The 72,089-nt window shown below is 35.5% G+C and overlaps 1 non-coding gene across 1 annotated transcript; it reads right to left on the bottom strand.

Moving 5' to 3' along the window:
* Positions 1-31,532: 31,532 nt before the first annotated feature.
* On the bottom strand, positions 31,533-31,636 carry LOC115522604. Its single transcript, XR_003971495.1, has one exon. It is a non-coding gene; the product is annotated as a U6 spliceosomal RNA (small nuclear RNA).
* Positions 31,637-72,089: the final 40,453 nt, after the last annotated feature.

Below are 72,089 nucleotides of genomic sequence, written 5' to 3'. Positions count from 1 at the left end.
AGCCCCGCGTCGGGCTCTGGGCTGATGGCTCAGAGCCTGGAGCCTGTTTCCGATTCTGTGTCTCCCTCTCTCTCTGCCCCTCCCCCGTTCATGCTCTGTCTCTCTCTGTCCCAAAAATAAATAAAAAAAAAAACGTTGAAAAAAAAATAAATAAACATTAAAAAAAAGTTTAAAAAATAATGTAAAACAATACTTACATTTTGTCATTGCATTGGTCTAATTTGCCAATATTAGACTAACGAGAAGAGAAGGCAAATGTGAGAGGAAAGCAAAATAAAAGTATCTTTACTTACATATAAAATGTTGAGAACATTTGAAAAATAACCATTCCATGTTTCCAGTAGAATATTTGCTCTTAGAGGTTGCATAATTTCTGGATGTCCCAATAGGTAAGATATATTGTTGTCAAAAATAAGTTGCTCTGTCTTTGAAAATTCATTAAAATTGTCTCAATGTTAGTGCAGTTTGGGGAAAGTAATACCATCTTGAATTCCTGAAACTATTTGTTCCCTGGATTATTTTGTGGTGTGGTCATATTCTGAGAGCAGAGAGGAGAGAACTGGGAAAACATGATACCAGTTTGTCTCTTTTCAAAGTTTGTAAGGTGCTTAGGGACTTCAGAACTTGATTTTTTTGTGTGTGGGTTAGTTTACCTCAGAGAAGATGAACTGATGAACAGAGACGACAAACATACGATTAAGAATCATTTTGTATTAAATCATGTCCCTGAGAATAGTCAGGAACTGAAGTTGCCCACATTTCTGTAGTTGTACGATACCTATAACTTTCCATTAAACTTTTGGGGTCTGTTTGTAAATTACTGCATGCTGTTATCACAGTTGACTGTGCGTTGTAGAAAGGTTCAATAAAGGTCTGGAGCCACGGTGTTCTGTTGATGTGACCCAGACCAAGTTATGTAACATCTTTGAGATCCAGCTGCCTCATCAGTACTCATCAGTACATAGTACTATCAGTGCTACAGCATAGTAGCACTCATATTATATTAATGTGAATTTTAAAAGGTCCCCAGCTCACACCTTAACATATAGTGTGCACACAGCAAGAGCTAGGCTTCCTCTCTGAGGTAGACCCTGGCTATGAACACAAGACAGTTAGCTGTTATCTCAGGGGAAGCTATTATCTTTGATATTACCCAAGATAGAAGATGAGAAGAGGGAAAAAGCAAAATGAATTGAAATGAACAACTGGAATAAACAGACATATCTTCCTCAGCAGGAGTTATTAAATTAATTAACTTTAAAAAGAACTAAATCCATGGTTAAGGAAGGAATTAAAGGTCAATATTTATGTCAACAATACATAAGTGGAATTAGAAATTAAAAAAAAACACTATTTAAATTAATAACCCTTCAAATGAAATACTTAGTCATGTCAAAAAATATCCATAAAATACGTACAAGCTCTAGATGAGGACAATTATGAAGCTCTAATGAAGGAGATCAAAGAACAAAGTAAATGAAAAGGTACTTTATGTTCATAATAGGGAGATTCAGTGTTGTCAAAATTTCAGTTTTTCCCAACTCAATTTATGGATTTCTCACCATCCCAATCAAGATCACAACAAGTGATTTTAGGACAAACTGATTCTAAATCTTATATGGGGAGGCAACACAATATTGAAGGAAGAGAACAAAGTCGGAACACTGACAGGACCTGATGTCAAGTCTTTCTATAAAGCTACAGAAATCCAGACAGTGTGATATTGGCAAAAGAACACGCAAATAGATCAATAAAAAATAGAGAGCCCATAGAGAAGTGAAAAAATAAGGTAAGAAAAAAAATAAATGTGTCTGTCAGAAAAGGAAGCCATTGAATTTTTATACTCTTTTTCCTACTAGTTATCTAGCTATAAAATTCTCCTGTTCAAAACCATTGTGAAATTTTTCATGTAGTCGGTAGAAAATATGTTATATGAGAGTATTCTTCAAACTTAGATCCTAGAAACTGTAAATGGGATGTTATATTTCATCTTCATTTTTCAAAGAATCATTGTCTATCAATGAAGAAGATAATTTTTAGTCACCATCAACTTTTTTTGCACAATGGTCTTGGCATAAAATAAATTAAAAAAACAGTTATTGTGAATAAACATGCAATGCTTTTGTTTTCATGTAGAAATAGAAGATACCAGTCATGGAAAGCAACAATGCCAAGCAAATAGTAGGAACAAAGATAGAAACTGGAAAACTTGGGTCACACATACAACTATAGGAATTTCTAGTATGTAAAGGAACTGAGTAAATTAAAACAAAACAAAACAAAAGAACAACAACAAAACTAGAGAAAATGGGTTCAAAAACCTGATTGCAGATGACCCTTGGGCAAAGGAAAACTAATTCACAGTTTCTCTAAAGTTGTTTTTTTCCTGCTGAGTTGAATTTTCATGGTTAAGCATCACCTGATAGAGTATATCAATCGTTAAGTATCTATCCTCCCAATTTGCTTGATCCTATTTGTCTTCTGAACCACTTGCCCTAGAAGATTCCTGGGTGCCACTGCCCATGCCTCATCTCCTAACATTTTTGGCTGTGTGAGCCTGATCCTGGGTGAGTGTAAATCTCCATCAAGGCTTAATTTGTGCCTGCCATCATAGAGGTAGCAGAAGCAGTTCTGGATTGTAGATTCAACCGAACCAGGTCCCGAAGGTTCTGGAAATTCCCACCAATGTTGGACTCTGCTGAAGCATTCTACTACAGTACATGGCTTTCCTAATGGCTACTTGGAGGGGACAAGTAACCAACATAAAGAAAAAAAAGACATTGAATATTAACTAGATACAGGAGACAAGATGGAACCAGCAATGGCAATTCTGAAGCATTATGGTTCCATATGGCCAGTGCAGTAACGTTCATATTAGAGAACATGGGTTAAATTTTCTTGACTGGCTTGGTCAAGTACCACCTTGGATTAGTTTTTCCTCTTTCTTTGTTTTACTCTCCTTTCCCCTTTATTCTTGTTGCAAGAATCTTGGGATTTCAAATTTCCCTCCTCTCTCTTTGCCAAAAATTTTAGCATATAAACTTTGCCTTAAAGTAGCAGAGCCTGGCTAAGACCACATGTCATATCTTTGCATTGGGTAAGGAAAACTAAATTGGATTACCATAAATGACCAGTTTTGTTATATATTAATAAGTGTAACTCAATATGATGCTCTGCAGTCGATGATGTTTGGAAAATATTGAGTGAAACAAGTGTAGTCAAGTTTCTGTACTTAATACTCTTGATTTATATTGCTTTTTTTTTCCTCCCCTTTCTCAGAGCATCCACTACGACTAAAATATCTGAAATGCATCATGGAAACAACATTTAGAGAGGAGAAATGGTAGAAAATGTAAAGTTCCATAGAATCCAGGGAGGTAATATAAGTAAATAAAACAGCCTGCTGGTGTCCTAAACTGGAGAGAGCTTGCACCAGCTAGACTGGAACACCTTCAGAGGATGGGTAACATATGTGAATGTGGGTTCTGAGTTACTGGACCTGCTGATGTTTCAGTATATGACAAAAATCTACATTTGCTAAAAAATATGGAATCTTCTGTTAAAAGTAGTGACATCTGATTCTAATTTTTAAAAGTCCTTGCATGGTCCAAAGACAACAGGACTGTAAGCTGGGACAGAGCCAATAGTTTATAGCAATGGTGAGGTTACTCTTTGAGTACTCTGATAAGTCCACTGCCTTCTAAGCACTTCAGGGGGAAGGGGAAAAAAAAATCAAAGAAACATTTCTTACTTTCAAGGGACTCAGGAAGAGCAGGAATTTTTCTTATCATTTTATACCTAGTTTGTGTATGTATATACAATATATTTTCTCAGGTCATCCCAGAGTGGAAATCTATCTCAGAGGAAAATTTGATGTCCTTGTTCAGCCTGGAGCACAATTCTACGATGGATCAATTCTACTTCATAGTTCATTAAATTGCTGGTAAGTTGCTTACTCCTTTTTATCCTTCCATTTTGAAAATAGTGTGAGGATTTGACAAACATGTATACTTATATTTTATGCCTAGATATGTATCTTTGATTTAACTAAAGTAAATTCTTGGGTGAGTGATTTTGTTTCACAGAAAGGATTTTGTTTTAATTGAGTTGAAAATATCATTCTCTCCACCTATTACAATCTAGGGAAGTATCACAAAGATGATGATGACTATTGACAATACCTCTCAAAATCCATCCACTTGTGACATGATGGTATGTGATGAGTGATGCAAGAATTAAGTTACAACGTTATTATGAGTGGGCTACTGTGTTGTCAGCTCATTCATGAATTAATTATTGCTACAACTAAAATATTTTAGTGGAGTAATAATGACATTATGCTTCCACTAAATATCAGTCTAATGTGATGATCAGTGGTATGTGTACAACAGTTGGCAGAATTCACAGATGGCTCCCCATGACCTCCACCCCCTGGTGTTATCATCATGAGTATGTTATATAGCAAAAGGGATTTTGCAGATGTAATTGAGGTTATTAATCTGTTGAGATTAAGATAGTGAGATTATCCCAGTAGGCCTGACTGAATCACATGAGCCCTTTAAAAGAAGGGTATTTTTTTAAGCTGTCAGCAGAAGACAAAGTCAGATTCAAAGCTTGAAAGAGGTTGGCATGAAGGGGGTTTTGTTTTGCTGAGATGGAGGGGACCTTAAAGTGGCTGGTTGGACCTAAGATCCATTTCTGGCTGACAGCCAGCCAAAAAAAACAAAAAAAACAAACAAAAAAAAAACATAAAAAAAAAACATTGGGGCATTATCTTAGAACCATAAAGGAATTGAATTCTGCCAATAAATAAGAAATGAAGAAATGAAGTATCTGCCTTGTATTTATTTTTCTTGTCTTATTACCTAAATAGGAGCACTGGTAAACACTGAATATAATTGATGATATGTGGTGTCATTGTCTTATTTCTGACTTAACTTTTTTTTAATTTTTAATTTTTTTAAAAGTAGGCTTTATACCCAGGACAGAGCCCAGCATGGGCCCTGAACCCACAACCCTGAGATCAAGACCTGAGCTGAAATCAAGAGTCAGACGCTTGGGGCACCTGGGCGGCTCAGTCAGTTAAGCATCAGACTTCGGCTCAGGTCATGATCTCATTGTGAGTTTGAGCCCTGCATCAGGCACTCTGCTGTCAGCTCAGAGCCAGCTTGGGATCCTCTGTCCCCCTCTCTCACTGCCTCTCCCCAGCTCACACTCTTTCTCTCTCTCTCAAAAATAATTAAGCATTAAAAAAAAAAAAAAGTCAGATGCTTAACCAACTGAGCCACCCAGGCATCTTTTATTTCTGACTTCAATTAGAAACGTTTCTAAGTTTCACCATTTTCTAGTATTTCTTTGTAGGCTGCTTTTAAATAAACTTTATTAGGTTAAAAAAGCTCCTTTCTTTTCCTAGATTCTTAATAGGGAAATTTTCTTTCTTTGTTTTGTGGGGAAAATGTTTTATAATTAAGGAGTATTCCTTATTTTTTAAAAGGCTTATAAAGTTTACTGTAATGCTCTTTGTGCCTAGTGTCTTTTTGTAAGAAAGTTTAAATTACCGACTAAATTTATTAGCATCATCCTGTTTATATTTCTGCGTCTTTATAAGTTAACTTGTGGCAATTTAGATTTTTCTAGAAAAATATGTATTCCATGGAAATTTTCACATATCCACATGGAATTGTACATGGCACTTTCTTATATATAAAAAAAAAAAAACAACACAATTAGTTGTACGTACTTCTGATTTTTGCTTCTAAATGTAAAGAGCTTGGAAATTACCAATTCTTTTCTGACAACAAGGGAAAAAGCTGAGCAAACTGAAAATCAATGACTTTTCTGGGCCCCGTGATAGAATTGAGGTCACAGGGAAAATGATCACCCTGGGATCTGGGAAGAGGGGGAAATACAAAGAAGCAACACTGAGATCACCTTTCTGGAATGGAAGCCACTGGGGTCATAAACTGGTAGGAAGACTTAAATAGAAACTCGGATGAATTGCTGGAGACTGAGGGTGGGTTATCGGGGAGTGAAAAAGTTCTGGAGGATCAGAGTGAGGAGGTGCCCACACTTTCATGGGTTTTACTTCTGGGAACACCACCAGGGACTCCCTGTGAAGAACAAAGGAAAAGCACCCTCAGTCACTGGCAGAGGAGGGCAAGAGGAAACATTTGAAATATGTCTGGTGAGTTTCACGTAATGAAGGCCTTTTCTCCTGTGAAAAAAGATTTTAGCAGAGTCTTATCTCACCCAGTCTGCAGAAGGGCAATTAACCAGCTGGGGCCAAGTGTAGCTGGTCTCACCTCAGGGGAAGGAAAGAAAAAAAAAAAAAAAAAAAAAAACTAAAGGGAGGTCACAGCGCAGGGACTTAGGTCCACCAAAACACTGAGATTTAATCATAATATTAAATAATCCCCTTCTCTACATCTTATCACCACATCAGCAGGACTCCTGCGTGGTAACAGTTGATCACAGCTGAAGAATCTACAATGTATGAGTTCTATTTAAGAAGGAGTTCTTAGGAATACCTAAAGACAACAGGGGAGCTAAAAGACAAGGACATCAGAGGAATTTGACCACCCTGGAACCTACAGCTTTAGCAACCATTAATCACAGTCGGCCAGATGAACATAAAACTTCACAGTGAATTTATCAATGTGTTTTCTGTTTTTTTGGAACAGGCTGGGGATGAGTTAACTGTGTTCAAATCTTGTATAGGTTACAACTTAATTTTGTCTGCTTGATCTAGAAGTTCCTGAAAAAGATGTATACAGACGATATACAGACAATTTATGTACCAGTGCTATGACAGATACTCTGGAAAATAGAGTCTGGAGAAAGAACTAAAGGAGAAAGGGTGAGAGAAAGGAAACGGAGGTAGGAAATATGAATTGAAGCTAACTGATGGACTACCAAAATGGACACTACTTCATGACAAGCTCCAAAGAGAAACAGCTCAATGAATATGTCCACTCAGTATACAAGATTCTTCTGGATTTATTTGTTTGTTTGTTTGTTTATTTGTTTATTTTAAAGAAGCCCATAAGAGCAGGCACATGTTATGGATTAAATTCCATTCCCTCAAAATTCATATGTCATCCTAACGTGTAATATGACTGTATTCAAAAAAAGGCCGTTGAGGAAGTAATTAAGGTCAAATGAGGTCATAAGGGTGGGCCCTAATTTTGATTGGATTAGTATCCTTAGAAGAAGAGGAAGAGGCTCCATGGGTATGTGTACACAGAGGAAAGGCCATGTATGTAAGGACACAAAGAGAAGACAGCTGTCTGCACACAAAAGAAGGAGGTCTGAGGACACCCCAAACCTGTTGACACCTTGGTCCTTGACTCCTAGCCTCTGGGTCTATGAAAAAACAAACTGTTGCTATTTCAGCCACCTAATTGTACTCTGTTATCACAGCCCTAACAAACTAATATAGTAAAGAAGGGGAATCTCCCAGGCTTCCATCTGTCTCTTTAATCTATCGGGTCCCAATTCTAAAAGATTGCATCACCCCTTGGATGATGCAGTTCAGGATGCCGTACCTGATCTCTTTGGTACAGAATTTAAACCAAGTCTAGAAATGTCATTAAAGCTGGAAACTCTGGGTGTGTAGCTGGTTGGCTGAGATATGCAGGTGGCCAAAGGGAGGTGATTGGCACTTCCCAGGCAAAGTGAATATTTGGTATTGCATGTGGCAGTGTGTTATAGGAAGTGAACCACATTATAAATTTCAGTGTATCCTCAAGATATGTGTCCTGTATAATAGGGGAAGTGGGGAAGTTAATATCTGAACTCAGAAGACCATCTTAACTGGAAGTCTTATAGACATTTATTATTCCCATTTCTCTTAAGTTTCATTTTACTTAAATGAATATACCTCACATTTAGATATACAATAAACTCTTTGGGTTATCTAGTTTAACACTCTCATGCTAAAAGTGAGAGAATTCAGGCTCACAAAAGTGATATTACTTGCTTAATTTGTAGATAGTAAGGGATATGCTTTACCTAATTTGCTTAGTCTTAGAATTTGGTTCTCAACCCATTGTAAAATCCAAGGGACTTCCCATTATTTTATGCTTATGTTCTATGAGGATAGATCGATAAAAAATAGCATGATATGGCATGAGAGGCTGTAAAATTTCAAATGGCACACAAGTTGAACTATCTGCCTTTGTTTTCCAAATATGGTAGCTAATAAAACAGAACTTGAGCAGAATAAGGTGTTCAGTATAAAAGGTAAAGCTGTGATGCTGACTTCAAAGTTAGCGGATGAAACCAATCACTTCTTTACACTGAACTGTAAAAGGTCAGTTACAAGAGAGAAAAATACTATTGGAGGCTTATATTTAGTGCAGCAATACGTCAGCTAGCATTGGGTAACCAGGTGAATAAACTTGCCTTAGTGGCTGTCTTTTGTCACTTGTTTTTTTCTGAAAAAGCATATCAAATTGCAATATTTTTAATTAAGAGAAAATAATACGATTATTCGAAAAATATGGGAATCAGGAAGAATACGAAGATTATAAGGAATAAACAGTCGTTACAAATTGAAAACAGGAATGATGTATCACGTGTTCTAGGCATCTAAGTTAACAATATTGTGAGTCTATGATACAATTTGGGGGGACCTGTTCTTTAAAATAAAAGTAATCAACATCATCTAATGTATATTCAGTGTTTGAGAATATAACAGGAGCAAAATGACAAAATCCACTCCGATTTTGTTCTTTACTTCCATTACAACTAGAAGCAAACATTACTGTTTCCTGGTTTGATGCTGAGTGAATAGGTGATAGCTGGCAGTTCATCCAGAATCGCTCATAAGTAATCAGTAGACGCTATGCCTTATGTGACAGCTCTTCATTTAGTTTAATTTACTGTAACTCACGTGTATTAATATCCTAGTAAGCTCCCTGGTGTCCCATTTCTGGCAGTGTGAGTGTCTCATTTTCTCTGTATGGGATTCCCTTGTGAAATATTTGGGAGCTCTAACACAGAAAGCATCAGGAAGGGAAGGATGCTGCTTGGAGGAATAGTTTTTTATGTGGTCGACTAAGTAATCTGTTACTCAAAAGGTGATAAAAACACGTAGTTTGGATAAATTGTTTTAACATTTATTGCAAAATTTATAATTGCATCAATTGCTGAAAATAATACCATTAAATAAATGTAGTAGTATTTGTTTTTCTTGCTGTGTTCCTTTCCTAAATTTTGCAAATGTGTATTAAATTCATACTATGTGTAAGCCACGGTGGTATATGTTTATAGATCCAAAACGCATTGTTAGAAGTTCCATTTTCACTAGTATGGATAAATAGATACCTCCCACTAAAAACAACTGTGAATGCTTTATAAACTATTTATAGTTCATTTATTTGTTGTCTATTTATTTACTTATCTACATTAGGATGGCTCATGTATTCTTATATGCAATAGACTGTATTCCATAAATATAGTTACTCATGTCTGATGCTCGACATGTATCGTATTTGTTCAGCGGGATTCTCTTATATTCAGCTTTTGTGTCCTTTGGGTTTTTTTCCCATCATTCTTTGAATATTTTCTTATTGAAGGCAGTAGAAGACACTTCAGGTTTATTTTTTAATTTTCATACCCCAGCTTTGGAATTAGCTGTTTCTCCAAAAAAGCCTCACAACCTTTAGGTGGAAAAAGATATTTAGCAGCCAAGATCAGGGTGGTAAGTGTGCTCATTGCTACCTGTATTATTGGTCTTAGGCTCTTACTGGAAAAAGAAAGGGCATGTGACATATATAATATCATTTTTTATATCTATTTATTTTTCTCTCTGTCTTAAAGACCATGAATTCATACTGATATTTCAAATTCCCAAGAGTGAGAAATTGGACTCTCATTACTATCAATACGTTCATTCATTTAATCAAGCCTAGAGCACACAGAAAGTAGTTTCACAGTTGCTAACTCATTACTACAAAAAGGAATTCTGTATTTGTTTACTGTATGTATGTGAAATACATAAACTTTTTTTCCCCCCAATTTTATCAAGACACAATTGACATCCATCACTGTATAAGTTTAAGGCATACACCATGAAGGTTTGATTTACATATATTGTGAAATGATGAATGCATTCAATTCAGTTAATGTCTATCTTCTCATATGGATACAACAACACAAAAAAGAAAAAAAAAAAGAGGAAACATTTTCTCTTTGTGATGAGAACTCTTAGGATCTACTCTCTTTAACAACTCCGTTTCCTATATATCATACAGAAGTGTTAGCTTTAGTCATCCTGTGTACATCACATCCTAGTACTTAGCTTAAGCATTTAATTCATTTTCTCAAAAGCAGACATTCATGTAATCCCCACCCCTAACAAGAATAGAACATTTTTTTCAGTCTCCTTCCTAGTTGTTCTCCTCTCGTGCCAAATTACTTTCCTGAATTTTTATCATGAATATACCACAATCTGTTTGTACATTCTCCTGTTGGTGGGCATTTGAATTATTTCCATTTTTTAAGCTATTTTGAACAAAGTTTCTACAAGTGTTCTTGGGCAAAATTTTTGTAGACATATTTTCATTTCTCTTGGGTAAATACCTAGGAGTGGAATTATTTGGATTACACAATGGGTACATGTTCAATTTCGTAAGAAACTGCCAAACTGTTTTGTAACTTATCGTTCCAGTTTACCTTCCCATATTCAATGTATGAACATTCCAGTGGCCCCACATCCTTGCTTACATTTGGTGCTGTCAACCTTTTAAAATGTTATCCATTATAATTGATAAGATATGGAATTTCTCATTATTTTTATAATTTTTATCTCCCTGATTTACTAATAATGCTACTTACTCTCTTATGTTGTCCATGTGTACTTAAAGACCTGCATTTTTATGTTTTTTTGAGACTGTTTCATTAATGTGGATAAAGTCAGGGTTGCTGACCATGTGTCTCATATCTTCTACATCTTTGCTGATTTTCTCTCTATTTCTTAAGTATTATTGATAAAGGAGAGTTGAAATATCCATGTATAATTAGGGGTTTATGTACTTCTCCTACCAGTAACGTTAGGTTTTGCTCCTCATGGTTTGAAGCTCCACGAATGCTTCACGGAATTATTATTATTTTTTAAAAAAAATTTTAATGTCTATTCATTTTTGAGAGGGAGAGAGAGACAGAGTGTGAGTGAGAGAGGGGCAGAGAGAGAGGGAGACACAGAATCTGAAGTAGGCTCCAAGTTTTGAGCTGTCAGCACAGAGCCTGACGCCAGGCTCAAACTCACCAAGATCATGACCTGGGCTAAAGTCGGACGCTTAACTGACTGAGCCACCCACGTGCCCCATGAAATTATTTTTTTAATGTATCTATTCACTATTTGGCTATGTCTCTCTGTATATTTTCAATGATTTCCTTAGGTATTTTAACAAACATACCTTACATTTCATGGCTCATTTAGAATTAGTAGTTTCTTCTTTACATAAAATGTAGGAAACCTTGTAATTATGCAGGTCACTTTACCTTTCCTCTTTTATGTTATTGTTTCAATATGTATGACTTCCACATATACTGAAAATCCCACGAAGCAGTGTTATAAGTTTTCCTTCAGCAGTCATATAGTTTATTTATTTATTTTTTAATGTTTCTATTTATTTGGGAGACAGAGAGAGACAGAGCATGAGCAGGGGAGGGGCAGAGAGAGAGAAACAGAATCCGAAGCAGGCTCCAGGCTCCGAGCTGTCAGCACAGAGCCCAACGTGGGGCTCGAACCCACAAACCGCGAGATCATGACCTGAGCCAAAGTGGGACGCTCAACCAACTGAGCCACCCAGGCACCCCTAGTGATATATATTTTAAATAACTTGGAAGAAGAATATTATTTTAGTTTTTAAGTTTATTTACTTATTTGGAAAGAGACAGAGACAGAGCAAGTAGGAGAGGAGGAGAGAGAGAGGGAGACACAGAATCCCAAGCAGCCTCCACATCTTCAAGGCAGAGCCCAGTGTGAGGCTCAAACTCACGAAACTGTGAGATCATGACGGAGCTGAAACCAAGAGTTGGATACTTAACCAACTGAGCCACCCAGGTGTTCAGAAGAATAAATGTACCTAGATATTTACCATTTCTCTTGTTTTCCTTTCATTCCTGAAGTTCTAAGTTTCCTTCTGGTATCATTCTCCTTAAACCTGAGGGACTTTATAATTTACTTTACAGAAGGTATTTTGGAAAGGAATTCTCTTAATTATCCTTCATTTACGGTGACTTCATTTTACCATCATTTCTGAATAACTTTTTTTACAGATATAAAACATTGGACTGACAATTTTTTTCAATATTTTAAATATATCTATCATTCCATTGTCTTCTGGCCTGTATGGTTTCTGATGAGCAGTCCACAGTCATTTAAAACAGTATAAATCTCTAGCAAGCCATTTTCTCTGATTGCTTCTAATATTTTATTCTTCATTTTTGGTTATGATGTATGTGAGCATCACTTCCTTAAGTTTAGTTGGATTTGCTGAGTTTGTTACGTTTGTAAATGTATGCTTTTTGCAAACGGACAGCGTTTGGTCACCAGTTCATCAAATATGTTTTCTGAATGAATCTCTTTCTTTCTGAGACAAATGCTACATCCTTTGATATTGCCTCCCAAGTTTCTAAGCTTTGTGACTTGATTTTTCAATTATTTTTTGTTCTTGAGCTTGCTTGACTTTTATTGATCTATTTTTAAGTGCCTGAACTCTGTCCTGTCATCTTGATCCTATCAAATGAATATACTTTAATGGCAGATGCTGTGTTTTTAGTACTAAATATTTCATTATTTAATATCACTTTTATTTATCTGACTACTTCTATCTTTCCATTTCAAAGCCTCTTTATTTCAGGCAGCGCGGTGATGGCAACTGTTTCAAAGTTCCAACATTTGGGCCATTTTGAAGTTGACATTAATTATCTTTTCTCTTTGGAATCTGTCATAGTTTTCTGGTTATTTTCATGGCAGATAATTTGGGATTTATCTTGAAAATTTAAAAATCATGTTTGAGTTTGTGTCTCCTGTTATCTTGTGGAGAGTGTTGATTTTTATTTGTTTTAGTAGACACTCAACTTGGTTAGGTAAAGACCTCAAATGTATGTCACATTTTGTGGCCAGTGGTTCTAATGTCGGTTCAGTTTTCATAGCTTTCTCCTAATGTCTCTGATCTATCTTGCCCATGTTCCTCTCAAAGCTTAGAGTCTAGGATTTGGGCTGAAGTTAATATTCTGATATAGTCCTCAGCATGTTCTGTGTTGCCTTGGTTTAATTTTGTGTCTATCTAGTTTGAAAAAGTATGGGACTTTTACCAGCTCATACAGAGAATTAGGATATATTTTTTCTCCGGATCGTATGTCTGAAATTTTTCTTGTATTATCTAGTTCTCAGGAACCCTTTCTCTTGGTTCTCTAGAGAGAAAAACAAAGTTTCTCTCAGAAACTTAGTTTCCTACTGATAACTCAGTTCAACACTCCTGGTCACTCTCATGACAAAGCAGCAAAAGCAAAAAAAAAAAAAAAAATTAACAGGGATTCCCCCCAAGGATTTGCTTTTCCTAGTTTCTCTGGACAGAAAAGTGAATTTTCTCTCAAAATGCTCCATCACTGTGATAATGGCACACAACATGCCCAATGCTGCCCTCAAAGCAGCGAGATGGGGAAAAATGGAAAGCCTTCCACAATTTCCAGTTGTTTATTTTTTATTTTTTTGAGCACCCTTGCTAAGACTTTATACACACACACACACAACACTGGCCACAAAAAAATTTATATATTTATATGTGTAGTTACAAATATTTTCAAAACAATAGCTTTTGTTTATTTTTTGTTAATTTCTTGGAGTTTTTTTCTTTCAAAATGCTCTGCACTTGCTCTTGTTATTGTATAAACAGTGCTTTATTCATCCTTAAAATATTGATGTGGTATATTTAAATATTATTTATTTCAAAATATTCATTTTCCTTATCATTTTTTCATGACTCACGATTTACCCAGGTATATGTTGTTTAATTTCCACATTTGAAGTATGTTCAGTATATTATGGTCATGATTTTTTAACTTAATTGTTTTCATCTATATGAAAACATTTTCATATTTGTATTTGTTATGATTATATATTTCTTTATATTCTTGAACAGACTTATAACTGTTTTAAACATGTTAAATTGCAGGGGCACCTGGGTGGCTCAGTCAATTGAGTGTCTGACTTCAGCTCAGGTCATGAACTCACGGATCACGAGTTTGAGCCCTGCATTGGGCTTTGTGCTAACAGTGCAGAGTCTGAAGCCTGCTTCAGATTCTGTGTTTCATTCTCTCTGTTGCTCCCCTCTTGCTCTCTCTATCTCAAAAATAAATAAAGATTAAAAAAAATTTCAAAAACATGTTAAATTTCAAATTTGAGGCAGTTCTAGGTTCGTTTCTATTGGCTGCTTTTTCTGTTGAAATTCTCATGCATATTTGCGTGTCTAGTCATTTGTCAATAATTATTGGGCATTTTAAATAATATATTGTAGGATCTCTGTGTCTTGTCTTCTTTGGAGGGGAATTATTTTTTATCTGCTATGCAGTTAGCTTAACTGAACTCAAAGTCAATTCTCACTTACTTGAAAGAAAGTGAAAACTCTGCTCAGAGTTTAGCCTTCCAGCTATGTTACCTCACCTTGAAATCTTCCTCAAGTGCCCACAGATTAGGGGTCAGGCAAGGATTTCAGTATCATTTATATGCAACTTTTATGACTTCTGTGGCTGTCTTCTTCCTGGGGTTTCTTCCTTCATTTTCCATGCATTTAAGAAACCTGAAATTATATCTTCTGTTTCCTTAAGGACTACCCCTTTCTACTTGAGCGTTAGCTATCCTGTACTGGGGACTGGAGAATACACTTAGGTGAAAAACTGTGTAAATTCAAGTATCATCCAATATAGTGCCCTTCTTTCAAGGGCCAGACTCCCCTATTTCTTCTGAATTTGGCTACTCTTTAGTGTCTCTAAAGAGTTATTCTTTATATTTTGTGCAGAGCTTATAATTGTTATCTGCAAAAGCCTCAGTTTCCTAGTAGGCCCTCTGTCATTACTGAAATCTATACTGTTTCACAAATATGTGGAAGATATTTTAAATAATGTTTGTGAGGTAAATATGACATATGTAGATAAGTGTATTTATATTACTTGATTTTATTAATTAAATCTTTGTCATCATTTTTATTTTTGTTATTTTTTTGGGTGGAGAGATTTTTAAATTTCTTATTATGATTTTTTTCCCTAAAATTATCTTTGTATTTTTACTTTTCTTTCTCTTTCTCTCTATTTTTTTTTTCTTTTTTTTATGATACAGTTTATTTCTATGTTATTCAGGGCATAAAATTTCATAATTTTTATACTTATTCTAATGTAATATGACATTTTTTTCCTGTTCATTATATTCTTCTTAAATTCAACCTCTGCATGATTTAATTTATTACATGATTTACCATTTCTCATTCTTTTTACTTTCTTTTCTTTTCTTTTTTTCTTATCTTTTTTTTTTCTTTAAGAGAGAGAAAGAGAGAGAGAAAGTGCACAAGTCGAGGAGAAGGGCAGAGGGAGAGAGAATCATAAGCAGGCTCCTTGCCCATCGCTGAGCCCAACATGGAGCTCGATATCACGACCCAGAGATAATGACTCGAACAGAAATCAAGCGTTGGACACTTAACTAACTGAGCCACCCAGGCGCCCCTACTTACCTTTTTTGAGAATGTATTATTTCTTGAGGATGAGTCTTTTTAATATGTTGATAGACAAGTTCCCATTTCCTAAACTTATGTGAATTGTATGGTGGTGGTAATTTATCGCTTAACTACCGGCTAAACACACACTAAGGGAAGTGAATTTTGCATAAGAGCAAGTAACATAAGTTATTTGCTTGAAAAATTTTACTGGGTCAAAATATTAGTTGCCTTTACTTTTCAAACGTGCTGGGGTCAAGTCAATGTATAATATTTCCTTCTCATTTCCACTAGTAAGTTTATAAGGATTTCATTATTACACTTCACATTATGATGAAACCTTTTATTTGTTTCATGTGTTGTTGTGTGTGTAACTTTCCATGAGTCATTTTCTTTAATGTGATTTTTCTAAACAAATGAACAAAAATACAGATGCTTTGTAGCAATTTATAGTTCACCAATTTTATAATCAAAGAGGCAACTAGACATTTTCTTCACTCTTGAATATTCAGCATATTTCAGTCTAAACAAGTTATTAGAAACTAAATTATATACAAATTTGAATTCCAAAATTGTAAAGAAGCTCTTTTTTTTAAGTTTATTTATTTATTTTTGAGAGAGAGAGAATGTGCACAAGTGGGGTAGGGACAAAGAGAGAGAGGGAGACACAGAATCGAAGGCTCTAGGCTCTGAGTTGTCAGCACAGAGCCCCATGCAGGGCTCAAACCTACAAGGGGTGAGATTGTGACCTGCGCCAAAGTTGGACATTTGACTGACTGAGCCACCCAGGCACCCCTGTAAAGAAGCCTTTAATATGACTTATTTATGTTAATTTTTCTTAAGTATATTATAATTTAACATTCCTTGACACATTTTTTTCCTGAATTATTTTTTAAAATTTATTTACTTATTTTGAGAGGCACAGAGACAGTCCATGTGGGGGAGGAGCAGAGAGAGAGAGAGAGAGAGAAAGAGAGAGAGAGAGAGAGAGAGAGAGAGAGAGAGAATCCCAAACAGGCTCTACATTGCAATGCAGGGTCCTAACCCACGAAGCCATGAGATCATGACCTGAGGTGAAACCAAGAGTCAACTTTTAACCAGCTGAGTCACCCTGGTGCCCCTTCCTGAATTAATTTTTAACATCCAGTAACAAATCAGTTTTAAAACCATAGTTGATACCAAATTGATTAAATATTAAAATAGACAACACCAAATTAAGTCTCGATACATAATTTTATTTCTGTATAAGTGATGAAATCTTCTGTAATAGATATTTTAGTTGGGATATGATTTCTTTCAGAGCATTTGTATATATTTATATAAATTAACAGTACATTTTTAAAGCAAATGAAAATTAGTTTTAGATTTTCGCATTTATTTTGAATTAGCAATTAAGTCAGGATATATTATTTTTTAAATTTGTTACATAGATCTCAGGCAATAACAAACAGGTGATATGAGTGTTAATTAAATAATTAGATTAGTTTGCCCATAAACCTCTGGCAGTCAACATTATCATAATTATTAGACAGTTAGGACCATTCACAGGAAGCACACCACTGTGTTTGAGTCTAATGGTTAATCAAACAAAAATCAGACTTTATCCTCTTAATATAGAAATAATAAAAAATAAAAAAGAAGAAGGAAAGCATAAAGCATGGCCATAAAGAGCAAGAAAAGTAAGAGAAGTCCACAAAGTGTTCTACATATGCATACTCTGAGTAAATTTTCATTAAATGAAAGAGACAAACTTTGCTTAGTATTGGAACTCAATGGTTCAATTACTAAACTTAGAAAACCTAAATTCTAGACGTCTCTGCCTTCTATGAAGAACGTGTTCTTAGAACAATCACTTAAATATTTGAATTCAATCTGTAAGATAGGGGTAATAACATCTTTTCTGTCTTCCTCAGAGTTATTGTAAGAAGCAAGTCAAATAATTTTATACTTAAAAGCACTTTCTAAAAGTGCCAAGCAATATATAAAGATTGCTTTTATTTGTATATATAGTAATTTTTACATATTCCTTTAAATTCTGTTCTCATATTGTTTTAAGTGATTCTATATTTTTACTCTATTTTCTTTTGAATTTTATAAGAATATGGAAAAATATTAAAAGTCTTGCCATATTGCAGAGTTTTATCATAAGAAAAGAAATATGAGGTAAAAATAAAATAATCAATGAGGAAGCAAGCAGAAACAGCTCTCCTCTTAGACTACACAGTTCTGATCTTTATCAATCAACAAAGATTTTATTATCATCTATGTATTTATGAAAAAAAACATTCATTTATGTTGTAAACTCAAAACATTGTCACAATATTTTGCCATTTCTTATTTAAAAATGTGGTTTAGAGGCTCCTGGGTGGCTCAGTCGGTTAAGCATCTGACTTCAGATCAGGTCACGATCTTTTGATTCATGAGTTCGAGCCCCACATCGGGCTCTGTGCTGACAGCTCAGAGCCTGGAGCCTGCTTCGGATTCTGTGTCTCCCTCTCTCTGCCCCTCCCCCACTTGCAGTGTCGCTGTGTCAAAAAATGAATAAATGTTAAAAAAAAAATTTTTTTTTTTACTAAAAAAATGGGAGAGCACGTGGAACAAAACTGAGCCAGATCCAAATTCCAGATTAGTTAATGAGGTTATCTTGAACATTCCATCTCGGCTGTCCCTTGAGTGATAGCAATTCCAACAGAGGAATTATATAGCCAACCCTTAGCTTTGTGAGGAATAATAAATTATTAATGTTTTAAGCCACTAAATTTTAAGTTGTTCTTTTACACTATAGATAAAATTTTCAAGGAGTAGGTAATATCTTGGCAAAATCTTATTATTTTCCTTATCTGTAGTTTTGACCACTTCTGACTGATGCAAAACCTTTTTGTACACTAAAATAAAACTTTGACAGTGCTCAGTTCATTGTTGGTTCTCAGTTAAGTGATGCAAATTAGTAATGACTGAATAATAATCAGCAGTTGTCCAATTGTGTGTATATGTTTTCAGGTTGAGTCCTGCTGATAAAATAACTATTTCTATCTCCCCCTTCAAGAGGAATAAGGGTCATTGTATTTATATAGATTTTTTTCCCAGCAAAAGATTTTTGCTTTGTGTTCCCTTCTATGTGGTGTTCTGGTCTCAATCCTGTTAGAGATTATATCCTACTTCTCCTTTACTAAACTTTTCAGTGCAATCAATGCATTTCTTAGATGTTTAATTATTATGTTGATTTTATATCATCACAAATGTTTAAGGTGAGAGGAGTCTGCAATGAATAAGACATAACACTTTAAATTGGGGGAATTTTTAAAAAAAGTCTAAACTAATGGATTAATTGGTGTTGCTGCTATATTTAGATTTGATATTTTATTATAATCACTTTTTAAAAAAATTTTTTTTACATTTATTTATTTTTGAGAGAAAGAGACAGAGTGTGAGCAGGAGAGGGGCAGAGAGAGAGGGAGACACAAAATCGCAAGCAGGCTCCAGACTCTGAACTGTCAGCACAGAGCCTGACGCGGGGCTCAAACCCATGCGGGGTGAGATCACGATCTGAGCTGAAGTCATACTTAACTGATTGAGGCACCCAAGCACCCCAGTAATCATTATTATTCTATAACAAAGGTATAAGATTACAAGAAGATATTTGTGTGGTTTTTTGAATAGAAATATAGTAGAATGGTATTAGTAGGTAAAATTCTCAAGGAATAACTCTCTGGTCAGTTTCTATAGTAAATGCCAAGAAGGAGTAGACAGACTGAAATAATATCCTGTGAATAAATGGGTCCATTTCTTTTTGCTAAATATTCATTTCTTAAGGATTAAGTAAATCACCTGTGTATCCTACCCTAAGGTTCCAAATTTGCCCATTTGCCAGGATTTAAATCTATAACCTTTCTAATGATACTTGGAGATGAATGATGACTCTTGAGAGAAGTTATTATGCTAGTCTGAAAATTCAGCCCACACTTGGAGAAAAGAAGAAAAGCACATATTGGAACCAGAATGCTATGCTTTGCTTGCTTCAGTACTTTGTCCCCTTTCATTTCAATGTCAACAAATATAATTTACCAGTTAGGGCATCTCAATCAGATGATGTCTGCAGTTCAAGTCATACTTAGGAGTTCAAGTATGAGAGAAATCTTAGCTTCCTCATCTTTGACACTTAACATATTCTTCAAGAAGGATTCTTTTTTTAAGTTTGTTCATTGATTTTGAGAGAGAGACACTGACCATGAGCAGGGAAGAGAAGCAGAGAGAGAGGTTGAGCGAGAATCCCAAGCCGACTCCATGCTGTCAATGCAGAGCTTGATGCAGAGCTCAGTCCCACAAACTGTGAGATCATGACCTGAGCCCAAATCAAGAGTCAGACACTAAACCAAATGAGCCACCCAAGTGCCCCAAGAAGGATTCTTTAAAAACTACTTTTATAGTAACAAGATCTTTTGGGTTTCTGGATCCAATTCCAATATGGGTGTGTGAGAGAAAGTGATTTCCCCCATACCACCAACAATTTGTCAGACACCAGCTGGGCGTCCTACAATTTAACTTAATTCTGGCACCATCTACCCAGAGACCACATCAGATTCCACAGATTAAGGGTTGGGTCTTACACTGCTGGCCCCTCCCCACCACACACACACCTCAGATGCCGATTGCAAGCTGAGGTTGTGACCTGTGCTTCTGACCAACTGGCTATAAATCATACATTCCCATGACCCACCCTCGGGTTTGATTAATTAGCTAGAACAACTCGTATAACTTTGAGAAACGTTTTGTTTACTAGATTACTGGTTTATTATAAAAGGAACAGGAACAGCTGGATGGAAGAGATACATATGGCCAGGTGTGGGGAAAGGGCACTGAGCTTCCCTGCCCTGTCCATGCACCCCACTCTCTGAGCACTTCCCCTCAGAGAAGTGTTCCCCTGTTTGCCAGCTCTCTGAACACTCTCCTTCTGAGTTGTCATGGAGGCTTCATTACAGAGGCATCGTCACTTAAATAATAGGACATTGGCAGTTGATTCAACCTCCAGGCCCCTTTTTCCCACTCCAGAGATTGAGGATGAGATTGAAAGCTCCAGCCCTCTAACAGCCTGATTGTTTCTTCTGACAACCAGCCCCCATCCATAGGTGTGATCAATAGTCACCTCATTGACATAACAGAAGGACCCTATTGTTGCTCTTATCACTGGGAAATTCAAAGAGTTTTAGGAGCTCTGTGCCAGAAATGGGTACAAAGGCTAAATATATATTTCTTATTATAAATCACAATAGGATACAAGCATATCTCTCCAGTACTTCTTTTAAATGGTTATATTAAGATAGATTGGCTTGATTGGTAATTAATTAATGTCTGATGCAATGTGGCCAAACTGAAAGAAGTTTCAAAGTGCCTCAATTTGAGTTTTATACCATCCACACTCCAATTATTTAACAATCATTTGGAAGAATAATGCCTTCCATTTGGGAAAAGAAAAAATTACATTATGCAAATATAAACTTAAATAGATATAAACATTATTAAATTTCCATATAAATATGGATGAAGCAGTCCACTTGACTAGAAGCATTAGTAGCAATTCAGCTGTCTAGTGTTGAGTGGATAATGAAACCAGGAAGGAAGAATGTCCAGAGGGGTTAATTGCACTAAATCTTAATAAAGTGCCTTAATTTCTAACGAAAGTTGGAACTCGATACTAATATTGATCCCTAACTTTGATTATTTCTGAACATATCTGTACCATATTACTGAGAATACTGCTGATGGGATCCCCTACACCTATCTTTTTACTATTTCCATCACTTTACCTTCTCCACAATGTCATAGAGTTGGAATCATACAGTATGTAATCTTTGGCTTCTTCCACTTAGTAATAATGTAAATTTAAGTTTCCTTCTTGTCTTTTCATGGTTAGATAGATCATTTCTTTTTTTGCACTCAATAATATTCCATTGTCTGGATGTACCACAATTTATTTATCCGTTCACTTTCCAAAGGATACCTTGGTTGCTTCCAAGTTTCAGCAATTGCAAACAAAACTGCTATAAACATTAGGGTGCAGGATTTTGTGTGGACTTAAATTTTCAAGTCATTTAGGTAAAAAAAAAAAAAAAAACAGGAGCACAATTGCTTCATTGTATGGTAAGAGTATGTTTAGTTTTGTGAGAAACCACCTGTCTTCCAAAGTGATGGCAATATTTTGCCTTCCTACCATTTCTACGAGAATGAGAGTTTCTGTTGTGCCATATATATCCATGTCAGCATTTGATGTTGCCTGTATGTTGAATTATGGCTATTCTAGTAGGCTTGTGCTGGTATCTCATTGTTATTTTAATTTGCATTTCCCTGATGACATATGATTTGGAATATCTTTTCATATATTTATTTTCATCTGCATATCTTCATGGTGAAGTGTCTATTAAGATCTTTGACCTATTCTTAATTGGTTTATTTGTTTTCTTATTGAGTTCTAAGAATTCTTTGTACATTTTGGACAATGGTCCTTTCACAGATGTGTCTTTTGCAAATATTTCTCCCAATTTGTGGCTTATCTTCTCATTGTCTTGAAAGGGTCTTATAGAGAGCAGAAGTTTTTAATTTTAGTAAAGACCAGCTTATCAATCATTTCTAAGATGTTGTTACTATACCCGGGGTCACCTAGGTTTCTCCTATGTTATCTTTGAGGAGTGTTATAGTTTTGTGTTTTACGGTTAAGCCTATGATATTTATTTATTTATTTATTTATTTATTTATTTATTTATTTATGTATTTATTTTTGAGAGAGAGAGAGAGAGAGAGAGAGAGAGAATGAGCAGGGGAGAGGCAGAGAGAGAGAGGGAGAGAGAGAATCCTAAGCAGGCTCTGCACATCAGCACAGAGCCCTATGCAAGGCTTGAACTCACAAACTGTGAGATCATGATCTGAGCCGAAATCAAGAGTCAGACAGTTAACTGACTGAGGCCACCCAGGCGCTCTGCCTGTGATCTATTTTTAGTTAATTTTTGAAAGGTATAATAAAGTCTCTGTCTCCATTTACTTTTTTTCCCATGGATGGCCAGTTGCTTCAGCACCATTTGTTGAAAAGTCTTTGTTGAAAAGACTGTCTTTACTCCATTGTATTGCCTTTGTACATTTTCTCAAAGATCAGTTGAGTATATTTATTTGGGACTGTTTCTGCGGTCTGTATTTTATTTCATTGATCTGTCTATTCTTTAGCTAATTCCATGCTGTCCTGATTACTGTCCCTTTATAATAAGTCATGAGGTCATGTAGCATCAATCTTCCAGCTCTGTTCTTCTTCTTCAATACTGTGTTGGGTATTTTGGATGCTTTCCATCTCCATATAAACATGGTATATCTTTTTAGGTTTGTCTTTTGTTAACTATTCCACAAGAATAAAATCTGTCTTTAACATATCAAAATTTTCTCTATGTATAGTACACATTCTGAATGCTTAAGAGTACTCTTTTTAAATCTTGAGTTTTTGCTCAGTTTTTCACTATTTCTTCATTTGTTTTGACCTAACTCAGCTGGGTCCACTTCCACATGAATAAAGTTTAAAGAAGGACTTGACATTTTTTCTGACCCCTTCTCCCTGTTTGTTTACTTCCCCTCACAGCCTTTCATATCTTATTCTTTGAGAGTGAGGCCCTTATGAACAAATCTTTCATACTTTTTAAATAATATCAAAGTGTTGTAAAGATCATAAATACATGGAGAAAAGTAGGAAGAAAAAAATAGCTGCAATTATTAAAAATTAAAGATTAAAAGCAATTCTTTACTTTTATTTCAAAATTTCAAGTAACTGTTTTGTGTTTCCTCAGAATTCTCGTCACTATATTGAAATGTAGAAAATACAATAGATGAAAAATTCAAAATCTATTATAGCTTTCAGGCCAATTGCTATTAGGTTAATTCTGTCAACATGATAATCTTTATTAAAATAAAACTATATATCTCTATGTAAATTTATTTTTAGAGTAGAAATTCTAAATTATCAAATTGTATTTATGGTGTTAAATTGACTTAGAAATGAATTATGAATTAGGAGCATAAATTAGTTTCTATAAGATCCCTGTAGTAAATTTTGCTTCTATATTTTCATAATTAAAATTTGCTGTATAACTACTACAGACAACAGTCAGTGAATCTCAGCTTCATCAAACTAGAGGTTGGAAGTTCTTCATATGGGGGATTATATTTAGAAATTTATTTGCCTTATGAACTGACAGGGTAAAGTTGATCGGCCTTCAGGCCTGGGATGTTGGGTCAGGCCATTGATAAAGTTCAGTGGCTAAGAAAGAGGGCAGTGATTACTATTTATAATTTGTTTTCTGATAATTTTATCATGCACATGTACTCAGAGGCCATGGGTTGCAGTTCATAAATTGAAACAAATGAATAAAAATATGTAAAACTGATTCTGTCAATTTTCAAAGACTAAGATATTTGTTATAGACATTTAAATGAGTATGACTTCATGCATTAACTATAAAGTACAGCTGGACAATAACAAAATATCATCCTGTGTATTCCCCTTTATGAATTTTCATATATGAATATTTATAAAAATGATATTGATGAAGAATTACAAGTCAACACAAAATATAAAGGGTAAATCTTTGCATGTGAATTTGTTTCACAATTCATCCCTATTTCCTTTTGTTCCTTAACGATTAAGAATTTGAACAAGTAATTTATTTCTTTTATATGCGTAATAAAATGTTCTATCTAAAATACATATATTTGTTTCTAGATTTGTCATTGGCAAGTACTCTCTTATTGTTTATCACATCTCTTTATTGGTAAATTTTGCCAAGATTTTACTGGGGCCAAAGGTTTATTTATTTATTTATTTATTTATTTATTTATTTATTTTCCTGGCAATTTGATCGACATACAGAAAGTCTATATTTAATTTCCTATAGTTTTCTTAGCAAATTTTGTTTTTGGAACATTCTTAATACCTTGAAAATCACAGTATATAGATACAGTGTAAAATAATATTTTACTAAAAACAAGTATAAATGTAAGATTTTATCTGCATACATACCATTAATTGAGTCAAATCTCATAAATATAAAATAAGACATTGGATTAATTCTGAAAATGTTTTTTGGTTGTTGTTCATTTGTATCTTCTTTTGCTTGATTTTCATGGGACTCTGTATTGATAGGGAAAACAGGGTCATTTCAAATGATGATGATTTCATAACTTCTGTCTAATCAAAATGGGATCACAAGGAGGCTGGAGAGTAGAAGGGTAGCTGTTCCTAAAATGGCTCTACAATTCAGAGGACATAGGAAGGAAAGCTTCCCTTGGAATTGTGTTCTTGAAAAGCTAAAAGTAGATATCAGCACACAGGAAATGATAAACAATCTTCAGAGTATATATGTGACAACATAGGTCCATATTTATTGTCGAGTCTCAGGGACATCCATTACTGGGGGTCAATCGTTGCCATGTTCCTTATGTTTTCATAAGGATAGGTCTATAACTGGCCTAAATAAGTGGGGTGTTTAAATGGTTAATTTTTTGATGCAATTTTATTTATTTAGTTAGTTACTTAGTTTATTTATTTACAGAGTGAGAGAGAGTGTGAGGGGGAGAGGGGCAGAGAGAGAGGGAGGGAGAAAGAATCTCAAGCAGGCTCTGCACTGTCAGCGCAGAGCCTGATGTGGGGCTCAAACTCATGAACTGTGAGATCATGACCTGAGCCGAAGTTAAGAGTAGGATGCTTAATTGAGCCACCCAGGCACCCCAAAACATTCAATTTTAAAAGATACCTATTAAAATGTTTTATTGTCATGTAGAAGATGATCACATGATTGGGGATGAGGTATTGATTCCCCTCTTACATTAACATATAAATTAAACATAGAAATGACTAATTGATAAAGTGTTATTTTAAAAAAAGTGGTATTCTGAAGAAATGAGTGGAGCACATTTGATCACATGAGGTGATCAGCTTTACTTGGCATAAAGATCCACAGTAAGATAAATTGCTGTGTGCACATATTTGATGTGATCACTGTTAGTGGGAGGTTCAATTCTCTGTCAAAAACAAAAGTGTTGGGGGGCGCCTGGGTGGCTCAGTCGGTTAGGCGTCCGACTTCAGCTCAGGTCGTGATCTCGCGGTCGGTGATTTCGAGCCCCGCATCGGGCTATGGGCTGATGGCTCAGAGCCTGGAGCCTGTTTCCGATTCTGTGTCTCCCTCTCTCCCTGCCCCTCCCCCGTTCATGCTCTGTCTCTCTCTGTCTCAAAAATAAATAAACGTTAAAAAAAAATTAAAAAAAAAAAAGTGGTAGAACTGGACTATGTCTATTCTAACTTTGGCTATAGCTCATCCTAGCTCTGTACTAACTATGGGGAGGTTACTTAAACTCCAATAACCCCAATTTCCTCATGTATAGATTTAAACTAATAAAGAAGTTGATGTGGGGATTAAAATAGATTGTGTGTACAAAATCCTTAGAACAGTGGCTGGCATACTGTTATGTTACATATGTTATGTTATATATGTTACATATATAACAGTATATGTTAGTATGGTGAGTGGTTTTTAACATACTATAGGATAGACTGTTTCTATGCTCACTGCATAGAGATATTTTGCAGATATTCGCTGGAAATTAATGTTAGTTCTATCGCCAAACATAAGCTCTCCCTCAAGGGGAAGCAATATTTTCCATGGACCAGTCTGTAAAGTGACCCAGTGACCCATAAGCTACACCTTGGTGACAGCTGCTAGATTCACTTGCCACACTTTCATAAATACAGCTGGTGAGGGGACAATGAGCCCAAGTGAAAACTAAAATCTTATTACTCATGTAGCAGTTTTATAGACTCCTACAGAAACCTCCCGCTGTACTCTGAAATGGAGGCAAGGTAGACGTACCTGCATGCTGCTGAATCTAGGAACACAGATGATAAATGGTCGCATGGAAATCTCCCATAAAATGTAGATGAGAAATTGTAGACAAGCGTAGTTTATCAGGATGTCTGCCCTTGGTCCAGGAGGAATTACAGGGCATTCCACCAAAACTGTGGTCAAGCATTGCCTATGTGATCTATATGGTGACATGTGAAGTCTCCAGGATACCATAGTAGACCTATGTCGCTACAAAGCCAGTTAGATCAAGAAGAGAACAAAAAGCTGGGGGTTATTATTGACTTGTTTGAACTTCTTTAAGAGTTTCCCTAGTTAGAGGTCCATTGTTATAAACACAACATTATGGGGGCGCCTGGGTGGCTCAGTCAGTTGAGCTTCTGAATTCAGCTCAGGTCCATGATCTGTGGTTCATGAGTTCAAGCCCCACGTTGGGCTCTGTGCTGACGGCTCGGAGCCTGGAGCCTGCTTTGGAATTTGTGACTCCCTCTCTTTCTGTCCTCTCCCCTGCTCATGTTTTGTCTCTCAAAAGTAAATAAATGTCAAAAAAAAAAAAAATTAAACCCAACATTATGGTGGCGGTGCTAAGAGATGGTGTTTCCAGAGTGTTAAGTGATTCATGAGGGTTTTTACATGGATTTTGTTAATTCATATGCATCATAGTCTTTCCTTTTCAGGGCTGGTGTCATGCAAAATCTAGGCAAGAACCAAGGTGTGGTATTGGGGAAAAATCATGAAGAGTGGATAGGTTAGACAAACAATTCAAGGTTTAGGGAAAAATATACTGATTTTCTCTGGAGTTGATGAGTCTTTTCAGCATTTATTTATTTTTAATTAGAAAAAAGTTTATAACTGAAGATTAAGACTGCATCAGGTCTCCTTTTTTAATAGGTCTTAAGTTAGGATATTTTGGATACAACACAATTTATCAGAGAATCTTAGGTATAAATAATGCAATTTTACTCAGCATGGTTCCACCGCATATTTTTCTCTAGGACCTGAGATTAAATAGGTACATGGGGATTTGGAGGAAGTTTTCACTGGGAGCATGAATACAAAGAATGAGATACCTCAAAAATTGAAAAAAGTCTCGGTAGGATTGAGTCTCTTTTCTTCTCTTCCTCAAAACATGCATTCCATCAATACTAAAATGCTACAGTTTCCTCTTTTTTGTCAGACTTTATTTTATTTTATTTTATTTTATTTTATTTTCTTAGCAAGAGAGAGAGAGAGAGAGCACGAGCATGAGTTGGGGAGGAGCACAGAGAGAATGTGAGAGAAAATCCCAATCAGGCTTCGTGCTGTCATCTAAGAGCCTGATGGGGGCTCAAACCCATGAACCATGAAATTGTGACCTGAGTGAAAACCAAGAGTCTAGCATTTAACAGACTGAGCTGCCCAGGTGCCTAAAATGCTACAGTTTCCCAGCATGCACACTTTCATGCACTTTTGGGCATGCTATTCTTCCTGCTCAGAATTAACCTTTTCCCAAACCCTACACATCTGATGAATGCTTATTTATCATTTAGAATTATCTTAAATTCATTAAGTATGTTCTTTTCTGCTTTCTCATCAGATAATCCTCACTCTCTTGTGCTTTGTATATATTTGTTATTATGTTTATAATACAAAACTGTGTTATTTCCCTTTATGTATTTATTTGTGGTTATTAACTGTAATATCTTTGAGCTCCAGTTCATGGGTCATGGTTTTGCATCCTTGGCATAGAATTCTTTAAGTTTTTATTCAACTGAATTGAGTTGAATTTAATTAAATTTGTTTGTTGTGTGTTTTTCTATGAAACCATTCACACTCTTTCCTCATTTTCCTTCTGACCAATGGCAGGTATTTGAGAGATGGACAGGCTTAAGGACACAATCTTCTGAAATGGAGAAGAACAATGTTAAATGAGCCACAAAGAAATCAATTCGTACAATTAGACCACAGAAGCCTAAAACTGAAACCAACAAGCTCACCATCTTTAGGGCTATAATGAAGTCAGAAATAAAATTTCTCTTTCTTTCCTGTGGTTTGTTTCCAGACTTCTAGGAAACAGAAACTATTAAATTATAGTAAATTATTATTGGTAAAGTTATTCAACTATTTAGTGGAGAAGGCAAAACTAATATGAATGAAATGTAATGTATTTAAAAGTCATAAAACAATTCAAAAATTTAAGACAACTAGAGTCAGATTGAAAATCATTAAAAATGTAAACTATTTCAAAGGAATTTTATAATATCTAATTTTTTATTTTCATACTAAAGTCATTCAGTTTAAAATGTTTATAAGTTATATTATCTCGTCATTTGAATTAGTAATAAATTGTCCTAAAAAGTCACCTGAATAAGGGTTATGGACTTTCTTTGTTCTATGAGATGCTTTCAAGGAAATAAGACTTTTTTACTTGTTTATCAAGAAAGTAAACAATTATCTCATAATAGAGCCTTGGAGGAATTAAGATTTTATGTTCTATATTTTACTTTATATTTGTCACTGTAGCAATAAATTCAAAGATGGAGGTTTCTTATTTATTTATTTAGAGAAAGAGAGAGAGATCACAAGCAGGGGAGAGGCAGAGAGAGAATCCCAAGCAGGTTCCACACTATGAGTGTGGAGCCTGATGAGGGGCTCGAACTTACAAACCACGAGATCATGACCTGAGCTAAAACTAAGGGTCAGACCCTTAACCTATTGAACAACCCAGGTGCTCCAAAGATGGAGTTTTTAATTTGGGCTGGTATTTTTTTTCTCAGGTGGATCAAGTTTTGGCTACGATTATTAGCCTAATGGATACTGTACCCTTCTACCAAGGTTTTTCTGAACTTGTCAGATAATAACAATCACCTGAGATAACTCGTTATGCATGCAGATTATCAACTCAATAAGATGAATTTGGGTAATAAGACTTCATGACACAAATCCTTTAACATGGAGCCCAGGTGATTCTTAGGTCTCAACACACTTGGACAATTGCATCTCCATACTATCTCAATGAATGAAAAACTTTGGAATCTTTGCAGGTCTTTTTGGTCATTGAAGCAGGCTCAGCACTGACAGTAGAGATCCCAATGTGGGGCTCGAACTCACAAACTGAACTCACAAACTAAACTGTGAGATTATGACCTGACCCGAAGTCGGATGCTTAACCGACTGAGCCACCCAGGCGTCCCTGAATTCATTTATTTTAAATCGCCCCAGCCAAGGGACACCTGGGTGGCTCAGTTGGTTAAGCATCCAACTTTGGCTCAGGTCATGATCTTATGGTTCGTGGGTTTGAGGTCACGATCTCATGGTTCATGGGTTTGAGTCCTGCGTCGGGTTTGGTGCTGACAGCTCAGAGCCTAGAGCCTGCATTTGGATTCTGTGGCTCCCTCTCTCTCTACCTATCCCCTGCTCACGCTCTGTCTCTCTCTCTGTCAAAAAATAAACACTAAGTCTCCCCAACTAGACCATGAGATTCTTGTGGTCAGGCAAACTACTAATTACTCTTCATGTTCCCAGATGAGCACATACCTGATATCTACAATAGATGTAAAAGAAAAAAAAATGTTTACCAAAGGAATGAAAAGTACAAATCCTTTAAGTCCTATATTTAGGCTAGTTTTATATTAGTCAAGAGATCATTAACACAAAAAATTTAATTAACTAGTTTAAAAGTTATCAAAATAATACTTATATATGCAAATAGTGTAAGTTAATATAAATTAAAAGTGTTACCATCTCCAACTCACAATAAAAACACTATTACTAGTTTCTTGTTTGTTTTTCTAGAAATGTTAATATATATGAAGCATGCATACATATATACAGATGTCAGATATATTCATACATGCACAGATATACAAAGATCCCCATACATACATTTGTTTTCATGTACACTTTTATACAAATAAGATAATACTTATTTGTTATAATGTTTATATCTTGGAGAAAATTTTGTACCAACTTATATAAATCCACCTCCTTCTTTTTATTGGCCATTCTATTTCATGTATGCATCATGATATAGTTACTTAATCCCCTCCTACTGGAAGTTTGGGTTATGTTCATTTTTTCTCATTACAAACAATATTGCAGTGAATGTTTTTGCATATCAATGTTTGAGCAATTTTTCTTCACCATGGATTTTGTATAGATATTTCTCAATTAATCTTGAGAAAGATGGTTTCAATTTATATTTCCATAAAGAAGAGACTGTTTTTCCACACTCTTATTAATTTTGTATTATATAATTTATATATTTGGGTGATCTCAGGTGTTTTAATTAGCATTTATTTCCATATGAGTGAACAGGAGTATCATTACACGTATATTAAGATTTGTACTTCTGAAGCACGTTGGCTTTGTGTTTTCTTCTATCTTAGATACTGTTATATCTGTTTTTCTCTGCTCTAAAACTCTCCCAAAGTTTATTTTTTTCATGCTTTTGATCTCTAGATCTCTGCTTATTTCTGAAGCCCTAGTTTTTATTCCCTATAGTATCTTTTAAATAGGCCAAACTGTTCTATTTGAAACCTAATTTATGATGTAGGTAATGTCAGTTTCTAGGTTTGCCATGACACCCATTCTATAGTTTTGGTTTTCAATGCCTACCTACTTAGGGTTAATGATGCTTATTATCTCTCCCCCAAGTACAGAAAAAAAACCTTTAAAGTTAAGAAAAGTCCTAAATTTGAGGTACAGGAAGAATATTTACAGTGGAAGGTACACACTTCTAGTCATGGAGTGAATAATTCAGGAGATGAAAGGCATAGCATAGGGAATAGAGTCAATGGCATCGTAATAGCGTTGTGTGGTGACAGATGGTGGCTACGCTTGGGTGGAGCACAGCGTAACGTATGGAGTTGTCGAAAAACTTGTGATGTACACCTGAAACTTATGGAGCATTGTGGGTCAGCAGTACTTTAATAAAAAAGAACATTTACTCAAGAGTATGGCACGTTTCTTGACTTTGTGTGTCATCTCTGCACAGGGGTCACGCTGATGTCCGTATCATTCTAGTCTTGGCAAACGTGCTGCTGAAGCGAGCACTGGACTTAGTGTTTCTGATCATAGAACGGTCTGTTCTGGTATAATCTGTGTATGTACGTGAGTCCTCGCATGTGTGTCCCAGTATTGCGTTCAACTTGTTTTACTCCTGCCCAAGTGTTTTCTCTGGTAGAGCAGCGCTTGATGAGAAGCCCTGAAATGATTTGCATTACAAGTTTTGGGTATGCTCTGCGTTTAGCACATTTCACCTACCTTTATGCAATTCTAAAACAATAAAGTTAAATTGGACACAACTTTTAATTATCCTGGGATTTTGATAACTTATTAACACTGAGTGTTACATGTATCTGTACGTACTACATCAGTTGTCGTTAGATACCTCTTATCTCATTTGTAAAGTTTAGCATCTTGTTTTTACCAGCCTATTTTTCAAAATATGTTTTAAAATTTTGCATCTCAAGATATTGATGCTCATACATTAGCTTTCTTGAAATTGTAGTTGAAAGAAATGTTTATGTTGGTTAACCTTTTGCATGGGTGTCTCTCTCTTTCCTTGTCTTTTCTCTCTCTCTCTCTCTAAGGAAGGCAGGAATAGAAAGCATGAGGAGACAGGTAATTGACCCCTTGACCAAGTCATTCTGTTTGGTGAGGTTGAACCACATTGCCCTTGTGAGGTTTACAGTAAAAGCCGAGCAGAGGTCTGGAGTGGAGGGACTAACAGTGTTAGGATCAAAGGCCTAATTGTCTGTTTTCTTGAAGTTGGGGTTATTGGCAGCTGCCATTACACCATCCGTGCTCCTGTCACCCAACACAGCCAACCAACATGCACTAATTGCAGTGGCCTTTTCATCAAGTAAGATCATCCCGCTAAACACAAAGAGCTGTCTTTCCATTAGCACAGACAGTAGCCAGCTAGATCAGCTGGGCTCCTTGAGTATGATTGGACTGTCATATTGTTATGATTTGTTCAAGTTTAGAGCATTTAGCAGATACCCTTTGCACCTCTCTTTGTACCTGAATACTATAACCTGCCTGCCCCTATCATTTAAGAGGGTACTATAGCTTTTCAAAGTTCAGCAACGCACAATTGCAGGCAGGCAACTGGTTTCTGACAAGAGATCAATACTGTCCTTCCAAACGCTGGAGTCAAGCTGCTGGGTCTGTCAGAGGGATGTGTGCTGTAATTGGATCATGGATGGGGAGAGTCATCTGAGTTTCCCTTCAGCTCTGTCACAGCTGTCAGATGTCATCCCTTTGTACAGCTGTCACCGCGGGAGGGTTGGGGCTCTCTCTCCGTTCTAACCCAATGCAAATGTCCACTTAGCAGATGAATATTGAAGATATTAGACACTTCTTTATGCCTTTATGCAAAATAAAGATCTGTGTCATCTGTGAATTTCATGGAAATAAGTTGCAATTTATTCACTGTAAGAAAAGTGAAGTGAAGCCTGTAAAAATGAGAAATTATTTGGTTCAGGCTATTAAAAAAAAGGAATATTTTACAGAATAAACAACAATATGCAGATATTCTTCTTGAGATGGGAAAATTGATAGTGTGAAGTATTTAAATGGTCACCTTAGATCTGGAAGTTATTTAAAAATATACATGTACTTTTACTTCATCCATATTCTTAGAAAAGGGACAGATCTTGAATAGAGTTAGGTGCTTTTAAATCATTGAAATTTATGGAAAAATATAAACTCAATGTCTCTTAATGGAGCAATATGACGAGATTTAAGGAATAGAGTTATATTTAGAATCAGGTCAAGGCATCTCAAGAAAGTTTTTAAGACAGAGAGGGCAACCCCGATAAAAATGAGTATGGCGTTTTGGCCACAAAATCCTCTTTTTCTAAATGATTACAACAGGTGCAGAAGGACATGTCCATAGTGGGCAAGATAATTATGTAACTAGCGAGAGACTTCTATTAAGCTTAGTGACTTTTGCTTTTGTTGAAATTAAAAATAACGTTCAGACAGAAATGCATTTCATTTTACTCTAACTGCACTTATAACACCATATTTTTAGAAAATGATGAATAGTTAACTCCTGGGATTGTATAGCTTGAGTCATGTACACTTGCAACCTATAATTAAAAAACAGAGAGAGAGATGTCACTAATGTGGCGTTGGCAATCATCATCTTAACTCGGAAACTTTCATGATATTGTGATGGGTCCGTGAATTTCCCTGGACCATCCCAGAATAAAGTACAATCTTCATTTTTTTTCACCATTTTGTTTTCTGTGTCTCTAAGCTGAATGTCAGAATCGTTTTTGGATGGCCGACAGAGTAATTTTTGATCTGGGTGGCTGACTTCCTTTTTCTTGCGGTCCAGACCACACACCACCTTCTCTGTCAAACAGGCAGCTTGCACTAGCCCTACTGACAGAGTAGCATGAACCTTATTTTCCAATATCTAACCTTCACGTCCTGTCATCACCAGGGGAATTACCCTCGGTCAGCCCTTCAGAATATCCCAATGGTTTACCTCCATCTGGCACGATGGAGTGACCTCCCCTCATCTGACGTGGCTCAAGTTTTTTGGAGCCTAAAATCAGTGACTGGCAAAAATCAAAACATATACGTTTGGTCTACACTGTGGGGTGGGGCAGTGGGAAGAAAGGGAATCAACAACAAGCCAACACACCTAATGTTTTCATTTAAAAGACAATGTGTTTGAAATAATTATAACACAGGCTAATGAGGAAGTCACCTTCCCCTGCCTCAGTTAGCATTTTTCTCTCAATGTGATCGCACTTTTACCAGAAGCACGCTAAAATCCCAGGAAAATTAAAATGTTTTAATCCTAAGAGATGAATTCTTTCACAATCAAATCTTCGTTGACCATTGCTGGTATAGTAAAATGGTCTTTAATAGTTACTTGGGCAGAAAATATAAGAATGAGTGAAGTAAAAATTTTAAACTTAGTTTCTTAAGGTTATTCTTCTGTGATGATAACTGAACTTTATATGCAACTCTAGTGACTCAAGTAGCCACTCTTTCTTTCTTTTCTTCTTCTTCTTCTTCTTCTTCTTCTTCTTCTTCTTCTTCTTCTTCTTCTTTTTAACATGGTTTATGGCTAATTACATCAGAGGTCCAAAACACTCTTTTCTACATTTGCATTAATAAGGGTGTCACATGACCACATTGAAGGAGAAGTATACATCAAAGGTAGATTAAAGGTTGGTTAAGCATCAAACCATGTTCCATATGTAAATTTATAGCAATGATGTGCTGTAGAAAGATAGCTTACCCTCTATTTCTCTGCTACTAAATAAAATTAAAAATTCACAACTCTGGTTTATGGGATTTTAAATGAATTTGATCTCTCTTTTGGGCAGGGCAAATAAGTGTTTTGTGATGTATTATTTTATAAAAAAAAAAAAAAGACCATCGTTCTGGCTCATTTAATTTTGCGAGTGAATGATCTAAGATTAACTACAGACTAGTCAGTGCAGTTTAAAAGCTGAAAGCAATTTTCAGCCATAGATGGTAATGCCACATTCAGTCCACAACCGAATGACTCTAAATGACTAAGCTTCGAGGTCTTTGTATATGACCACAGGGCCTGATAAAGCCATAGGAACACAGTAAAAGCACAAAAATAGTTCCAATTTATTTGGTGCCATCACCTTAATGAGATTAATACAGACGTGTTCATGTGCCTAATTGGTGATTTTGTTTTAACTAGTAATGAAGGATTAAAACTTCAGGCAACAGGCTGCTTGCTGGAAAGGGGATTTGAGGGGAAAAAGTTTTTAATTATAAAAGGAAGACAGTGAAGTGTGCCACGGCAAAGTTAATAATCATTCTTAAAAAAAAAAAAACAAAACAAAACACAACACCCTGATTAAAATATGTACCTTGGATTGTTCTTGCTATTTGGGGACAAAGGGTGATTTTATGAGCAGTACCACATACGGCTTTTATTTACCAGTAGATCATTTGGCATACAAAAACCTATAGGACTGTTATTTCCAGTGAAAAAGTGTTAAAATGGAAAAGCATTGGCCTTCAGGCTACTGTGGAAATTCAAGTATGTGGTGTTATATTCTAATGTATTCTTTTAAAAAGTGACCGTGTCAGGAGAACCTGTAGCTGGCTGTCCGGAATCCCACTGCATCCCAGTAAACCACCTTGGAGGAATGTCACCTCTGACTTGCAATGGGATTGTCCCCCAGCACGTCTGGTTGTATCCGTTTAAATGCGAACAGTATCAAGCCTGCTGCCAAAACACAAACACTCAGCCTCCGTCATTAAAATTTAATTGCAAGGGGGCAGCTGAGCCCAGTTTGAGTTTTGCATCTGAAAAATCTTGTAAAAAAAAAAAAAAAAAAACATACACATGAAACCACCTACCGCACCTATTTGCATCTTTGCCCACCAGCCCAGTGAACTATATTTAAACAGACTCGTAGGTTTGATCAGAGTTCAGCAACGTGCTCACCCTCCCCACATTAAAACATATTTTGAGTATTGCTCCTCTGTCATAACCATGAAATGGACCATTGTTTTATCTCACTGTTGGTGGTGGTGAGTCGTAGAACTTGGGGCACGCGTATCTGTGCGCGCAGGCTAATTTTTTTTTTTTTTTCTTTCAGAACAAACGGTAGAATAAAGGAACTGTATCCCTACACTGTCAACTGAACAAAACATATTATGGAGGTAATTATCCCCGCCTCCCCTCCACCCTCGGAAAAAAAAAAAAAAAACTTTGCCCCAGTCGAAGTGTCATTTTGATTAGAGAAAAGGCCCTGAAATGCAAGAATTTTGTCTTTGATGCTCTATTATGAACCACTTTAAAAGGACTCGGGGTAGTGATACTGTGCAGTTTAAGATGCTACCTTCCCAGAGAATGAAGACAGAAATATATTTTACATTTCTTGTCAGATTGAACTTTAAGACATCCTGACTGCTTTCTCTATAATTTAAACATCACAGCCAAAATGGCAACATGCTTTGTTCAGTTCCAGTTGTGTGGAGTTTTAGTGCTTCATTGATTCAGAGGAAGTCGGAGCCTGGCACCAGGAGCAGGGCGTTGGAATCACACTCTCAGTGCAGCATGTCAAGCCATTATATCTGGGACCAGAATGTCACCGTGGTCTCAATGGTTCGTCAGCTGAAGGATATGGTTAACAAATGTAAAACCAAACTTCAGAGGAGTTGGTTTTCTGTGCTAAGTGATCTGTATTCCCTCTGAATTTACTTTCCCCTAACCCCGTGAAATTAACAGTACTTTCTGACATTCGACCCCCTGACCTCACACATAATAAGAATTTAAAAAGCACCATGCATGAGTGTGCCTCTGTAATGCAAAACTGGAAAAAATGACCATGTCACCGTTTTATTATACAAAACCTTCTCAATCTCCATTGCATGCTTCATATATGAGTGCTCAGTTTAAAGTTATTATGAAGAAAAACACAATTTTAGGAGTAATAATTCACTGTTCGTGACTTTTATAGACAATAAATTGTAGCAAATACATATTGCTACCCAAAAGCTTTGTACTCCATTAATGCAGATATTTACCAAGATAAGTGTTAAAAATAGTCCGCTGCCAGACTGATGGTTCAAAGGCAGGGGCTTCCTGGGAGCCGGTTGCCAAGGGTGCAAGTGCGTGCACAATGTGGAGGTCTCAAGGTTTAAGAGGCAGAAGCAGGCAAGTGTTATGTGGAAATGATTTTGTGTTATCAGGCTCAGGGGATGACAGCATACAAGAGTAAGAACAAGGTGCTATGTGGCTTTTTCTTCACTGTGAAGTAAAGATTGGCAGCTGGAAGTAAGGCTTACAGACAGACCTGCACACAGGACCTCTTCACCTAGGACTCATAATCACTACTCAAAGGAAAACGCATTTACCAGGGAAAAGCGGCTGTAGCCATCAGAAGTGTGCTTAAAACACCACTTAAATATCACTTTATACGCTATTACTTGCAAACTGTGGCTTCGTATTAAATTATACTTGCATAGGCTTTTGCTTAGGTGCTGATAATGCTTTTGAGGTTGCATTGGTGAAGAAGAATTTAGGCTGCTTTACAAGAGACGTGACCAGAATAGTCCATGCAGCTGACAGTGACAGGGTGAAAAATTGCAGAACTGTACTTTCTCTCCCCATATAGATTGTAATTTTAATTGTCATTGTGGCCCTTCTGTTTTAATTATGGGACTTCTTTGATATATACCAGGACATCGTATTGAATGAAAATATGGTGCTATAATAGTCTCTTTATAATTAATGACCACATGTAGATCTTGGTGCATAAAAGGGAAGGAATAAATGAACAATTTATTTAACTAGGTTTTGGATTTCTTTCTGTCTTCCAGTGAATATAAAATGATCCCAGGGCTTCTGAGCATGTTTGATGTAAGAACTGCACAGAATATCTAATAAAATTACTTTAGGCTAGATTACAAAACATATTATGTTTTAAAACGTTCTCCCCACAGATGATAAAATTTTTTTCTATTTACCATATTATTCTCTTAACATTGTATCTCAAACAAAAAAAGGATCTTCTAAATTTATTTGCAAGTGTATTTAAATGTGCCTTCTGAAACAGATTTTACTTGTGATATAATTAATTTTTACAGGTAAAATATGGGTTCAGGAAAGAGACTTTCAGAGCTTGGTCTATCCAATTGAAAAAAAAAAAAAAAAAAAAGAAAAAGATTCTCTCTGAACTTTTGCTTTCAAAATACAATAGATCTGTGCAGCATTTTTTTTTTTTTTTCTCTGAAGGAAGAATAAATTTTTCTCGGTTACCACTACTAACCAGAAGCTGTTTTTCTACAAATCAAAAATAAGTAGTCTATTCATAGGCGATTTAAAACCCTTAAAATCTGTGAAAAGGAAATGGGGTATTCAGCAAAGGCTTAACATTGTTCTCAAACTATCATGTAACAAGCTTACCATATAGAATAGTGTGGCTTAAATATGCTGGGCTCATATACATTTCAAGAGAGCCAGACCTCTGTGGATTTCTGGAAAGCAGACCTATTTGTCCAGAGTCTGTCACCGTAAAGCAGGAAAATACCCCCTGACAAGCTTCTGCTAATTTTATTGTGGCGTGGAGTCCTATGCATACATCCTCCACAGTATGACTGCAGTTCAATTGCAGAGCACGATGAAATTGGATCGGCAGGGACAGGGACTACCCCGGGGTCAGCTGTGACCATGCCACTTCCATGTGATGTCTAGTTGGGGTGATGGTGTGTAAATAAACGTAGAGAATTGCAAATCTTGTCATGGCCACGCAGAACAGCTCAAGCATTTAAAGATGGTTGCCCGCAAACCTAACTGGAAGGTGGTTGCTCTGTGTGGTGGCTGAGGAAATACTCAGTCCTTTGCCCGAGTCGTCGTCCTGACATATATCTGAAAGTACTGACCCAGCATTATGTTGCTGAAGGGATTAATCACTAAATTGTTTTTCACTGTAGTGGAAAGTAAAGAAACAAACCACGCGTGTTTGAATTTGGTGCTTTTAAAGCTATTATGCTGATAAAAAGACACTTTTTATTTATATTATCCTACTTTGATTTATTTGGTTTTTTTTAAACGAGGTGAAGCATCTTAATATCCTACTGTTTATTGAATTTAGCACATTAAAGATCTATGAGGTCTTGTCATTATTATGAACTTTCCTAATGTTAGAAAATAAAATATTATAGAATTCACATTTTCTGCTTATGAATCTAATTTTATTTAAATACTACTTACAGTACTCATTAAAATATACTTAGGTTTTCCTACCTTCAACCAATAAGATGTATTTTTTTACCAGTTTTGCATTTACACATATCTGTTTTTCTGTTACTTTTCCCACATGACAATTACCTTTCATTACAAATTTATAAAATCATTTACATTTTAGCAGTTTAAATGTTTCTGCTGACATTTTGTAACTATTACCCTCTTCTAGAATGGCATATGTTCAGGCAGTTAATAAAAAATTAAATGGAATAGCACTAGACAAGGTGAAGCTTTGTATCAGAGTGTTCTTCACATTTCTGAAAATACCATCTTTGTGTTGCAAACTGTGAAGTGAGGTTAGGGCTGTGCCAATATGTGTATTTGTCACAACTGTCACAGGGACCGCGAACTAGCCAATCACACAGCCCTTAATTAGACAGTTATATTTTGCTTTTTAGAAATTGTCCTCATGTAAAATGGTGTCTATGATTCAAGAAAGGTGCTGAGAGTTAAGAGGGCAAAGAATGCCAGCAGAAAAACACTTTAATTTTTTTTAAAGAAGATTTATTAACTGCTGCATGATTTCTTAAATACGGAGATGAAATATGCAACGTAACAAATTTAGCAGGAAAGAAAGGTGTTATAAGGATTATTGAAATAGCGATAGGCTGAATTACCATGGTGTCGTGTGTTGTCATGTGGATTTTGAAATTATAAATTGAAAAATGCATAAAACGAGCATTCAAACAGTGAAGAGACCATAGGTGCTTTCAAAATCTTTATATAGGTTCACAATTATGACATTGACTTCCTTTGGAGATGCCACTTAAATTATTTGTTGCTGACGGTAAATTATATATCCTTGTCAAAGATTATTTATGCTTTTATATTCTCTTGAATTCTAGAAACATCTATAGAGCATAATTTTATATTTAAAAAAATGAATTCAGGTTCTTCCTTCTCAGAGTTAAAGGTATTGAGTACCTTGCCATATTTGAAAACAGGCTTTTAACTTTCATAATATATTTCTATACAATTATGAAGTCTCATAGAGAATGAAGCAGACAAAAATGTATCAGTAAAATCGTGCCTGTGCAGTAATTGTATCTTTATATGTATTTTCCTTTCTTGTAAAAATACACACTAATATACCTTTTTACTCATGTTATCTCCATCCGTTTTTACATTTTGAAGATTGGAAATTGAAATTGCATTTATCTTTTAAGTAATAAATCACCAACACACTTGGTAATGTTTGCCAGCGATATTGCCTTTGGATGAAAATGTGATGAATTTTATAATCTTGCATATAAGTAAAAGTAAATCAGCATGATTTCAAAAATATCATAAAACTTATTACAACCCTTTTCTTTTATGCGATTTCTGAGGTCTTAAAGTTTTTAAGCTAATTCCAAGCAGAGCACAAACATTTTGAATTCCTGGAACCTGAGGGTGGGAAGCCCTAAAAATCCCAGTAAATGAAAACTATAAGATACCACAAAGAGTCCTTTTGAAGAAATTAATAATAAACCCCACTATAAATGAAAGAAATTTGGCTTATTTGTGGTTTGTTTTTAACAGTGAAAATTTCGTGTATTTTATGAGCAAAAAAAAAAAAAACAATTTGGGGTAACTTGCATGGTTCATCCCATTTTAAATCTTTATTCAATAGGCATATCATAGAAGTTTTAACAGTCATAGCAGATTAACCTTGCCTGTGCTTTTGGAGGCTAGTCATCTGATGAATTTACATGCAGCTGGATGAAAATGCTATTTGGAGAGAGATTGAGAGTTTATTTGATTAAATCCCTTTCTCCACTACCTTGACCTCTTTCTTGTGAAATAATCAGAACTGTTTAGCAAGAATATTCAGGCATTAATAATGAATTGCTTTTGAGCTGGTTTCTTCTGCGTGCAACAAACCCATTGATGTCTCTGCTTTTTTTTTTTTCCTTTTTTCTCTTCTCTTTTTCATAGTGCTTTATTTAATGAATACTATGATTAGAAAGAGTAAGGGACACATCTTGGAGGAGTTTTGTTTTATAATGGGTCGGCCATTTTGCTATTTGTAGTACTAATTGCTGTGGTGTTACCCTCCTCTTCTCCCAAAGACAGTCTCCCCACGATCTGTATAAAGATGGGATGTGTTAGGCCAGGCCAAATGCCTCAGTGTGATTGGACTGCAGTTACATGGCTTCTCCTCACCAACTACATGGAAGGTTTTGAGAGTTCACAGAATAGTATGATCTTAAATAGCGTCATTGTTCATGATTCCACTGTTTGTATACTTGTATACTTTTCTTCCATAGACCCTTGGTTCTTAACAGTTTTGTTGCTCCATATAATCAGTTCACAGTTGTTTTTCTGAGTAATTAATTATTAGATCATATTTCATAGAATCTTTTAAGGGATTTTAGAGATCATTTGGTGCAGGCTATTTTTTAGAGAAAGAAAATTATCTGTGAGATTCAATCTATTTCCCATTTTTCTACAGCAAGTTACAGACAGATTTGGGTTGGTTCCACATCCACTCTGGGCTAGGAAAAAGCAGTGCAAGATATGGCTATTGTGCTCATCTACTTGAAATGCAGTTGAAAGACAAGATGTTCATATGTAAAAAACTAATCGGCAATTAACACTAGTTACAGATGAATGAAACAGGGACTTCCTGTCCTGAAAGTTGAAAGGCAGAATTTGCCTCCTTCACATATCCTTGGAATATTACTGGATGAAACGCAGGCTTTATTTGGCAAACGACATCGGTCAGTGTTTGGAAGCTAAGGTAACTTTCAAGAGTAACTCTGCCATGAAGTAATGGGGGCAAGTGGAAATCTTTAAAAGTATAATGCTATCACTCCTGGTGTATTTAGTGCTCTTGACAGCTAGCTTTTTCAGCAGGTGACATATTTGCTATATACATACCCTACTGTACTGTCATCCATTATACAGCTATAGTATCTTGTCTCCATACTACATTAAGCTTCATTATAATTTGTTTCTTAATAACATGCATTTCACTGTAATATGTAAAATGCTTGGCTTTCATGAACAACTGCATGGAAAAGCTGTACAGTACCTCATTTGCATTTGGAAATTATATTACATTACGATATACTAAGCTGCAGAAAATCTAACAATTTGAAATAATAATTTCCATTGCTTTACAAGGAGGATACAAGTCAGATTACAAGAACACATTGCACTATTTCTCTGTTGAGTAAAACAGAATTGGTTCATTATTTTTTTGCCTCAAAAGTAGCCAAGAAAGATTTAATTCCTTAATAATGAAAATAGCATTATATTGAGAGGGAAAGACCATTTAGATTGTGCATAGGTAGATAAAAGTTATCTTTCTTAATCATAAATTAGTTATTTCTAAAAATCTAATCATATCATTAATATGCTAAGTTTAGGGGAAAGGTTTCATGAGACTCAAAAGATGTGATAATGATTCTATTGCAAAGACTATATATCTGATTTCCAGTATGTTTATATTTTTAATTATGAATACATCATTCAAAATTTAAAAATTCATATTAAAAAAATAACAGAGAACATCTAAAATAAAATTAATTTTATAGTGACATAAAAATATATCTACTCTAAAACTTCTGTTCTATTTTTGATGTTTTGGATCTTATAAAGATCATATGATGTTTCAAACATGATGGATTTCAGGGGGAGTTTTTAATGTTGATACATATTTTTTTGAAGATTTCTGAAAAATATGAAATTCATTTAACAAATATTTGAGTGTGTATGATACAATTTATTCTAGGGTATGTCAGAAAACACAATCTTCCCACCGCCAAGTATTTTATGATGTATATTGGGAGTAATATTTTTGTTTTTTAGTATAATTTTAATGTGAGTATAATTAGTGGCATAAAAGAATGAAAACCTCAGCACTTAAGAAAAGAAGTCATATTTAATAGAGAATCAGAAAACATTTGATGGAGAAAGTTATATTTCAGAAGAGGATGAGCTTAAATTCAATTAAATCCAACAAGCATTTATTATTATCAACTACGGTATGACCTCTGCTCTGAAGGAGCTTACAATCTTGTTGCAATAAGAAGACATTGGAAGGGACAACCAATTCTGCTGAGCCATTAGGGAAAGCCTCATAAAAGAAATCACATTTGACCAAGTTTTTAATTAAGTCAGAGGTAAGTGGGTGGAGGAAGAGCCATTCTGGGATGAACGAAGGCATAAGAAAAGAAGAAAGTATTAAGGTGTGTGTTAAAAGGCAAGTATCTTCTGGAAAGATAGCTAATCATGGGAAGGTGGAACATTGTGACAGCTGATGAAACAAAATAGAAACAAAGCTTGAAGCCTCTTGTTAAGTCTGACCAGAAGAGTGACCACAAATGTCCAAACTTCTTTTCTTTTTTTATTCATTTTTTTCTTTTATAAATTTTTTAAAAATACTTATTTTTGAGAGAGAGAGAAAGCATGAGCAGGGGAGGGGCAGAGAGAGAGGGAGACACAGAACTCGAAGCAGGATCCAGGTTCTGAACTGTCAGTACTGAGCCTGATGTGGGGCTTGAACCCACAAGCTATGAGATCATGCCCTGAGCTGAAGTTGGGTGCTTAACCAACTGAGCCACCTAGGTGCCCCGTATTCACTTTTTTTCTTTTCCTCTCTAGTTTTCTTTCTTCTTCTAGAAATCAACCAGAAAGAAGTCAACCAGTTTTGCAAGAGCAGGAGAGAAAAGAGAAATAGAGAAATTTCACTAGAGATATGCTGAATTACCTTAATTTCTGAAATAATCTTATGTCTCTATGTTTGTGTTTAAGAATTTTAGTTTATTCCTTACTTGATACCATTTTAGAAGACTATAATATGAAGTAGAGATCATAAGTAAGAAATTTGGACAACAATCCTTACAGCTAAGAAAATCAACATTTCCATTCCCAAATCATGCAAATTAATTGTAGAACAAATTCAATTCCTGGGGTTATTGCTCAGTCTTCTCTCTGCTATATTCCATGAACAAAAGTTTACTGACCAAGAAGTAAGTAGATTCCTTTTATAAGACTTGACTTTCTGGCTCCTCCTGCACAATTCTAAACAAACCAGATGGCAAGTATCATGTACTATCGATTTTCTTTATAACACGAGGAAGAAACCATAGCAAATGAAATTAATTTTATCCAAGTTTATATTCTTAAAAAAACTGTTTATTTTTGTGTTTGTTTGCTTGTTTCTTTTGCAAATAAGCTTTTCTTAGATTCTAAAATTAGTAAAATGTGCCATTTTCAAAAAAATATTTAAAAAAATGATATTTACTGTTTATACACTTCCTGCTTATGCCAGAGACAAATATTTAGAATTTAAAGCAATGCTTTTTATCACTCAGAAAAAATGTGAGGTACATCTTAATCAAGGAACTAGATAAAGCAGTGAGTCTAGAACAATCATATTGGGATATAATATGTTTTTGCTACTTATTATTTCGTATTACTCAATTCTATCCCTTCCCTAGGTAGTCTGCAAGAGTATGATACTGGGGGGATGTAACCAAGGAACTAGTGTAAAAGAGTAAAATGAAAGAGATAAAAAAAATATATGCATTACCAACAATGTCTATTTATTTCTCATTACTAAATACTATAATGCCAAGTGAACTTTGACTTTACGACTAAATTCTAATGAAGGCTGAAATTGAATAAATAATTACATCAGCAAAGAAGTTAGATGATCTGACTAAAGATGGGATAAACAAGCTGATGTCTATAATGCTCAAAATATTGAAATGTTTTAAAGAATATTTTATCTATATTGTTTGCAACTTGGATGCGATTGGCATGACGATTTAGTACATTGCTTTATCTAAAAATTGTACTCTCACTATATCCTAAAAATTTAATTGACTGTTTTTCCAAACTCTAAAATGGAGTTAAAAAAAAAAAAAAGAAAAGAAAAGAAAAGAAAAAGGAAAGCCCATTGTCTTAACCAAACAGCTCTTCTGATATACAACCTGGTTGACCAGCATGGTGTTCACATCATCTAACCCAAATCCTTCTAACAAAGTTGAAAGTTCGCATTCAGTTCCACATATTTTGCTTTATGATAAAAGGTATGCAACACAGTAGGTGACCCTCCTATAGAGAGAGATGTGGAAACTAGAATGAACATCAAAGATAAGGGCCATATTCTAAAACTGAGTTTGCCCTGAGAATGTGCCACATAGGCAAGCATGTAAGTTCATTCCTTTAGGGTCCACTCCTCATTTTTCCTGGAAAGCCTTCATTGTACAGAGCAAAACATAATGACAAGTTTAAAACAATATATCCTCTAAGTCCAGAGTGGCAAACTTTCATTAGAACAGGAGAAACGCCATCCTTAGTCTGTGGTTCCTTCTCATTGAAGTTAAGTCTCAATGTCTCTTGGCAGTCATACGTTGGCTACCTCATCGTAATTCTTGAAGTTTCTCGCCCAGATTTTCCGTGCTTTCCTCAGGAGAATAACTACATTCCACCATGAAATGGGGGTGGAGTCTCCTAATTTTGTTCATAGGTTGGTCATAGAACCTGGTCAAGGAAGAAAGAGTAAGGAAAAATGATGAATCCAAGACAACTCTGAGAAATTGAGAGGATAGTGGTGAGGATCCCACAAATGGAGAGGATACCACAAATTAAGATATCAGGAAGACAGCATGTTTGAAGAAAATAGTGAATAATAGAGTGAGATTCTATTTTATTTTGAAACTTATGGCCAGATGATTTGCTAAACTTAAGAGAACAATTTGGCACCGTGATGAGAAGAAATCCACATTTCAGGAGTGTAAAAATCAGTAGATAGTGAGATGTGCAGCAGAAATACTAGCAGACAATCAAAACATTTGACAAGAAAGGAAAAAACAAAGGTAAGGTTATGTCTTGAAAAAGATAAGGGAAGACATTTTCTAGGGCAGAGACATTATGACTAGGTTTGAAGGCTGTGGGGAGGGGCACCTGGGTGGCTCAATGGGTTAAGCATCTGACTTCAGCTCAGGTCATGATCTCATGGTTTGTGAGTTTGAGCCCCGCATCTGGGCTTTCTGCTATCAGCATGGAGCCTCCTTCAGATCCTCTGCCTGTCCCCCTCTCTCTGTCCCTCCCCTTCTCTCTCTCTCTCTCTCTCTCTCAAAAATAAATAAAAAAATAAAAGTAAAGGCTATAAGGAAATAAAGGGTGATAAATTCAAATGAAAGAAGTACTACGTTATTGAATAAAGAAAGTAAAGACAAAGAAAAGAAGTTGAGGTGCTGAAATACAAGGGGGTCCTCGCAGCAGATAAACTCCATCTTCTTATGAAATAGTAGCCACGGCAATTTGTACAAGGTAAGTAGATCATTCGCTTGACCAAGGTAGAGACTGTTTCACAGAATTACAGTTGAGAAAAGTAACGAAATGCCCCTCTTTAAACCCCTCCCCACCAAAAGTGAAAAGAATCCTGAGAAGCAGTGGGAGCCTGGCTATGGTTTTGTAGAATTAGTTTACATTTATACCTCCCAAATACCCTAACTACTAGAGTGGGGTTACAATTTCTAATTGGTTCCTCCATTTATGGATGTTTATCCTTATAATAAAATTGTAGACATTGTCAGGATAAATGTTTCAGAAGCTATCCTGTACCCTCTTTGTGAAAACTTTCCTCCTCATAAACTGAAACTTTCTTGCCTATAGCTCTGGTGCTAAATTATCACAAAAAAATAAAAATAAAAATAAATAAAATAAAACCAAAAAACTACTCCCTCAGGAGGACTGCTTGCCAAAAGCTACCATGCCCTTCTTTGCTTTCAAGACTCTAAACACTTTAAAAATAATAATTTCTAATATTATTGAATCTCTTTCCTCAATGAAGAGAAAAATGCACATTATTTTGAGGCAGAGAACCGTGTGTATATTTAGAAATAACTCATAACTCAAATAATGATATATATGATTGCAAATAAAGACCTATTGCATGACTTATTTTTTTGTTTTATACATATTTAGATGAAAACTATTTTGTTTCTATTGAACTCTCCACTATCAATTTACTAGCATTTCTGAAGATACAGTGTCATGAGGATACCATGGTGGCAAAGGTATCAGGAATAAGATTTGAAAAAAAAACATTAAGAAAATATGCAAATATTTTTGTTTTTTTCGAATTTTTATTCTTGATATTGTGATCAAATAGATTGCATATTAATCTCCAGTGAATAAATCTGTCGCTGGGGCACCTGGATGGCTCAGTTGGTTAAGCCACCGAGTCTTGGATTCGGCTCAGGTAATGTGATCTCACACTTCATGACATTGAGCCCTGTGTTGGGCTCTGTGCTGACAGTGCGTAAGTCTGCTTGGGATTCTCTCTCCATCTCTCTCTGCCCCTCCCTGTTCGTGCTCTCTGTCTCTCTCTCAAAACAAATAAATAAACTTAAAAAAAAATTCTCCCTGAGGTGTGGTTGGAATGCTTTAGATGACAAGTGGGTATTGCTTCCCTTCATTGCATTTTTTCCAGAACATAAGAAAATAATGGGAACATTACTTTTTATGGTTGATAGCCTGGCTTTATCAGTTTTTTTTTTTCAACATTGTAGAATAAGTCCGTATGTTTATGACCATTTCCTTTATTGTGAGTACCTATATTAATTAAAAACAAAATATCCCTCATTAAGTTATACTCTTCACACCATGTCTAGAAAAGGTTAATTTACTTAAACAATATGATAATGTTATTCTTCATAGATTGCTTTCTTTATTGACCATGATGTAGATCCATTAGTTATTGATATACATGATCAAATGTGGGAACATTCTAATATGTTATAGAACTGCTTTTCTTTGAGAATTAATGTAACTCAGAAAATAACCCTCAGAGAATATAAGAGTATGTATAATGTCAATTATCCTTCAATAGTAAAAATAAAAAAAAAAAGAGTTTGTATATAAAAATTCTTTGTGTAATATTAGCTTTGAAATCATTGTAACTGGCTTAGAAATGTTGGCAAAACTACAAAGCTACATACTGGTTGAGTCAATAAAATAGTTCATACCTAGTATTCAGTCCATTTTCTACATTAAAGTTAGTCTAAATATTAATGAAAATTGCAACAGAGAGAATTGCATTAGTTTCTGACAAGATTATAGACTGCAAAAGGAAATTTACAATCACTTGTCATAGCCAGGGCCAATTCAGAATCTAGATACCCTCTGTCTTGTCAAGGGTTTTACCTTAGGCCATATATACCCTTCCCACCTGCCACATTTGCAGTAGGAATTTTCAGAACAGATTTATTAATCCTTCAAAAGCTTCCACACTGGTATAGTCTACACTGATTATCTCAAACGTTCAGAATGCTTTGAAGAAATTAACCATTAGTGGAGTGAATTTTTCCTCCTTTCTTTCTTTCCCCTCCCTAACAGGGAGGGGGGAGTAAATGGGGAACCCAATCTTTTATGCTTCCCTCTTCCAAAAGAAAATCAAACTACTGTATCCAGAAACTTTAAACAGGTTCTAGAAAATATAATATTAAGACGGTGATTTATTTTGTGTTCCAAAAATGCAAATTTAATCTGAATTTTCTCTTTAGAGTACCAGGAATGTAATGCATATTTAAATATCTGATTAATTTGAAACCACACGTTATAGAAATTCCAATCATTCATTTGATTGACATTCTGTCACATTTTCATCTGTTTCTCTATATTTTTCTTCACTTTTCTTATCAATGGTCTTTTTGAATATATCTACCCCCAAATTAAAAATTCTTAAATTCCACATAGCCGTTGCAATTTTAGTTTCTCTTACATTTTTGAGATGCAAAATGAAATTTTCATTAGTTCTTCCAATTGCAGATTGATATTGCTTAAAATGACCTAACATACACTTACTGTGTGTTAAGGATTACTCTCAATTCTTTGTATAAATAATCGCTATAATTCTAAGAACAAGCCTATGTAGTATTATTAGCATCATAATTTCATGTTTAGAGATGGGAAACTGTGGGATAGGGAGTATGTGTGGTTTACTCAAAATCAAAGAGCTAGTTGACGGTAAAGATACAAATTTTAAGTTGTGTAGGTTCTGGATTCCATACCCTTAGCCATGGGCACTACTGGATTATCATAAAGGATGAGTTCCTGGGGCCAGATACAAAACTTTATTCCCAAATCAGGCCAATTATTCCGTCTTTTTGTGAAATTCATTCTTATGCATAGTGGTTATAGAATACAAGATTTTGAGAAGTCATTTAGAGAAAGACCATCAACTTTGAAGTCAGGTAAACTGAACTGGAAGTCTCACTTTTCTAGTTAGCTTGTTGTGTGGCTGATTTTGGTTATTTTACTTAATTTCTCCGATCTCATTTCTTCAGGATTATGAGAATTAAAAGAGTTACAAACATAAAGTGACTAGCACAAAGCCTGGCTTACTGTAGGTTTCCTTCCTCTTTTTTCTTACAAGAAAAAAATAGTCTATTTTCTTTTGTCTATTTTCCATAAAGGTGAGACCTGAAGGAACAAACAGTTCATACCCTTCAGTCTAGGCTGCAAAGAAATTGGGCATTTTATATATTGATTTGCAATATTTAAGCGCTTAAGCAGGCTATTTTTCTGTCAATTAATTAGCTTGTGCCATAATATATTGAAACTCTCAAACCCCACTGCTCCATGGTGTTTTACTCTGCCTTCAACGAAGGGGCATCTTGATTTACAGATGTCACTAGAACCACACATGAAAGAGGGAGAAACACTCTCCACCATTTCACAAACAACTACTGCTTGCCAAATCATATTTTGTGTAAGTTTGTTCTTCTCTTGAGGCAAATATAAGTAGCAGGATCAAGTTTCATGTGCTTTGTGAAATGCTTAAACAAACTCATTTAACATTGGAGATTATGTCTCTTGATAAAACACTCTGGTGACTATTTCCTTGAAGACTGGATTACATTTTTTTTTTTTTCCAACTCATTTGCCTTTTCAGATACACCTTTACGAAACCTATGGAACTTTTGAGAATGAAGAAAAGTCCTATTGTGCACTGGGAATGCATTTCGAGCATTAACATATGTGATCAGTTTGAAGTATAATATCTGTTGTTTATCAAGACTTTGTTTTTAGTGTCAATTTGAGGTACTATATATAATACCTATATATAAGTACTATATATATGAGGCCATATATAGTTTAATACACTGAATGTTATTAACAGTGTGTCTCAGTATAAGAAAGGCACTTGCTATCTTGTTAATAGGACAGAAGATTCAGGTAAAGCTGAACTTACAGTAAAAATGGATAAATGGAAAGAATAAGTCAGTTATAAGGTTAGTTTTTATTTAATACTTTCTAAGGTATTTGTCAAAAATGAGATGTATCTAGAATGGAAATGTTACTTTGCTAAACGTTTGTATATTGCTGGGAAGTTATTCAAGTATCTGTATGCACTTTGGAAGTATTTGAATTGCATGTGAAATTCAGGTTAGTTATGTGTTAATAACATAAATGATTATCAGCAAGGGCTGTTAGGGATACCCAGTAAGAGGGCAGATGTTACAATTGCCTCATGCAATATTCTTGCTGTTTCTCTTTCTAGCACATGTAAGTTTCAAAACAAGTCCAAAATCATTGAAATGATTCAAAGAACATATACTATTACCAGGGGAAAACTGAACATATGCAAATTAAAATAGACCTGGAGAATCTTTCCTTTTCTGAAAAATTTACATACTAATACTTAGGGCTGATGCTAGGATAGATTTTAAGAGGTTGATGGCATTATCAGCTATTTACAATAACCATGTTTGGGTTTGATTTGTATAAAACAAATTCCCCAAATAGCTCCTCTGAAATTTAAAGTTCACTACCATTTATGATATATAAAAACGAGTTGTTTTTAGCCAGTATCTTTCCCCCCCATATTTTATTTTACATTTCATTCACTCAGTCTCACTGTCTGGGCGATGATCATCTATGTAATATATGTTAGGAATTTTCACTTGAAGGACCATGTATCTTTAAATGTCTTCTTTTTATTCGTCCTAGTTCTAACACATGTAATTTCCCCTTTAATTTGACATCATTTAACGGCACATTACACGTCAATGATGTGATCTGTGAATATTTACAATGTTCATGTCATTTTTATTTTCTAATCCAATTTAAGTAGCTCTGCTTTTTATGACATCATGAATTCTTCAGTCTTTTTGGTCTTTTTGGGACTAATTATTCCATTAGTTCCTTTGAACTAGCTCTGTGTTGTCAGTCATTTCTTCCCTTTCGATCATAAGACCTTTGCTGCCCTCCTTTGCATGTACAATCAGTCTTAGGTTTTTGCAACCAAGCTAAGAAGCGAGTGCAGTCCTCATTCCTGCAAACTGCTAGTCACAATCGTTGCTGTTCCCAAGGCAGTCTGAAGGTAAATCTTTCAGTTGTGAAACCATGGCATTTGAGGTTCCTACTCACTGAAAACAAATTTGGATACATTTAATGATCATACATATAAAAATAAAATAATGCTTTATATAAAGTACTTACACTTGCAAAGACAGATTTAAGGAAAACAATAACAAGGAGTAAGAAAAATAACCAGATAAAAAACAGACTAAATTCACTTGTCACAACATTACATGACACATAGTCTGTGTTTATTGTTTAATACTGGTTTGGCCGTGATTACAAAATGTCTTAGACTCAACTTCTGAAAGAATCTAGGCTTTCCTGGTATTTTCCGTATCCATTTGGCTCTTAACTTATATGAAAGTTTATAGATGTGATTAATTTTAAGCAGCATAAAGGCAAAAGGAAATTTGGAGTGATTAAAGCATGACTTTGTCTTTAACCCTCTTGTTTACTAGGAACTTTTAACATTTCCTCTGTGATGCTAAGGAGCTGTGCTGTCTGTTGCTGCCCTCTGTAGTGATGAAGAAGAGAGCACAAGATCAGCTTTGTTAAATGCAATAGAACTTGACTCTAAAAATTTTCTCCAGAATGCAAATGAAGCCTGTGTGAGATTCACATAGTCTTTGAAAATAAAAAGCCAATAGGAATATTTTTGCAGCTGACATGTTCTTCCCCAGGTAGTAGACACTGAGGAACACAACCAGACTGCCTGTTTAGGTGTCATTTTTATAAACTGCAGTACAACTAATTCAGTCTGATAAAAAATACCACCAAGAATATTTAGATATAAAGCAAAATTAAAATAGTCTATTTAAAAAGTGATTTATGATTTAAGGTTTCAGATTGGATAGCAATGACTAAGAATGGTTCAAAATTTCTCCTTTTATAAGCCAAACAATCTTAAATGATTAGTTCTCCATGAGGCTAAGTTTTTTGTTGTTGTTGCTTGTTTGTTTGTTTGTTGTTGTTGTTTTTAACCAAATTGGGATAATTATTGTAAAGCTAAGCTTTGACAAAGACTGTGGTTTGTAAACTATCAAGTCCTACCCAAATAGCAAATGTTTTTATTTCTTTATCTTGATTTAGTCTGACTTAACTATGAAATAGTTAAAATCCCTTCCTCCCTTCTCTTTCTACTCTTTAAATATATATATATATATATATATATATATATATATATATTTTATTTATTTTTGAGAGCAAGAGAGACAGAGCATGAGCAGGGAAGGGGCAGAGAGAGGGAGACACAGAATCCAAAACAGGTTCCAGGCTCTGAGCTGTCAGCACAGAGCCCAATACGGAGCTTCAACTCGTGAGCCATGAGATCATGACCTGAGCCAAAGTCAGATGCTTAACTGAACCACACAGGCACCCCCCTTCTCATTCTACTTTTAAACATTGATCCCACTGCCTCTTCTTCAGAAAATAAGATTCAAGAAGATTCGTCCAAGTGACAGGCAGTTGTTGAACTCAAGGGGAACTTACTAGGACCTGGATAGTGTCTAGGGAGAGAGACAACTGAAATGTGTCCTCTCCAAAGGAAGTCTGACAGAAGCAAGACAAGGCTTAGGGACTTAGCCAAGTGGACTGGGGCTCAGAGCAAGGAATTCTTGACAGAAAAATTGAAACCTAAGCCCTACTGTGGCCATAAGGCTATCTTCACTGGAGTTAGGGTCAGACCAGAGTATGGTGCCCCTTTGGAAACACAGCTAATTTCAGACATCATCTGAAATAGTACTCTTTTTAAAACCCTGTGTTTTATATGATAAAGTTAACAAATGTGAGTTTGGGTACCAGCTCTACTATTTACAGGCTGGGTGGCCATACCATGGCCATGTTCTTCAATTTCTCTGAGCCTCAGTTTCTTCATTGGTAAAATTGAGTGTAATCGTGAAATAATATTGGTGAAGCTCCTGATATAATGTCTATTTTTGAAATAACAGGTATTTAATAAAAGTTAATTGAATATAAGTCTGGTCAGGATGAAAGCAGAAATTAGATAAGTTAACGTGTAGGTAATGTCAGTGACTATATTTAAAAAGGGCCTTGAGAGGCACCTGGGTGGCTCAGTCCGTTAGGTGCCTGACTTTGGCTCACGTCACGATCTCACAGTTGGTGAGTTGGAGCCCTACGCTGGGTTCTGTGATGACAGCTCAAAACCTGGAGCCTGCTTCAGATTCTGTATCTCTCTCTCGCTGTTGCTCCTCCACTCATGTCTCTGTCTCTCATGATATAAATACAAACATTAAAAAAAATTAAAAAAAAGAGGCTTTAAACTCTTTTCTGAATTTCAGAAATTATATGACATAGGTGATTGCCTATTCTGTATATTTGCATAGTAGAGAACCCTGACTCACTGTAGGAAGTTGACAGGGGGTCAGGGTTCAGCTCTTATACCGTACTTTCTATGAATCCATTGTCACGTTCATGCTTATATTGACTTATACTTTGACTTTTCAAAGACCCCATTCCTGAGTGTAAGTTCTGCCTAAGTCTCAGTGAGACTCCAGGACATGTGTCTACAGTTTGTGGAGATAGTTCAAATGATTAAGTCTTCAATATTAAGAACCAATTTGCCTAAAGGATACGTGGTGTAATTAATTTTGACTTTTTTTTTTTTTCATCTAGTGACATTGCCATTGGGAATTTTTATACAGATCGTATTTAACCCTTTCAATGTGTTGGGGGAACATTTGCAAAAAAAATAAATGGTTATATAATGGACCATGCATCCTTTCTCTCTCTTTTAGCTTAAAAATAGAAGTGATCAGTTCTATTTAACTTTAACATAGTCACCACATAAGGGGCTGGATGAAGAAAAGTTGGGGCTTGGGAGATGATTAATAAAGCCTCTGTCTACTGGTCTTTGTACATTCTCTCCATTTTCTTTTGAAAACAAGAGAAAACATTAATAATGTAAATATATGTGATATATAATAAGTATATATCTTATATACTTACATAATATACTTATATACTTATATAATAAGTATATATATATATATAATAAGTATGTTATATATATATGAAACGATCATTTTTCTTAACATTGTTTTAAGTGAACTTTGGAACTGGTAAAAGTTAAGATGTGGGCCCTGGAGCCAGAATAACTGGATTTGAAATCTGTATTTGCTACCTTAGCCATGTGAACCTTGGCAAATTCCTACACCTGTTTGTGATTCAGTTTTCTCCACTTTAAATGGGACTAAGTATAGTACTCACAATATTTTTTCATGAGGAGTATACAAATTAATAGTTGCGAAGTATCCATCTATATTTCCAGGTCTATAATACGATGTAAATCCATGGTTTAGAGACCGTTACGGTTTTAACAAAACAATATAGGCTTTGAAAATAGTTGCCCAGGTATAGAGAATTGTTGAATCACTGTATTATACACCTGAAACAAATATAACACTGTATAAGACTTCTATTAGAATTGAAAAATAATAATAATAAATAGTTGCCCAGTGAGATAAGTTTTCCTTAAATATCTATAATAAAGCTACATGTTATACAAAGCCCATAGCATGGTAATGTTAATTAGAAATCTCTGAAGTTTCTCAAGAAAACGTTGAGTCACAGAATGCGGGCAACATTCTCCATTACTTTGAGTTCAGGTTGCTCCTGGACAGACATATTGTTCTTCAGACAAGTATTCAGCGGCTTGATGAAGAGCATTTCCCTTTTCTAGGTGTATTTTGTACAATATGCATTTCAAAGTCTTGTGCATGTTATATTATTGGTGACTGGATGCTTGTAAAAAGTGAAGATGGTTGTTGGTAGTCAGGCTCTTTGGTGATGCCTCCTATTTTTAGTGCCCTCTTTTGTAGCGTGCAATTTAATCAATGTTTTAACTGTGAGTCAAAAGTACATATTTTATGAATTCTCCTTAAAGGTTTATGATTTTTTCTTTTACTACTAATATACAAAATGACCATTTTATGTCTCTAATGATTGTGTCTCAATAGCCCAATACAATTACTAATAGAGAACTACATGGTCTGAAATGAGCTCTAATATAATTATTTCTGTCCCTGGGTTGTGGGTAATTCAATATTCAGTGCTGATGTACTCAGTTAAACATAGTGGATTTACATACCAACAGTCATAGGTATGTATCGAAAGAGGCCAACTAGTATCATGAATAATAATCATTTCATTTTGCTATTTATCTAGTGAAAATCTGGATTCTGAAAGCCTTACATGATTTTTCTCAGGTGCTCAATATTAATGAAGGAGAAGAAATTTCTATGAATTACTTACGCTTATAGGCAATTGAAACAGAGTCTGCCAAAAGTAGAAATGGAACTTCAAAGTTTGTGTTTGAAAATTTATTTTTTCCAAATGAATTTATGGAAATTATACTTTTCAAAAAAATTTTACAGATAGCTAACATTTGTTCTTTACTGTACTGAAATTTGTACTACACTATATATTCTTGGTAAGGTAAGTACGAAAATATATATTACATAAATGACTGAAAAAGGATAATGATGATATGATTTGATCTTGTTTAAATAGTTATTCTGTAGGTACGGTTTAAGTAGCCTTCTACTCATTTTTATACTACTCTACAGTCTCAAGAATTTAGCATATTAAATTGGCTCTGCCGCTAAAGGAAAATTTTGGATTGACTGCTATGTTTATACATATGTTTAACACCAAGGTTGCCAAACCACCAGGGCTACAGAAAACAGAATGAATTATGAAGAGTATTAATTGAGCTTTTGCTACCAAAAAGCATCTATCCAGTAAGTATAGTGCAAAGTCTTATAGATCCAACTGGCTTAGAATATTTTTTCTACTTTCTGCTATGGTGCCTGAAATGTCTATAATTAGAGATATTCCTTTGGGTTCAGGCAATATCACAATTGTTATCTGGAAGTTTAAACTGTTACTGCACATTGGCCCAGGGACACACATGATCTTGCCCAATATGTAGCTTAAACAGTATTTGAAAAAGGGGGGAAAAGTAAATTAGAATGGGAAAATCTCAGTTCATGGATTATTCTGGAGAAAGTAATTTTAAAAAATTTAATGTTTATTTGAGAAACAGAGAGAAAGCATGAGTGGGGAGGGCCAAAGAGAGAGGGAGACACAGAATCTGAAGCAGGCTCCAGGCTCTGAGCTGTCAGCACAGAGCCCATTGCGGGACTTGAACCCACGAACCAGGAGATCATGACCTGAGCTGGAGTCTGACATTTAACCGACTGAGCCACCCAGGTGCCCCTGGAAAGAGTAATTTTGGGTGGCATAAACAATGTAAGGTTTAGCTCTGATATAAAAAGTTATTATGTGGGGCGCCTGGGTGGCTCAGTCGGTTGAGCGTCCGACTTCAGCTCAGGTCATGATCTCGCGGTCCGTGAGTTCGAGCCCCGCGTCAGGCTCTGGGCTGATGGCTCGGAGCCTGGAGCCTGCTTCCGATTCTGTGTCTCCCTCTCTCTCTGTCCCTCCCCCATTCATGCTCTGTCTCTCTCTGTCTCAAAAATAAATAAACGTTAAAAAAAAATTAAAAAAAAGTTATTATGATTCTAATTTGCTTGCTTTTCAGCCCAAGTCCTCATCCTTTATGGAAAAATAAACAATAAGGATATTTCTTAATGTAAAATTAAAAATATATGACTTCTTTGGATTTGGTGAGATTTCCTCATTCTTATACAACCTTTATCATTTCAAACTTATTCATATGTTTTTCTCATATTATAATTTTTGGCCTAATCTTTAAAAGCTTTGTATTTAAGAAAAAGGTTACTTTTGAGTCCCAAATTAATGATTTGTGACCAGAGACAGAATGAACCATAAATATATTATTTTAGGTTTAAAATTTTTCCCCAATAGACATTATTGATGTGCTCTAGTTTGGTTTTCCTTGTGACCAATGACTCATATTTAGGAAATGGTTTGACCAGTAGAAATAGAATTCATTATGAAATTAGGCTGCTCATTTTTTTAAGTTTTAAATTCATTTTCAAAAAAAGACGCTTATCTTATATACTCAATAGTACAACATTCTTAGTTTTGTGGCATTCATTGTTTTAATTAAGTTATTTACCAAATACTTATTAACATTTCTTTTGGCCACTGGCTATGTACAAATTCATTATTAGGGTTGGTGTAAGGGATAGGATGACTTAGAGATGAAAAGAATATGGCTTCTAGTCTTTAAAATATTTTAAGTTTCAAGGAAGAGACAGTTTGTACACAATTAGCAGTGGAAAATAATTGAAGTAAGAAGATGAGTCTCTTCAGTAAGGACGTTAAAGCCACATTTCAATTGGAACCCAAGAATACTAATTGGAATGTTGGCTTTCAAACTTTTTTTCCAGAAAGTGGTAGGGAAATGTAGTAGAGGGGGCTATTTTTAAAATAAACAAAACAAACACAAAAACAGTTATCTTTCTTATAAAAAATTCTTTCCTAAAAATAAGACAAAACTTAAAAAGGAGCCTGTAATCCTACACTGTAAACAACTGCAAATTCATCAATACTTTTCCCACCACGTAGACATATATATTTTTTTCTTTTAAAATAGGGTCACACCAGAAACTATTTTGTAACCTGTTTTAACTTAATGTATCATAAGCTATTTTCAATGGTTATAAGTTATCTTGTATAGCATTTGCATATTCATCATTTGTTTACTCATCTAATTAAAAAAATAGTGAGAATTTACTATATTCTGGGCACAGTCATTGTCCAAGGATGCAATTATACATTTCAAAGTTTGTGTTGCTGATGAAACCAAATCATAATAGAATTCAGTGCAAAAGAATGGGTTAGGTAGAGAAAGACAAGAAAAAAATAATTATTTCCTCTTTATTTAGTCATTGTTGAGGATGTTAACTAAGTATTTGGGTAACAGATGTATTCGGTGAACCTCAAGGCAAAGTTACTGAGAATTACTTAAGTTTGTTCTGCTTACAAAACAGAAGATATGTCTATTTATCATAAACACAGACAGGGATATACAATAAACACTTGAAGGCATAAAAGGGAACTATACGTTTATAAGTTAAACTCCTCACTCCATCACCCAGAACCTATATGACCTTCGGTAGGTCAATTACTAAGAATTGGTTGAAGACTTTCCCTTCATTATTGGCCTGGTCCTAGTATTCTGTTCAAAGGACTCCAGAGTAGGTAAAGAAAATGATATTTTCTGTGTCTACATGATTGTGATCATCTAAAACAGGAAAGCATAAATGGAATGCAGGTAGAACTCACAGAGGGCTACATTGTTTTTTACTAAAGTTTTATGCTTTCAACCTATAATAGTTACAGTTTTTATAAACATGTTTTTGTCATACATCCATTTATCTATCTCTCCATCCATCCATCCATCCATTGTAGACGCCCAGGAGAGGCTGCCTCAGGATGGCCCACTTTGACCTAAAGATTATCTTGAATTAAAAGTACTCTAAATCCAGCAGATGCAAGAAAAGTCTCCATCTCCCCAGAATTACCTAAAATTGCCTTAGAAAGGAGAACCTATGCCAGGAAGAAAGCTATTAACAGTGACTCTTTTTACCTAAGAACCTTATCTACATATTAGAACAACTTTTGTTTTTCCGAATATCTCCTTTCACCTTCTTGCTGATGGTCTTTCTCACCTTTGTATCCTCAGACCCTACACTTTTCCTTAGCTCAGATAAACTTCCCATTGCCTCATTGTCTTTGGGATTTCATGTCTGTGTAGATTCCCCAAACATATGCCTATTAAATTTTATTTTCTCCTGTTAATCTGTCTCATGTCAATTTGATTCTAAATCCAGCTAGAAGAACCATAGGGCAGAGGAAGATTTTCCCGTTCAACACATCCATCCATCTCTCTCTCTCTGTCTCTCTCTCTCTCCATCTATTATCTAATTAACATTACAATGTTATTCTTAGATAAAGGGATGTAGATTTTGAATGCATTGCAGAAAGAGACAGAGAGAAAGGAAATATTCTTTTCATAAATATAAGAGCAAATATGTATTAAAATATGTGCTTATATACATTTATGTGTGTATCCAGTCCCAATTTTTTTTCAAAATGTTTTCCTGTGCAGTTCTTGTTGACTTACTTGCATTTTGTTTTTTGTTTTTTCTACCTAACCAAACATTAACGCACCAGAAAGCTTCTTAAGTGGAAGAGGGTATGCTCTCCAGTTGGGTGGGACTGGTCCATATGTATAAAGAAACTAAAGGGAAATAGAGAGCTCTCCACTTAAAATTAGTGTTCAAAACAGAGAATAATTAGGTTTCAAAGAAAACTCACTTAAAGTTGTTATGTGACTACACTATTAGAATGAAGAGGTAACTGAGATTTCCCAAGTGATAACAGATAATTTGCCATTTAGCTTGTAATGAGGTTTGAAAAAAGATGCTCAACAAGATACCCGCCGTAACTAGAAAGGCATTTCTTAGAAGGTCCACCCAGTGTGCATTTACTCGTTTATCCTTATAAAAGAGACAAATTGTCTAATGCATTGTACTCTCAGTAGTCATCATTAGTGCCCCCAAAAAGATTTCTGTTGACCCTAACCATCTCTACTGACTATTTCCTCCTCACTGGCTTTTCTTAGTTTTCTGCTGAGTATTCTGTCATAAACCATCAGAGCCAGATGTGGGGGGATTGTACAGAGAAATAGAAATCATAACATTCAACGTTGTAGTAATTACATTTTTACTTGAAATATCCAGAGAAATATGATGCAATCTTTAAATGCATATGCAAATCATGTGCAAATTATATGCTAATACATGTGTGGCCCGCCTAACTATTACATATAACTGAATGCAGCCCTTGGGAAAATCTTATTGGAGATCATTGGTCTAATGAAAATTGCTGCTGCACGCTAATTATAGTGACATGTGTGCTACTGTATTGCCCCTTAGTGGTGAGGGGGATGACAGAGGTTAGTTGAAGTTAGGTGACTGACAGAATTATGTCTGTGATCATAGAAGTAAATAGAAAATATCTTTATTCTCCAAAATCCCATATTTATGGCTTTGCATCTAAATTAAAATGTAATATTGGATAACTACTGACAATGTTCAGAAGGACAATAGTCTAGAAGACAAAAGACACAAATTACCACCTTGACTCAGTATAATCTTTCTCTGCTACAGTGTTTTCGTGAATTTTTAATTTTTTTACCAGCTTACTAATTCACTGGAAATATACAGATTATAAAAATATGCTCCACATTTAGAGAAGTAATTCTCCATTTGCATCCCCCAAATAAGCCAAGTGCTAAAAGGATTTAATAATTTCTTTGAAACAGGCAAATCCAAGCTCTGCAGTGTTCATGCTGTATGACCTTGCATAAGTCTCTTAACATATCTGAATCCTTAGTTGCTTACCTATGAAAATACAATAATAGTACATACTTCTTTGGCTAGATAAAGAATCACATGAAATACTATTTTGCCGAGTCTAGAATATTGTGGTAGGAAAAGATAGGATAAAATAGGCATAGAGGAAAAGATTAGGAGCTGAGGTCCCTGGGTGAAGGAAAAACACAGATTTCAGAACAACGCTGGGAGTGTCTGACCACAGCAAAGCCCCTCAGGGTAAGGGTCTTAAGAATGTAACAGACACCACCTACTCCCCCTCACGTCTCCCTCAGGAATTTGACAAAAGACCTGACTAAAAACAAGTAGACCATAAAGCCTATTACCCACAAGGAAGGGTTTGGCCATAGACCACCCATCATACAATGGAAATGAGCCAATCAGGAATGGACAACCCAGCGCCTAGAAGTATCAAGCCAATGAGAGTAGGACCTGAGAAGGAATACGGGGGAAGGGAAGCAGGGGCTGACCAGAACAAGAACCAGATAAGAACCCTTGCCTATAGTCCTCGGGCATTCTATCGAATGTCCCCTCACTGTAAAGAGAGCTTTCATACTATTCTACCTTTTTGATCTTATACTCTAATAAACTTTTGCCTGCTACTCATTTTATTTTGGGTCCACCTCTTCATTCTTTAAAGAGGTGAGACAATGAATCCCGGGTATTGAGGTAAAAAAAAATCCTACAACAATAGGAAAGGTAAGTGCTCATGAGTCCATTACTTTATTTAAAATGAGTGAGTATTAAAATTATTTTTATACCTATGTATCTTTTCTAGTCCAGACTAATTTTTAATTTATGATATTTACATTTCCTAATTAGAGAGATACTCAATATTGGAGAGATGGCCCATTTTTATTTAAGCTATAAACTAAGAGAAAAACAAAAAAAAAATACTTCCAATTATGATGTAGAATATTAAACAGGAGTATAATGTGTATGTAGGAGTTCTAATACCACCGTTTGAGACTTATGACTAAGAGATGAAGAGGTTGAATTGTGGGGGGAGAATGAGAGAATTACCTTAATTATTCATTAACCTAATTAGCTTAATTAATTTAAGCAGTTTCCCTGCTTGAAAGAAGTACTTTCCTGAACTTGTTCAGAAATTACATCTACCTTCATTAAAGCCAAAATAGGCATAAAATGTTTAGTGGTTAGCTTATGATAAAGTTCAGGAATCAAAGGATTTGCTGATCATGTTCCTCAGGAAATAGCTCCTGGAAAGGATCCCTTGATTTCTGAGATGTATCGATTCTTGCCAGTCTTCTTCATATGTCTTGTTTAAACGATAGTATTTTGCCATTTCTAGAACTATTCCAAGTTGCGGAATTAAGCATGTCTGAGAGCTTCACGAAGCTTTGGCTAAAACCAAGGATATTAAGATTGTGGAGGAAAAGTCACTGGATTTCTAGCTGTAGAATATGCAATTATTTCTAAGTTTCAAAGAGGAGGCAATTTAGGTCTTATTGCATTAAATAACTATGCATTTAAATAACTGTATATGCCTGCCTTACACTAGGCATAAGCTAGGTGGTTGAATATCTCTCTGCGTGTTCTCCTGTAGACCCACAGTGGATAAGGAAATAGAAGGGATATCCGGCTTTTTATAAATACTAACAAAGAAAGATTTGGGAAATAAGCATATGTTAGATCTTGATCCATAGAGTTATTTTATATATAGTGTGTGCTTATTATCAGTAGTTAATGCTGTCAGGTTCATCTTCAGCAATGGATGGTTTTCTCAACGTACAAGCAGCCTTAAGAACAGTCCTTCTGAAGTGCTTTTCTGTTATGAGGATAATGACAGCAAATACAGTTTTTTTGGTGTTACCCTTTTACTGAGGGTGTTCTATTTGACATCTTAAAAATTAAATATAGGGCTGTATCACGATGGACACCAAGTTGCCTTAAATCTAATGTCACATTTTCCCTCATGCAGATAACTTAATTACTAAAAATAAAGTCACTGTCCAGTTCTTAATGACTTAATTATTTGGAAGCAAATTGATTTATCCCTTTTTATCTCAATAAACTCTTCACTTTCTGTGTTAAGCAGAAGGAGGACGTATGTTATGCAATAAAATTGAAGGTTTCAATATGTTTGATCACAGTTTTCTCCTACTATAAAATGTGTGAAGCCAACAGATTCAGCACTTTTAGCTTCGGGAAATGCTTGACTCTCTGGAAGGCATGTAATTGAGTGTACCTGTGGTACAGGGCTATGTCTAATCAGTCGACTGTGTAGCTGGGTAGAGTCGAGTGCCATTCATCTGCCTCCCCTGAGATTTGTGGAAACAAGAAGGAGGAGCAGGCTCAAGACAAAGATATATAACCATGTTGACCACTGAAGTTCATGGTTAACAACTTAATTATCTAAGTTCAGCTATCACTCAGAAACAAACTTGTGCAATTTATGCACGTTTTATAATTTACAATAGAAATAGCATAATGCTAAGGACAGTGCTGCTAAAATTAGAATCCACATTAAGTGTGTTTAATTTAATTTTTCTAATTATATTTCTAATAGCTTAAATATCTGCACTGATAAAACGGTTAACCACCTGCATTTGAATGCCACCTGATGCGTTTATTTTGGAACAGTAACAGATTGGTATAATTTGAGCTCAAGTTCCTCTGAAAATTTTTCTATTAATGGTCCTAAATTAATCTTTGTGCCTGATCTGCAGATGATGTTATAAGGCAACAATCATTGTGAGAATTGCCATTACATGATAATATCCTGAGTTTTTGTTTTTTTTTTTCAGTTCAAACTTGGATCAGTGGATAGTTAAATTAAAAATAGAAATTTGCACTGGCATTTCCATTTTCCTATAGAACTTCAATGTTGGAATAGTGCCTGGTTTTAAAAAAAAAAATCAATTCAGTGAAATGTTTGCATAGCACTATGTGAGGAAGGTTAGGTGATATGCACTACACCTACTGTACCAAGTGAGCAAACATATGTAGAATGCCTCTATTTGCATATAGTTTCTATATGTCCCATATATTTGGGGCTGATGATGTAAAGTGTAATGTAACTTAAACTAATTCTTTGCCCAAGCAGTACAAAAATCTAACCTTTTGAAAATCTGATGAATGATACAGATCCTTTCCTCCTTTCTCAAAAAAGAATTAAAAAAAAAATGCACAAAGAAGGCATCAGCATTTTATCAAGACAGTCAAATGAAAGTACTCTATTTCCTCTTGTTTAGAAATGAACCTAGGCCCAGCAAAGCGCAGAGAAGTGAAAAGATCACATAGGCCATCTTGCCCATCCTTAGACACACGATTATATTTGAAAACGTTAAGTCTTAAGATACTGAAAGTAAAGATTTCTGAAGCTCTGAGTCTAATGAGGCCAGTCTCTCACTGAACCGGTGTATAATCTGTGCTGAAAATGCTGTTATTCAAGGAAGCCTGCAATGACGCAACCATGGGGAATAATACGGTCATCCCACAGAAGTTTTGGTGCTAACTAGAGGTATGATTTCAATTAACAGTGGTGATAATAATAATGATGACTATTACTATAAAATCATTATAATCTTTTTAGTTGAATACGATACAGAATAGAGTTGAACTAGGAATCCTTAGTGTAAGTATTGGTGCTAGCTGGCCTTAATATAAATATGTGAGCTTGATTAATTCATTCAACCAATACATTATAGGTTTTGCATCTGTAAAGTGTGTGGAAGTTAAACAGGATGATCCTGAAGCTTTAAATTTCTGTATTGGACACAGTGTTCTGCAGACAACAAAATATGAGCTTTGGAGACCATAAGACCGGGGTTAATATTTAGACTATAATCACTTATTATCGAATGTGACTGCTCGAGAACAACCTGTCCCATCCTCACTTTTTTTTTCCCCCACTGAATACATTTGACATAATTAAACTGATCTAACAGAGCTGAAATCAAAATTAAAGGGTAATAGTCTTTGGCTCATAGTAGGTTCATTTGGTTTCATTATGACTATTGCTTTACATGACTGTGAATGTGGCAGTAGGGGCAGAAGCCATGTCTGGAGGCAGTGATGATGTGATTAGAAAAATATGTATGGGTTTATAGTAGCAACTCCTTCCAGGACTGTCACAGTGGCCTTTGTCCCACATGTCACAGAGCGAATTGACTGTGTTCTGAAACCGAAATCCTTAATTTGAAAGCTTGTCTGATGTGTCAGACAGACTTGTGAGCTAAGGAAGGAACTGCAGATCGCTAAAGCAATGGCTCTACTCTGGGGAAATTCATAGGGACTTTTGTTGCTCTGTCCACAACCGTACTCTCAAGAAGGTCTGCATGGCAAGGCTGCAGATGGCCCATTGTCAAGGGCCTTTTTTGTAGAACTCTGTGGGACTGCAAGTTGGAGCAAACACTGTATCTTTTATGATAATCTCCAAGCAAATGTAAAATGGTTGATGGATTACTTTTCCTACATGGTCTGAGTTCCTTCCTCTCTCTGGCAGAAAGAATTGAGCTCACTATGACTTCTGAAATATATAATTATGGGAAATCATGTTTTGGATTGACAGTGGGGAAGGAAAAGGCATGCACGACTCCTGTTTGGACAGGGGAGACTATTGGAGAGGAAGTCAACCTTGAATGGCACTGAGGAGCAGGATAATGAAGCATGAATTGACAGGTGATGGGATAGATCTAAAACATTTGAACATTGTATAATAAAATGAGTGAAATAGGTTGACTCGATCAAGGGCCTTTATGGGAAATTATGTCTTTACTGTACTATTTGTTTCTGTGATAAATGAAGAACTCTATTTCCTTGACTTAGGTTTAAGGTCTTTTCTATGTATAATTTCTTCCAAATCTACTTTGGAAAAAAAAAAAGATTCATTTGTAAAGTATTATTATATTTGTCTCCTGGTCCAAACTATGTATGTCATTTTGTGCTACCCAAGATGAATATTGTGGTAATGATGGTCTTATTTTCTTTCCCCAGTAGGGAAGAAAAACAATTCCAAGTAATGGTCAGTTTTGAGACCATCAGAAATAGCCAGTATACATCAAAAACAAATCTGCAAAAATTACTTAAGAATTTCTTCAGTGATAAATGAATAGGGTAAAAAAAGTATGCCAATTTGGATTCAAGTCATTCTTGACATCAAGGAGCAATGATGCTTCTTTACTCTTTCCAATACTTTTACTTTCAACCAGTAGCATATTATGGTTCACGACTTGCCAATGAAGTAGCAGTGCATGTGTCTCATTCAACACAAGGGTTACTACTCTTCCGAGAAGAAAAGTTACTTTTAATTTCCTTGAAGGCTTGATATCACTGAGTGGAGAACAGCAGTGGTGAGGTAAAGAGATATCAGAAGGGCTGAACTGCTGACAAAGGACTACCTGAGGGTAGTCTGCCAATTACTCTCCTACCCCAGCCAGAAAAAGGCCAGACCACCAAGGGACATGTGTCAGGAATCAGCTAATAGGTCTACTTGTTGAGATTTCAAAATTGACTGGTAAAAACAACTTGTTTGCAGGCACTTTGTCTATGTGAGAAGTGACCTATTTGCTCTATTTAACTGTGTGAAAATAGAAATGGTCATTCAAATCCAATTGACATTTGGATACACTTTTAAAGCACTATAAAGATGAATGCTCCTGCCATTGGGAAAAGCTTAATCAATAAAATAATGAAATTTATTGAAAATGTTGAAATCACTATGTCCCCCAAACCTGTAGCTCATTCCTATTCATTGCTCTCGTGATAAAACCTGAATCTTCATTGACTTCTCCCTTTCATATCAGCCATTCCCCAACTGGTTCACCATGTGCTGTCACTTCTTCACAGGTGTCTCCCAAATCTGGCTGCTTCTTGCTAGTCTCACTCCTGCTGTCTTAGTTCAGAATCTTAGCAACTTCTCCAGGAATAGTCTCTTATTGTGCCTTACTGCTTCGATTTCTGTCTGAAGGGCATCTTTCACCCTGCTTCTGCTGTCTAAAGAACCTTACTGCCTGGACATAGCTCACTTGGGTCCAGATCTGGGGGCGGAGAGGCAAGTGCATCCTAGAAACAAATGGATTATCATGGAGGAGTCAAGTCAAGTTGGAGATGAAGGAAGATGGTAAATGCTTCCCTTTGGTCTTATCGAAAAACATCATCTGTTTTATCTAAGAATATACGCAATTGCTTTTCTGAAAAAAAAATATATATCTTAATTCATTGAGAGGAGAGATTGTCTAAGAGTCATTCTTTTTTAATAAAATAAATATTTTTTATATTAAATAACTTCTTTATCTTTTCTTTGTGCAAAGGATCAGTATGTATAATGGAGACTGTGGAATCAGAAATTAAGCTTACAGCTTGTCCACTTAAAGCACTTAACTAGCTACGGGACCTCAGTTTCTGAACTATGCCTATTGACCTCTCTAGGCTTATTTAATGCTACTGTCCGGTTACACTGAATTTGTTGCTAACTCTGGATCAAGTCACGTGTTCTTCTCCCTCTAGCCTTCACATATGTTTCCTGTGTCTGGAAGATTCTTCCATAATTTGCCTTTAACCAGCTACTTCCCACCTCCACATACCTACACTAACTTCTCACCATCCTTCTGGCCTTGGCTTAAATGACAGCTCCTAGAGGAAGCCGCCTTTGACACCTAATTGAAGTTAAACCCTGTATCCATTGATTCCCATGCGACCCTATACTTCTTCCGTCATGAGGCATCTTAACTGAATGATGCATTTATGTCTTCCCAGCAAGACCGGCAGCTCTGAAAACAAAGGTCTGTCCCTCTTCCTCCCCACTCCATCCTTAGCCCCTAACCAAGCCCCTGGGAACCGAGAAGTCACTCGGCGAATATTTGTGGGATGACACACCCAAATGTGTTTTGCTGTTGATCGGAGCCACATATCCCAAATCCCATCAGTTGTGCTGAATAACAGCAGGTGCTGGCCCGCAGTAGCCACTCATAAACATCTATTCAAAGAACGATGATACAAATGAATGACAAGTGAATGAGTGAATGAAGCGGTGAGAAGAACACAGAAGTCCTTCTGTCTAAGATATCTCTTCGTAAAACTTGAAATCCTGAATAATGCTGTTTGTTGCATAGCCATCAATTCCCCATCCCGGCGGCCAGGCCCTGGGAGGACGAAAGGGAAAGTGACGGGAAGCTAAGCGTGTTCCAGTTTGAAGACAGGCCATTGGAACCCTAGGAAAAAAACTCATGAAGACCCCAGGAAACTAAAGAGTGGAGGAGGAAGGAGGAAGGGAAAGAAAAAGAATGAACCACCTGCTTGTATTCATGACTTGACTCCCAGTTGTGGCAAGTGAGACATTGCTTTTCCTTACTTCCCAGGCAAACATTTGGGGAGGCTTCTGCAGCAAGGATCACAAAAACAAAGGAGACACATGCAAGCTCAAGAAAATGAAATCAGTGTTTAATTACTAAATAATCTACCTCTAAAATTAAAGAAAAAAAAAGCTTAAATAATTCAGTTTGATTTGGTCTCATTAGTCTGATTTCCTAGTATTTAGCCTTAATTATGTGATACATAAGCCCTAATTATGTGGTACATATACAGTGCGCTCTCTAAAGTTAAAGATCAGAACGGATACTGACTTAAAGGATAAAATATGTTAAATTATTAATGATAATTAATCTTACAAAATAGGCATAATTAGTTTAAGTACTTTAGATATTATTCTTAATAGCATTACAAATAATATGACACAGTTTGATCATTTTAAAAATAATTTGTTGGGAAGAAAGGCTATGTAAGCAGTGTGTTTTACTCAGGACGGCCAAAGGGATTGCTTGGGGCTATCAAAATATCTGTCCTTGCTGAAAATGTGAGTCTGCTTTAACCCATTAAGTGCTGTTTCTTAAACAAAATGGGAATATTGCTTTCAAAGAACATTTTCTTCCCCCATGAATAACCGTCTTTAGAAATGAAAGTATCTATGTCATTCACAGGTTTTTTTGGGGGGAGGGGGGATATTTTTTGTTCCGTGCATTCTGGGTACCACGCTATTAGTTGTCAGCACTGTTCAGTTTGTTTCAGTGTTTCACCTTTTTACTGTTAGTTTTTTGTCTTCTACTAGGGTCAATTTAAAATGAATATGGTTATTCAATTTTGATGCCGTAAGTCAAAGCCTTGTGTTTTAACTCCTTTTCCTGCCCCTGAATAAATATGCTATTGTCTTTTAATATCTAACATGGAATTAAATTCTGAAAAAATTTACAGGAATATAAAAGGAATACAGTTTGCAAACTTTTGAAATGGATGTTTATTGAATGAGGCAATGCACGGAATCAGATACTGTTCATCTCTGCTACGTGGAGTTTAGTGATGAAGAATCAGGTGGTAAACTACACGTCAGAAATCATATTATTACCTTTCTAGATGTTGCTACAGTGTTCCAAGCCCAGGCTTAAAATAACTTTGCTGAATACTACTGAGGAAAGTTCATAGAATCCAACTGCAGAGCCTTTTCTCAGAACGTAGCCCAAGCAAATCCCCAGAGACATGATTTCATCCAATAAAATCCTGAAGTGATTATACTAACCCAATATATATAAATCTGTCTTGAATGTTGACATTAGAAGATACCACAATGGTTAAAAGTAGGTAAAGAATGTTTAGGAACATCTATTCTAAAGTCAGACAGGAAAAATTTTTAATACTGGGGTTTGTTCTGATGGTGTCCTTCCCTAATGTTCAAATCAATACTGCATTCTTCCAAGATATCACATTCGCCATTTAGCATGTTCTTCAAAGCTTCCATCATCAACATTTTGAGCACATTTTGTCCCAATATTCAGTCCCCCTAATTAGATGTAAGGCACTGTTGACCTAATACTAATTCAAATTTGGCTGTACTGAATAAACAGTTGTTAAGGACAGAAATGAAGGCTGGCTTCTGAGAGGGAAGGCTGGCCAACGTAGGCTCAGTCAAGGAAAGGAAATCCCAGCACTGTTATAATGTTCTACCAAGAGGACTCAGCAGGTTGCAGCAGTGACTCCTATACATTTTAAACCTTTAAATAAACAATAGCAAACTTTCTTCATGTGAGATCTTGCATAGAATCTCAGCATGTAAAACAGATAAAATTGATATTTTAGTAGTCAACGAGAACAATAAGGGTGTTTCACTGAAAACAAAAAAAAGAAATGTAAGATTTGGATATTACAAATGGCAACACCACTCAACCTCAGCATTCAATTGATTTTTCAATTTGTGTTAGTTGCACAATTTCAAAAAATCCGCCCAGGTAATTTGCAATAGAGTATAACAGATTTTATACTCATTTTAGACAGATGACTTTGAATATTCGATTACTCTTGAACTGATTATGACAGTGTCTGCAGAAGACAGGTTTTTTTTTTTTTTAAGTTTATTTATTTATTCTGAGAGAGAGAGTGAATGAGGTAGGGGCAGAGAGAAGAGGAGAGAGTCCCAAGAAGGCTCCACACTGTCAATACAGACCCGATGCAGGACTCGAACTCACAAACCGTGAGATCATGACCTGAGCCAAAATCAACAGTCAGACCCTTAACCTACTGAGCCACCCAGGTGCCCCAACGAAAGACACTTTCATTTGAGGTGTGCGGAGAAGCAATTGTTGGAACTGTTGGCTCCTATGGTTTTGTTTAATCACATTTTATTGTGATCTATATGCTTATATGTTTAGCTTATATGTTTGTGTAATTTTATACAAAATATCCTTATGAAACTCTTTATTGCATATTTCATATTGCTTAGGACATATGGTACATCACACAATATACTCTTTATGAGATCTCTGATGAGAAATTCCTGTTTGAACTTAGTACCAGAAAGAATGGAGGTTTTGAGTCTAAGAAGGAAAAAAAAATCATATGAACATTGTGAGCTGTGTAACTGCCAATTCTTTTTTATTTTGGCTGCAAAAACCCTTACAGCCATCAATTATGACCAAGTATTGAGTGTGTGTGTGTGTGTGTGTGTGTGTGTGTCTTTACATTGTAAACTTTTAGCCTCATTGCCAGTCTCTATTTTTTCCTTGCTTGAGCTTCTTTTCTATCTTTTTCCAAAGTTTTAAATTTGTTATTATATAATTTTATAATCACCTTAAATAGTATCTGGAAAAAAAAACAGTTCAGGAAAATGTAAATAGTAGATAACTTAAAACGATTTTTCTTTATTTCTACCACTGACTCCCACTTGTGAAGAATGAGACCATGCCTAATTCATTCTTGTATCTTCAGAACTAGGAGAGAGTCTGTGCTATGATAATTCTATATCTTCATTTATAACATTCCTATGATCACCTATTGATGACCAATAAAATATATGATAAAAGCTTTCAATGATGCAGTTCCCCTCTTACTCTAAGCTTATTTACTGCCTCAGGAACTTGCAGATACCCAAGCATACCCTACACTAGCTCATACTTGTACTGCCACACACAGTCACCCTTGAGTTGTTCTTTGTCTCGGAATGCTTTTCCCCATCTTGTTAGTTTTAACCCAAATACCACTTCCTCTCTGAAGGCTTTTCTAACTTTATCTGAAGTGTTAATCACTCTTCTCTTGAATTTTTAATATAACCAACTTCGAACTTTAATCAAGTTCTCTAATCAAGTTCTTATCAAACTTAATTATCCATTAATATAACTGTTTCTCCTGAAATTCTGTGATCTCCTTAAAGATAAATAACCAGTCTTTTTCATCTTTGTGACAGATGTAACATGAATGTTCAATGTTCTTAACTAACTGTGTGCTTGTAAACGAATTAAGAACAAATGACTATCCATCAAGATTAGCCCCGATTTTCATGTAGTCGCTTAAATCATAAAAATAGCCCATATAATGTAAGTTATTTTTAGTAACTTTGGCTAATTTCTAGTTTTATTTTTACTGTTAGAGATGAATTTTTAAAAGTCCCTGTGGGGATTTGGGGGAGCGCCTGGGTGGCTCAGTCAGGCATCCAACTTCAGCTCAGGTCGTGATCTCACAGTTCTGGGTTCGAGCCCTGCGTCGGGCTCTGTGCTGGCAGCTCAGAGCCTGGAGCCTGCTTGGGATTCTGTGTCTGATTCTCTGCCCCTCTCCCACTCATGCTGTGTCTCTCTCTGTCTCT

Source organism: Lynx canadensis, chromosome C1, assembly GCF_007474595.2.
Source record: "Lynx canadensis isolate LIC74 chromosome C1, mLynCan4.pri.v2, whole genome shotgun sequence".
NCBI lineage: Eukaryota > Metazoa > Chordata > Mammalia > Carnivora > Felidae > Lynx > Lynx canadensis.
This window is presented reverse-complemented; position numbering and strand designations above follow the sequence as displayed.